The sequence below is a fragment of the Aulonocara stuartgranti genome (genome assembly GCF_965226115.1).
Source record: "Aulonocara stuartgranti genome assembly, chromosome: 22".
Classification (NCBI taxonomy): domain Eukaryota; kingdom Metazoa; phylum Chordata; class Actinopteri; order Cichliformes; family Cichlidae; genus Aulonocara; species Aulonocara stuartgranti.
This window is the reverse complement of record NC_138957.1, coordinates 6,776,164-6,847,337: the sequence shown is the minus strand read 5'-3', so window position 1 is coordinate 6,847,337 and position 71,174 is coordinate 6,776,164. Positions and strand designations below refer to the sequence as shown.

Here is a 71,174-nt window from a genome sequence, read left to right as displayed (position 1 = left end):
TGACAAGGATGCCTCCTGGGCGCCTCCTGGGTGAGGTGTTCCGGGCATGTCCCACCGGGAGGAGGCCCTGGGGCAGACCCAGGACACGCTGGAGAGATTATATCTCTCGGCTGGCCTGGGAATGCCTTGGTGTTCCCCCGGATAAGCTGGAGGAGGTGGCTGGGGAGAGGGAGGTCTGGGCCTCTCTGCTTAGGCTGCTGCCCTCGCGACCCGGCCTCGGAGAAAGCGGATGAAGATGGATGGATGGATGCATTTTTTATGTTCTTTTTTATACCAGCTGAAAACCCTGCTCCTTGGGGACATATATGTACCTTTGTGGTGCTTGAGAAAGTTATAATTATAATAGTTATAGTTATAATAATTGTTGAGACAGAAACAGGTTTTTTCTGTACTCGTATTTCAGAGACTGTGGGAATGCAAAGCAAAGAGCTTTGATTGCAGTCGATAACTGTGGTTACGGTTGGGCAGCAAAAGCTCTTAGCACTTTGCGTGTAGTGTTTCAAGCCATTACAGTCTTTTTCTGTTATCATATTAAAAAAAACAGAATGCCATAATCACTGTGAGGTGACATGTGACACTGAGTGGAAAGCAAATGAAAAATGTTATATTTTCTCCATATATTAATCAGCTATGCAAGAATTAAATGTCAAAATGTGTTGGTGGTACACCATGTAAGGGTTTGGCAGGGCTATAGAATGAGGTATGAGATCTCTGGTATTTTCTGGCATTTGGTAAGATCCCCGTTCACATCCACTATCCTGCAGAGGTCAATCCGTAACCAGGCCGGCTTCGGCTAATCCCAGTGTCAGAGTGTTCCACCACTCAAACTCTTTATCTACAGGCTTTGATTACACACACTCTCCATACGCGTGTGATGCAATCTGTGCAGTCTCATGCAGATATAATAATTGCTGACTCCAAGGTCAAACCAGTGTTGACTTCCTCACTATTTTAAAACCACACATTTCCAACTAATTTTGCAAATAATCTCGAAAGCTACCGCCCTGCCATGTATTTTTTTTTAAATTATTATTCATTTGTACCATGGGATGTATGCCATTTGAATTAGTTTTGCATGATTTGACCTTGAAGACATCATCAGAGCACATGCATATACATACACACACACGCACATCATCATCATCTTGATCCAAGCCTCACAATGCCATATGGCTGTGAATGATCAAAGATCCTATATTTGACTTTGAGATTTCTCCAGAGGAAAGCAGCGCTGCATTTGAGAGAAATTCACATTAAAATGTCTCCAGCTGAATCTAATTGCTCCCCAGCTCCCCTCATTTCTTTAAGATGGAGCTCCTGCCATGCTGCTCGTGTGTGGGTATGTGAGTGTGGAAAAAAGAGAAAGAAGAAGATGGGGAAAGAGGAGCCCTGAGGAAAATTGGCCCTATGGTATGGTGGATATTAAATCCCTTAATAAAAGGCTGATGCCAAAGGCACACAAGGACTGGGCAGAAGAAATGGAGGGAGAGGAAACAGAAGGAGAAAGAAAAAAATATCCTTCTTTTTTTTTTTTAAGATGACCGTCTGCTATCATCTTGAAGATAAAAAAGTCTAATAAAATAATTAAATATAATCTGGTGCCAGCATCAGACACTGAACTAAAGTCTCTGATGGTGGAATGATTAATTAATTGATTACAGAGTAAACTGCTGCAAAGGAAAGTCAGTGTCTAATGAAAAGGAATGCAGTTATTTATCACACAAGGGGCATCTCAAAGATAATTTTCATCTTCAGAATCATGACAGGGACTGAGAAATGAAGATAATGCATTCAGCGATTTTGCAAAATAAATAATGCCTGCACCTACTTACTGCAAACTTTGGACCAAGTGATGGGGTCCTTTTATAAACCGGGGCACAGGAAAGGCAAAATGTTTTTATGTTGGGATGTGACGCTTTTCAATTTTAGAGGAGCAAAAAACCTCTTCGAAGCTGGTGTTACAGAAGTCTGATCAGTTTTTCGAATCAAATGTTTCGCATCTGTTTTTCACTTTAAACAATGAGACAGCGCAGGTTGTTTTATTTGTTTATTTTTTGTAGGGTTAGTTTAGCTGGAAAAGTCACAGGAGTGTTAAAAAGAAGTTGCAGTATACGATCAATGCGTGTTTGATTATCTTCTTACATTCAGTGCTCATAATTGTCTCTAGAAGGAGTGCACAAGCAAAAACATCTATGGCTCAATCAGTCATCAAACCGAGCAAGTCGATATTTTTAATGACTCCTGTATTACATTACTATGCAGCTACATTTAGCTCGAGATTTAGATCACTTTATGATCAGTTTTGTCTTTAACTGAATGCTTTAAGCACTGGTCGACAGATTTTCATGTTTTTCTAGTTAAGACAACTGTAGTATTTAGCACTCTTAATGTTTCCTCTAGCACCATCAGCAGACCTGAAACTAATAATGAAACCAGCATCAGGTGTTGCCTCTTAATTAGCTGATTTGCACATTGTTAGCTCAACCACGTGGTTAATTAAGTTGCGGACACATGTTAAACATCGCCTGGGCATGTTAGCATGCTGAAGGTATTTATCTCAACGAACCACTGTTTGCAGTGCTATGTTCACAGAGGCACTGTCAGTGAAAGTCGGTCATGTGAAGCAGTTATAGTTTTTTTTTAATTAATTACAGTGTAATTACATCTTCCATCAAATGGATGCATTGTCATAAACTTAAGAGTTAAAAATTAAAAACACTTGGGAGTGGGCTGGTTTGTGAAAGCCGCCATGTTGCCTGTCATTTTGCATATAGTGGCTGAAATGAGCATCACTGCTTCACCTAATCCTGCTTTATGCATGTGGCTAGAGGCTGACCACATATTTGCTACGTCAAAGGCGGAGGAGAAGAGATTTGCTGTGCCTGCATCTTTAGACTCAAGATATGAAGGATGATACCCTTGTTTTGTCATCTGAGAAGGGGTCTCCTTCACCAATGAAGTGAAAACGTGAAGGACAGGGACAATTCAACCGCATCTGGATCAAACGTCATCCTCTTCCTCCTCTCTGCAAGCCTCATCTCCTGAACTGAAGCCAGGGCTCTAACACATGAAATCATGCATAGATATAACTATTTATTCCTGATATTGTCGCAATTATTTATGGTCACCAGATTAAACATGCAACCCTCTCGTCTCCAGACAGCTGAAAACGAGTCAGCTAAGCAACAACATTAGCTGGTTATAAGCTAACATTATGACAGCTAATCTTGAGTGCCCTGAAATTCCCACTTTGCCTCTGATGAACAGTTTTCTGTATAAGAGTTTATTTGCTAAGTTCAATAATGTTAGATCCACTAGTGTGGACGACACACCAACACCAGCTAACAGTGTCAAAAACAGCAGCGCTTATCAACAGAAAAGTTCAGCAATTCCACAACAACTCACCTCAGCATCTGTATTATCAGACGTAAGCTTCATCAAGTCTTATCAGACTCCATTCACAAAGTTTGACAGCCTCTTCCAGAGTAAATAAGCGTGGGCGCTTCTCACCCGGCTTATTAACAGCTGAGTTAAACAGCGGACTGACAGCGTACCCAGATAGAAAAGTGATTCCAGTCTGGAGTCACTTTGTTATCTGGGTACGCTCAGTAAAGATGAAAACCAGAGTTTTAACATAAAATATTTCATTCATATCCATTTTTTATTTCTTATTTATTGCTCTTTGTTTATATTGTTCAAATATGTTAAAATATATTTAACATATTTGAACAACATTAGGAGTACTAAAAAAAATGCTGCCCGGCTGCAACTGCACAGTCAGAATTTAATGATTTGATCTCTCTTTGCTGACTAAAGCAGCCACCAAAGCTATGATTATGCACTTGAATTTGGAGGGATAAGAAAATAGAATTCAGTTAACCACGATCAGCAATTTACTGACATCTAGTGGTGAGATTTTACACACTGTACCACACAGTTTTGAGATCCCTTCCCAGACGCCTTAACGCCCACTCACATCCTGGGCCATCTGATCTCAGGAATTCGCATGATAAGGTGGGGCCAGGTTTCACAATGAACTCACCCGAAACTCTGGCTGATTGGGACCCACACCCAGTTTCACACCTTGGCTCAGGCGATTAGAGGATCATCAGGGGGTCCTTTTGTCCCTCTGTGGGGGGATACTCCCACTAGGTTTATATCTGGGACTCTCCACCATTTGACCTTAGAACTGAAGAAGCTTCTCGGATGAGAGGTGAAACGTCTTCAAGTGACTTAAAGAAGTCCAGACGCTTTTCTTTGCAAGCTCCTTCGACTACACACTGTACCTTTAACTAACAGTGCAGTATGCTGGTCATCACTCACATATCTTTACAGATTAATGGAACCATACAATGCTAATAAGCACAAACCCTGTTTCATGTTGGTTTTCTGTTACAAAGCCCAACTGTTAGACAAAAAAAGTCTATATGTATATAATTATGTGACAAACAGAAAGTCCAAGAGGTCTTTGTGCCATTGTTGGCAGGTATTGGTGTCTGTGCAGCATTTTTCGACAGCTTTGAAAAGACTATTAAAAAAAAAGATGCACAGAGTTTCTAGATCTGAGTGAAGCCAGTGGTGTTGCTTTAAACATGCATTCTTTTTAATGGCCATCAGGAGTGACTCTGACTACAAAAACAAGTCCAATAGTGGAAAAGTCTGCAGGAAAACAGCACTCGACTCCAGAGACTGGTGTCAATACTGACCTTATTAAGTGAACTGGTTAGTTGCCATGACATGATCTATTGCCATTAAGCTGACAGCTGAATAACAGTGTAATTTGAAATTCAGTGTTTTTGCTCCTATTTACATTCATCAACACTAGCTTGCTACTTCTACCAATACTAAGTCAAGGTAAAATATCACTTTAACCTCAACCCCTGGAGACTGAAAACCTGGCCTACTGTTGTCATTTCTAGAAACTACACAGTTTAAAGAGTGGACATAGCTTTTGGTTCTGAAAGTCTGTGGGGAAATGACATTTGGCTTCCTCCAACTATGACCTCAGTGAGCACTTTCCTCTAAATTTATGCGTTCAGTCACTATTTTGAGGCCTTGTTTAGCATAACATGATGTTCATTTTCTAAACTTGGCACAAAATGTAATGAAATTTGTGTTTGGTCAATTATTTCTTATTTGTAATAATACTTATTGGCAGTAAATCTTATACAATTGGAAAGCCTGTTTGTTTTCTCCTAAATGGAGCCAAATTTGTAAAGAACATATATTTGTGGGTTGAGCAGCAAAGCTGAGCATTCAGGCTGCTCCCATAAAGAACTTAAGAACTTTAAAGAGCAAATCTTTGCTACCAATGCTAACGTTTACTAGTGTCTTCTCTACCTATTGAGTCTTGTTTTGGACTTTTGGTGCCATGACCGCTCTTTTGTTTACATAATGAGCCCTATTTATGATCGGTCTACTTTGTGATTGACACGTCACTAAGGTACGAGGTGCAACATCCCTTGGTGTTGCAGTCAGATCCACACCATGCTTGCATCACCTGGCTCAATAGAATCAACACAGCAACAGCCAAAGTTGAGGGTTTGAACAGCAGTTCACAAACCAGTGGGTCAGATCATGGTGGCTACACGGCTAACTTTCAGTCAAAATTTGCCACCTTCTTTGCAGCACCTCGTTCATTTAAAAACAACCTCTGTCTAGTTTTGTCTGTGTGCCCTGAAAACACAAGGCTGAGCTTCCTTTTTTCATGCATTCGCCCACAGTGTTTAATCATACTCAGCGATGACCTTTTATACTTTAAATACATTTATTTGTAATAACTTAAAACCCCGGGACAAATGGGACTTGGATGTGTGAGGCGATGAATCTTATCCTTAAGCTCATCTACATTTCCACAACTCGAAAGTCTCGAAAGAAAAGCCTGCTCACACATTTCTCTGACGTTCTATAATTATTAGGTAATTAGATTTTGACAAACGATTCCAAACATCTGAAATATGTTACAAGAATGTTTTCCCTCGCTGTAATCAAAACCTATTGTTGGGAATGTAATGAGGCAAAACTGCAGGTAACACACACACACACACACAGACGTGCCGCGGATAAAAGAAATAGCGCACCGATGAGGATCCTGTGTGTCGAGCCTGCCAAGTGTTCACCCATAATTAGGTGGTGATGTAGTGGCTTTTGTTCTCTCTGATTAATTATCAGCAGCTTTCAGAGTATATGGAAACAGCCAATTAACTCTATCCAGGTTTTTCATTCAATTACTCAGATGCAACACGCAAAAGGTCAGCAAAGGTTGGGTTTGGTTTGGTTGGAGTCAAAAGTAAAGAAGAAGAAAGGAACTTTTCAAGCCTCTGAAAGGGCACGGAGGCAATTTTCTAATCCACTTATCATCACTCTGTGCTGTTTTTCCCATTTTCCACTCAATCTGAGTGTTATATCAATAATAGACCGCTTGAAAAACAAGCCGAGGCAGCGCGCCGTTATGCACAGTACAGGAATACATCTAGTTAAGTGACACGCTGTCAAAGAAAATTCAGCCCTTGTTTTTTGACATTAACTTAAAAGCCATTTGTCCGCCTTGAACTAAATTGTATTCTGCGGCCATCAATTCCACACGTCCAGCACTTTTGAAAACAACAATTAATATTGTGGAAGAAAGCGAGAACGCCACAGTCAAAAGACTTTTAATTTTATTCAGTTAATTTTGTGTCCTGTCAGAAACTGTTATGCCACAGAAACCTCTGATTGACTGGAGGAGAGACTCTTGGGCTTCAGCTGCAGAGTTAATTAGATAGATTTATTGCAGGAAGGTGATTGTGGCAGACCGAGATGATCAGACTGCTGTCAGGGTCAGTGGTGGTGTTATTTACGAAGAAATGTGTGTGCGCTCACAAGTCTGGCAGTGTGGCCAAGTAGTGCGCCAGGCCCCCTCATTACCTCCTCTCTCCAATCACGGGGTGAATTTATGGCCGCCGCAGGGAGGCTGTGAATCCCTGTAGATAGGCACTCCGGCACATCCACGGCCATACACATCAACTTTATGGTCAGTCCTTCCCTTCCCTACTTGTAGAGCCAGCCATAGTGGGAGTCGAAATGCTCAATTAAAGCATCCAAGCAGGACTGGAGACTGAATATTTTCAGAACTGATTGCAGTAACATTTTAAAATACGACTCAGGGCGTAATTCCCCCATAATTTAATGAAATTATTTGATCTGTATTTATATTTACCTACAAATACTAGGCAGACCAGAATAAGAGGTAACAAGTCAGGTTTTTACAGGACACAATAAACAATTATACTGTAAGTAGTACTGCATAATTTCATGTTAATTTTTCAGAGTAACAAATATTTTCCAATCTTAAATTGTAAGTACAATTGAATTAATGGACTAAGTAGATTAATTTTGCCTTTTTAAATCTTTATTTAATATTCATTATGTAGATGTAAATGATGGATGTTCTATTATTCAGTTGTGCTTTTATTTTACCTGACCCGTTACCTTTTCATTCTAATGTAAGCATTTTACTTTAAGCATTTGTAGGTAACTATAATTACATTGTAATTTCAAATACAATGTAGTGAAATTCTATTTAGTTACAGTGGAATAATTAGTCCCTTAGTCGCTTTATTATAAATCTGTTACATTTCCTGTAGAGGGTGTACAATAGGAAGGTACGTTGGAAGAGTTTGCATTTCAGGGATTATAAATTTAAAGTACTGAAAGTGTTGCATTGACGCAGTGGAATTTCCCTGGATAGTTTACAGCACCTCGCAGCAGAAGACCTAAAAATAAAGATAAGTCCTCCGATACCAATGGCAAGGTAAATAAAAGCACTTTGACTTAATAGACCTTATTGAGCCGATTCGATTGGGCTAAAATTGGCTTGTAAGGTTTAAAGAGTAGAAAGGAAGTCCTTCCAAGCCACGTGTTCATCAATTAGAGTGAGTGTACAATAATTGTGCCATATTGATCTCGTTCTTTCATCTACTCCGCTGGCATCCCTAAGTTTTGTCCTGATGCAACACTATCTCGGCCCACCCCGCCCCACCACCCGCCTCTGTCTGTGTCTCTCTCTCTCTCTCTCTCTCACTCACTCTTTGGCATCAAGCTTGTATTACATGCAGCCACCTCAGCCCACGCTGTGACATTGCTGCGCCATTTCACAGCATCATTTATCTCCGATGATGAGCCATCCAGCAACCAAGCGCAACACAGTGACTGGGATGCAAATGAGGAAGGATGCAGTGAGGGATTTTGGGTCCCTGAAGAACATTTGTTGGGGTGCACATTAGGGATGCAAACTAATATTTGACTGGTATTTAAGATCAGTATTAATGTCAGTAAGAACCTTATTAAGTTAACTAGGAAGCTGGAGTTGATGTGGCCTATTGCCGTTTAGATGAAGTTCTCAGTTCTTAGTCAGTGTCATTTGTCACTTTTTTATCAGTTACCTTCACTGACACTACATCGCTAACTTAAAAAACTGTGTGTAATTCGGAAATTATGCTCTAGTTACGTAGTGACTGCAACATAGACTGTATATTAAAGATGAACGTTGAGTCGCAAAAGTCAAGCCAATGTGGAAGTGCCTTAAACCTGGTTCTTTGTATGTTTTGTGGCCTTTTTTTTTCCTGAGCCCATCTTGTGTTTAACTAGTTTCCTAGTTTGAATTCGAGGTACAGACAATGTCCATACTTTTAGGATTATGCTTAAAACTTTACTTTTTGACCAAGCTTATAGTTAGAGCTGAATCTGGTGACCCTGAAACCTCCCTTAGTTACACTCCAATAGGCAGTTTTTTCTTCACTCACCTCTTTTCACTCTCTATACACCTCTCTGCATTTAATCATTGGTTATTATTAATCTCTGGCTTTGCTCCACAGTGTGTCTCTTGTCCCATATTCCTCCTCTCATCCCCAACTGCTCAGAGCAGGTTGGTGCCACAACCTGATCCTGGTTCTGCCAAAGGTTCCTTCCTGTTAAAAGGACGTTTTTCCTTCCCACTGTTACCAAGTGCTTGTTCAAAGGAGGGTACTGTGATTGTTGAGATTTTCTCTGTATTATTGTAGGGTCTTTACCTTACAATATAAAGCACTTAGAGATGACTGTTGTTGAGATTTGGCGTTACATAAATAAAACTGAATTGACTTGAATTAAACCACCACTGGCATATAATGTCCGTGTCCCTTATTATGCAATCCAGCATACAGAAACCCACAGAAAAACCTCCCCATATGATATGTTGACAGGTCTCATTGGATTGTAGCGTAAAACAATTAGATTAGAGCAGCAGGACATCTCAGGTAGTGACTTAGATGCAACGTGATTTCCCACCTAATCTATTTCTCTTAAATGAAAAATGCCATTGTTAGCTTCAGATGTGTCTCTGGGACTCTTTTATCCAGCGAGGTAAAAATTATATATCAGTTTTGAAATATTTCACACAAATCTCCCTCTCAGACACACGGTGAGCGATCGAATAATCCACAAGAACATTCAAAAATCATATAGTCAGCAACTTACTTATCGGCCCCCCCACCTGGTAGATGTCAGAGAGTGAGCAGAAGACAGGAGGACGGAGAGAGCGAGGGAGAGGGGCCCTTAGTCGTCAGATTAAAAAAAAAAGTATGGAATGGACGGCGCTGAATGGATTTTCAACACTATATTATGAAGATATATCTCCTCTTTTCCATTCAGAGCCCACATGCACTGACACACCGCTCTCTCCGCACACTATCCTCCCCACAGCGTTATCTCTCTCAGCCTTTATTACTCTCGCACAAAGCGTTCAGCACCGAGCCTTGCAGATGCTCTCTTCCGCAGGCGGCCCGACCACATTCTCACATTTCAGCAAACTAGCCTTATTATCATATTTGCCATAATTGAATTAAGGAGCAGTTAAATTGGCCGTATTTGCACAATCAAATAAGCACAATCAAAACTAAACTGCTTTTGACGCCTCATAATTGAGTTTTTGCTCTGCCAACATGCTCCTTGATGTTATTAGCCTATTTGTGTGAGACATATTATTTTTGTCTGAGCGGACTAAATGCACAAAGGCATTTTTTTTCTGCGTGTCTCTTGTTGCAGTATCCACCTGCAGAGATCTGAGTCCTGCTTGGTGTTTTATCATGGATAGACTGCCAGGAGCATGATGCAGAACAGAGCAGACATTTTTTTTTTGCCTATGAAACCTCTCCACTGGATAAAGTACAATCCGCTCGCAAATGAAAAGGATTTCTGTCAGCATTCAGCATACAAAGAGGTGAAGATCTGTACACAGAGGTCTTTTAACTGTCACCAAAACAGCCTCAGTAGATGAAATGCAACACAGTACATTCTGCAGCTTCTTTGCAGATACAAACAGGAGAAAAAACCCCCCATTTTAATTAAATCTACACTTAATCAACATCTTATTGTCGTACTCATTGAGCTGTTGCCCACATTCCTAATTTTCCTTGTGCATTTTCTCAATATTGCTGACTCAGTCTGGATAGATAACGACCAATAATGAGGCTTGAAGGACGGGTCCTTCTGTTTGTTCATTTAGATGTCCCCCGCCTCACTTTAATTTAGAACATTTTGAATTTGGATGGGAAAAAAATTGTGTATTGATTACAGTGCTTATTATGTCTCCATTAGGAAGTGATAGTGAGTGGAAGACTCCAGCAAAATGTCACCGTTCCCCATGTACCGCCGTTTAAAATCCTTCAGTTATACGCCTTGCTTTGCTCTCATGATTCCATTACAGAAGCTCTCCTTACGCTGTGGCATTGACTAATGGATAGCCTTTGCTTCTGTGTGAAGTGTAGGCTGCTGTATGATGTGCTTCAGCAGGTCTAGAAATGAGAAAGGTAAAGAACTCATAAAAGAGACCCTGTAAAATCAGACTCGATGAGCCCTGGCTACAGCCCCGCGGACTGGATCTGAGAGCATTTCACTGCTGACTCTGTAGCACAAATTGGTCCTGTGTGTTTGTGTTATTTGATACCAGTTGAGAGCAGCTATCCAGCCGGCAGTTGTTTCATCTCTGCGCCAGCACACCTGCTGAAGGCTGTGAATTCTCAGCCCTTATGGTTCGGCCAAGCGGAGCTCAATCCGGAGCCCGTGGATACACTGAGAAAGCATGGAATCTATGAACAATATTTGCTCACAGCTGCTAAGAAATTGTAATCATGGGAAAGTATCTCAGTTGTGCTACAGCTGACTTGACCTCCCCCGCCCTTTCTAATAGGGGAAAAGAGCAAGCCTGGCAGCAGCAATTACTTCTTTATTTGTACAACATTGCCCCCTAAAGTCTTTTTCTGGTGTATCTCCGCAGGCCCCCTCGGGGGCCGTGTCAGGAGGACACTGCATCACAATATAGTGCAGTAATTTACCACCACTTGCTCCCAGCAAATTGACCGTGGATGAACCTCACCTGTATTACTCTGTCACATTCAATTTAGGGAAAACACTGGGGAAGCACGGCGGGTCAAATAGCATTTCAAAACTAGAGAGGGATATGCAGATCCAAGAGAAATTGAGCTACCTGAAACATGCCAGTGGGTATGTAAAATAGATACAGACGTGAGTAACAGCTGGCTGGGAAGGAGGATGCACTGTAACCCTAAATCATGTCCTTCCCTACCAACCACGGTGGTGCTTTAATGACTGGCAAATCTACGAATAAACAGATGGTTCTCTGTTTTGAAAATTTTAAGAATGAAATTAATCCTGTAGTAAATTTTTTTTTAACATTTTGAATATATTTTGGCTATAAGGCATTCGTTAATGAAGGTGCGTGAGTGTGACGTGTTTTGTGGGTCTGGGGCGTCCTCTAGTGGCAGGAAGTCGACGTTATATTTTGACGTTTCCGTCTCCGGCAGACATATTGCTTACCGGAGCAAATTCTGGAAAGCTAGAAGTGGGAAAGGATTTAAAATTGAATCACGTCTTCACAACTTAGCACAATAAACCCGCATAGGACACAATGGGTAAGCTGTTTGGCAAGTTCCTACTATAGGCATGTATTCAAAGTGGTTTTAAGATTCACTTTTGTCGTCGGACTTGACGGTTATGAAATCTTCATTCTGTTACTGTTGTTTAGCCAGTACGCTAACTCGTTAGCTAGGTGGCTAGTCGGCGTTGCTACGTAGTAAGGAAAGATGAGTTGCTATTTTACGTTAAGTCATTTGCTATGTCTCCAAATTATAAGGTCTTTGGACAGTGTTTCCCTTTTTACAGTATATCATGTTAGACACATTAAGGCAATTTTTACCAGAGATAACAGCTAGTGCCGTTTTTAGCCAACTTGAGGAAACTTGGCTAACAGCTAACCACGTTAGCGCCGCGTTGTACTATTTCAGAGAAGACGCACGTATAGCTTAGAGCTTAAGTTAGTATTAGTCATGGCAATATAACGGCGTTATCGAATAAAATACGACTTTAGAGTTGTCAATTTTCTCTATTTGTTTTGTTTTGCAACCGCCTGTAGCTTTACAGTTATCACATTACATAGGCGCTTTAAAGCGCTACTGCTGTTTATTTTATATTATGAACGTTTTCTATCTGTCTGGTCGCTACTGTTTGGCGGATATGGCGACTGTAACTTGGTGAGAGACTTCCAGCGTCGTAAAAAAAGTTTTAAATCAAAGCCTCTGGGGTGACACATTTAATAGTGGTGTTCGAGAGGCAGTGATTTGACTTTTTCCAGTAGCTGGCGCCTTCATTAGCAAGTGAAGCTGCGTAATTTCACCCTTGCTCTTCAAACTCGGTGAATTATATAATAAGGTAAAAAATATTTATAATAATTTAATTCCTGTGTTCAGTCAGTCGGCAGTGAAGTGGAAATGTGAGCTAACTGATTCCATGCGGCAAGTAGATGACAGACTGCTATCATCACAGCCGACTGTGAGCTCATGAGACAGAGCGCTCATGTGACAACATGTTTTCCAGACTGTTCTTATACAGTCCTGTGATAAATACACTTTGCAGTGAATGTTACTGGAGTGTTCAAAAAGCTATATCTAAAAGGGGTAAGAAGTACAGTTACTGTGCCTGCGCATATAAACTGTATATTAAAAGGTGAATGTAAGTTCTAGGTATGAAAAGCAAAACTGGTGGGGAAGTTCCTTAAATCCTGTCCGCAAGGCATTCTTTGTCTGTGATCTCAGCAAACACCTTGCTGATGAGCTTATCATTTCATTGAGTTGTTTCAGTGCTTATTGAATTAAACATGTAAATTTTGGGTCCTATTAGAGTTAATCCTGAAAGTGAACGTATTGGAATGACAGGGTGAAGCTGGTGGCTACAGTCTGATTGGAGAAACATTCATCTGTTTAAGCTCTAATTCCCACAAAATGGCAGCTATCAGGCAAAAGAGTTTCTATAGGGTGATCTTGTAGAACGGTCCAAGCAGCAGCTATTAAGCCTGTCACGTGGGGTGTAAGTAAGTAAAGTTTATTTATATAGCACCTTTCACAGACATGTCACAAAGTGCTTTACAAGGTAAAAACACAATAGTAATAAATACCCTGGTCTAATTAAAAGCTCTTTGATATAAAAATGTCTTTAGCTGCTTTTTGAAGGTCTCCACCGAGTCCAAACACCGTAGAAATAGGGGAAGTGCATTCCACAGTCTGGGTGCAACAGCTTGGAAAGATCGGTCTCCTCGAGTTTTAAAACGAGTATGGGGGACCACTAAAAGGTTTTGGTTTGATGACCTGAGGTTATGAGTGGAGGCATGTGTATGAATCAAATTGGCAAGGTGGTGTGTGTGTGTGTGGTGGGGGGTCCATGTAATGCTCTAAAAGTTAAAACTAGACTTTTAAAATGGAACCTAAATCTGATTGGTAGCCAGTGCAGCGACTTTAACACAGGGGTCACATGAGCTCCCTTGTTCGAGCCGGTTAGTAGCCTTGCTGCAGAGTTTTGAACAACCTGTAGTAGGGCTGCCACTAGGGCTGGGCTATATCATACCGTTCATGGCAATACCAGTGTAATTTTGGGCAACGATAGGAAAATGAAATATCGCGATAGAATATGGGTAAAACGCGCATGCGCAGTGCCTTTGTTTGCATACGCACATGGCGGCGATGCAGAATGAGAAGGGTGAAAGCGAATCGTTAAATGAAACGGATGAACCAGAATTGGTTTGTAAAAATGCTGCAACTTCAGTGGTGTGGAACTGGTTTGGCTTTCGTCCGTCAGATACACAACAAAGCACTATTTTTGGTAGAGCATGCTAGCGGGCCGTCGTTATTACCGTGTTCTTTGGAAAATACGGCACACTTAATATCAATCCTTTGATTTTTCTGAAAATCGACAGTGCCCCTTATAATCCCATGTGCCTTATGAATGAATTCTGGTTGTGTTTACTGACCTCGAAACAATTTTATGTACACGGCGCTCGACAATCTGTCAAATGTTTTAGTACGACTTTGCTAAGCTACGAAGCCGCACCGCTTGATGGATTGTCGGAGCATTACAGCTGTCGTAGTCGGGAGCCTCGCGGAGTGATACGTACTGTGCTTCAACATAATATTACCGTATTGTGTGTGTAACACCTCTTTTTAAGTTTTGTAGATATTATACATGGTTATGCTGAGGATATGTCGGCCAGTTTCCACTGGAAATGCCTTTTGGTTAAATTGTCAGCAAGGAATTTGCACTGTTACGTTTTTATATAACTTTAATGCACATAAAAAAAACAGCTGCTTGTTTAAGTGAAAATATATTGATGGGTTTTTTGCACTAATAAAGTTGTGGAGTTGTAAAGTATTTTGACTAGTGTCAATTATATCGTCAGTTATATTGTTATCGCAAATTTTCAAATGTATATCGTGATAAATATTTTTGGTCATATCACCCTGCTCTAGCTGCCACAAAGGATTATTTTGATAGTCGACTAGTCACCGATTATTTTTGCAATTAGTCGACTAATCAGATCATGCATTCATTGGACGTAAAACGTACAGCTTATTGCACCAGCATGCATCTGCTCTTATATATCTATCATTAGCTTACAGCTTTAAGTGTTTAAGGTATGTGCTAACTAAAAATAAAGACAAGATGATAGTTTATTAAATTTTAATGAAACTTGCTGATTGTTTCGGTGGAGTTTAATAAACTCAGACATTTGCTCCTTGCTATCTAAAATATAACAGGACACTGGAGTATATTCTCGAGCATCTCACACTTCTGATAATCAGTTGTCTGCTTGACGTTTGTTCAGCTGTGTAAAAACTATAACTTTAATCTCAGCCAAACCGATTTACTCAGGAACAAATAAAATACTGCAAAAAGCTGAACAATAACATTTTTAAGTTATCTAAGTGACTTATTTATCATGTTTAACCTGAGTAGCAAAAGCCGGCGGTGGGTTTGAAAATGATTTCCCCACCGGCTCTAGTGAGCCTTGAACCCCGGCTAGCTATCGAGCTGGTGAGTAACAGATGTCTCCGAAAATGTAGGAGCGCTTTTGAAAATATGTGGTGTCTTGATAAACTGAGCAGATATTTGAAGTTTACACAGTTACATTCTCGCCTGAAAATATGTTAAACATTTATTTTGTGACCCAGAAAGAATAATAAGAGTAATATTAAAACTAACTAGCTGCCACCATTGTTGGAAACTGAGCAGGGACACGCTATGAATTCTGGGATAGGTTGGGCCACGAAGTATACACCCGATCCATCCTTCAAATCTGGGGAAATGAAGGGCGCATTTGTCGGAGTCTTCAAATTTGGACAGTCTTCGTTGTGTTGCTGTAACGTAATCGGCCTACAAATGCGGGCACAGGAGAATGCGGTTCCTAAATTTGGACACTGCTTCTTCTTCGGAGTTTAACGGCACCTGGCATCCTCGTACATGCAGTGCTGCCATCTTCTGTTTCAGTTCGTTATTACACTCTTAAATCCTACTACTTATTCCTGCGTCTTTTGGGATCTTACAAAGCTTCAAACGACGCGTCGACTATTAAATTAGTCGTTAACGATTTTTATAGTCGACATAATCGTGACTAGTCGACTAATCGTGGCAGCCCTAACCTGTAGACGAGCTAGCCCTTTCTTGTTTAGACAAGTAAACAGGCTGTTACAGTAGTCGAGTCTTGTAGAGACAAAAGCATGTATTATCATCTCGAGTTCACTTGTTGACACGGTGGATCTAAGTTTTGAAATGTTCCTCAAGTGAAAAAAAGCAGGTTCTTACTATTTGATTTAAATGTCCCTCCAAAGAAAAAGCTTCATCAAAAATAACACCCAGGTTTCTAAGGTTATGTTTCTGTGAGGAACCTAAGTCACCCAGTCGCTGTTAAATATCAGATATTGCACTGTCTGGTGCAATAATCAAAGTTTCTGTTTTGGCTGGGTTTAGCTATAAGCAGTTATTGTTCAACCATTGTTTAATGTTGGTTAAACAGTCAATCAGATCGGAGAGCTTATGAGCTTTAGCAGGCTTAAATGAGCAATATTGTCAGCAAAAAGATGAGATACTTCAGGAAACTGCTGTGTTATCTGGCTAAAAGGAAGAATGTATATTAAAAACAGAATAGGTCTTAGTACAGAGCCCTGAGGAGCTCCACACAACAACTCTGTAGATTCCAACATGATCTGGTTTGCAAACACACTAGATATTGGAAGTTTAAGAAGTTTTAGATCCTTCCATAGGTTCACCTACAGAAGCCTTACTCTGACTTTTACTTCTTCTAGATCAGGCGTCTGCAACCTTCAACATCAAAAGAGCCTTTTTAGCTCCTACCAAATAACAGGAGAAAAAAGAGCAGCACATGTGGGTGATGAGGGGGGCAGACAGACAGGTGATGGTTGTAATTGGGAGATGACAAATTAATATATATAGTATATTTATTAATAGTGTTACGGTTACCCCTAATTTTAACCCCTGACTCACGAACCACAGGTGGGTTGCTGACCTCTGCTATAGCTGCGTCTCTCACACCAAAGGCTCACTTTGCGACATCTTCGTTCGAGCTGAACTAAACTGCGTTTGACTTCTGGCACTGTTGTGCCACAGTTAATCTAAACAAACACATTGCAGAAATGAGTGCATCCAGCTGCAACCTGTTCATGTGTGCCATCCATCCCTGTGGCTTTGCCATCTGCACACACGTGCTGAAGCATTTCAGGGGTTTGTGCTAATCCCCTGAAACCATAACATGACCTCAATTTCCGACATTTGTTCTGATATTTAACCTCAGAACCTCCCCACTGTTACAGTGGAGGGCTTTTGGCACACAAGGTTGGCATCGTTCTGTGGTGTCGACAGGTTTCGGTGCTGTCCCCCACCTCTCTTTCACTCCCCAATAGGCTCACATGTGACTCTGGGGTTTGCCTGGTGTCCCGTTCTGGTGGCATGACTGCACAAATGCTGAGAATGGGCAGTTTGGCCTGTGTGGGCACCAATTTACGCTAACTCTGCGATTTAACTGAATAAATAGGTTTGTTCTGGGCTGGCTGACTGGTACATGAATAGGTTGGCTGTGTGGGGGGTTTTGCGTCCGTGCATGTGTATTTTTAGGCTGTGTTGTCCGGTTTTCATGAGCTTGTTTATGCAAGGTCTTTTTATATTGAGGCATGTGTGACAGCTGTTTCATCATCATCATAGCTTATTATTAGTAGGAATGAACGGATCCATACCTTCCAGTTCAGATGCTATGTCAATACACTGCCTTCAGGTATCTGATGATACAAAGTACTGATCCAAGCCAGTAGAATTTATAAGCCATCTAAAGACCTGTGAAATCAGTCTGTGTAAGGCAACATCAGGTTTGGCCCAACTTTGTAAAATAAAATTAAATATTTTCAAGAATGCAATTTATGTCTATTGAAATGGTACTTATGAATAAAATAATACAATTTTAACATCTGACATTTAACATCTCATTTCACCTCAGTGTGAGATTCTTTACTGCATGCTGTGATCATGAATGGTCACCTGGCGCCTTCTTTTCCTGCTCTTAGCGTCATAGACGTTCTCACACACACACAGAGGTCTCATGTGGAGCAGAGCTGGTGTTAGACAGGTGAAATGAAATAATAGTAGTCGTGTTGCTTTTTAAGGGCAATAAAAGGTTCCCAACAAGTGATACACCGAATGTGACAAGAGTCAGTGAGAAGGGAAAGCGTTCAGCTTTCTTGTTTCTGGTTAAACTAAAACATGTTGTAGACATATAACTAAAAGTTGTTGGTTTCTCAGGGATGGAAAAAAAGAAAAAGCCTCTAAGTGCAAACGTTGGTTTTTGATTTAATCATGATGTGTCTTTGACCAACCAGAGCCGTCAGCCAGTCCGGCCAAGGATAACTACAGGATGAACCGATACAAGAACAAAGCACTCAATGCAGATGAGATGAGGCGCAGGAGAGAGGAGGAGGGCATCCAGCTCAGGAAACAGAAACGAGAACAACAGGTATGAGACCAAATGTGACAAACTCCCAGTTCATCAGGTTGTTTGTCTCCTGGATGAGATTATGTCACTGTGTAGTCTGTGTTCAGCATGTGAGTGTTTAGGTCTCTTAACAGCTTTTTATAATCCCAGCTTTTCAAACGGAGGAATGTGGACATTCTCAATGAAGAAGAGGTCATGTTAGAGAGCCCACTGGTGGACTCTTACCTCAGCTCTCCAGTAACTGTGAGTAAATGATCATTATTTTTTTAACAAGTCTTGCATAGACAAAAAGATGATCACAGACTAGATGCATTTTTTACATCACGTTTGTGTAAAGCAGTTTTTAGCCTGTTGTCCAGCTTGTGGATTGTAAACAAGGGAATCTGTGGTGAGTGGGTGAAGTGTTTAAAGTGCTTGTACATGGCCTCTTGCAGGAAGGAGTTATTACCAGGGACATGGTAGAGATGCTTTTCTCAGAGGACCCAGAGCTTCAGCTTGCTACAACACAGAAGTTCAGAAAATTACTTTCCAAAGGTACCCAGTCATTGTAGTGTACTGAGAGTACTTCTACATAAGAGTGAAACCATTCGTGCTGTTCCCCATAGACCACAAAAAAGCCTACATATAGTTTTGCCTCTTTGTTATTCCAGAGCCTAACCCACCAATTGATGAAGTTATAAACACTCTTGGAGTAGTGGAGAGGTTTGTGGAGTTCCTAAAGAAGAGCAGCAACTGCACACTACAGGTCAGTTATTTATTTATTTGTTAAATATACAGTGTTAAACCTCCAGAACACGCAGAGACTTCTGAATTGAGTGCAAAAAATGTGATTTTTACCATGTCTTTGGTAGCAACCATGCTACTTTGCTTTTTAGGATGCCTTTAACAGAAAATAGTGCTTGTTATGCTCGACCTTATTGCAGAGGTAGCCATTGCAGTGTTCTCCTAAATGATAGGTGTCACCACTCAGACAATATCGCCTCATCAGTGCTGATATAGGAGGAGAAGAAGTCAAAACTTCCTTAGTCTTATCTTTTCAAACTGTGGAAATATTTCCCTCTGTATAATCTGTGAGTCTCTATCATTGGAATGACTGTAAAAACAGACACAATTGTATGCTCATGTCTTCAACCCAGCTGCAGCAGTACAACGTACCCGGTTCAAAATTTTCAAACAATATCAAGAGCAGTTCATCAGTCCTACATGACACTGTGTTAGATTATGTTGATGCAGCCAGCCAGCTGTAAGAAAGTAGAAACTTGAAAAGTGTTTTGAATTGCCATCATTCTTGCACATAGTAAGTGCTGTTATCTACAGTTCATGAGTCTCACTATGCTTGTTTCTCTGCTTTGTCGTGTTGCTGCAGTTTGAAGCCGCCTGGGCGCTGACCAACATTGCGTCAGGAACATCCTTGCAGACAAAGACGGTGATTGAGGCTGGAGCAGTGCCCATCTTCATAGAACTGCTGAACTCTGATTTTGAGGATGTTCAAGAACAAGTAATGCACCGGTTCATAGATTGTTCACTGTAATAAATATCTTTCCATACTCTGCGATACCCAAGATTTTTATGTCTCACTGTTTCTTCAGGCTGTGTGGGCCCTCGGTAATATTGCAGGGGACAGTGCAGTGTGCAGGGACTATGTGCTGAACTGCAACATCCTTCCACCACTATTAATGTAAGTTCTTTTATTTCTGCTTTTGAGTCAAACCTTCCTACAGCTTTTCTCCCTGCGACAAATTTCTAATATGACTTCCTGTAATGGGCTTTTGATTTTCTTTGGTATTTCAGGCTTCTGACAAAGTCCACTAGACTGACTATGACTAGGAATGCAGTATGGGCTCTGTCTAATCTGTGCAGAGGAAAAAACCCACCACCTGCTTTTGACAAGGTACCACTCATCGAGTCAACACAAAGGATGCTTTAGGGTCAAAGTTCTAGGAACCCCTCTGAGTGCCTATAGGGGTTTTCCCAGGAGACTCTCGTGGCCTTAGGGTCATTCATGTCAATATAGTTTCAATTAGCTGCTTTTTCTATGCAGACAAAGCTGAACATTCAAGTACGGATAAAGGCTCTTTGTTATATCAGCCGATCACTCTGTACTATTACAGTTTTCTGGCTAAACCATAAAAAAAACGTATCTACAAGAAGTTAATTTAATACCAGTGAAATGTATATCAGATTAAATCGAATGTTGAGTGGGAAGAGAATTTTCCATTATGCATTGTCTTCCTATGGTCACTATATGAAAGATGCATTTAACTTCTAATAAGTTCAAAAGTTTCAGAGATTTGGACTTCAGAAAAGCAACATTTCTGTTGAATATGACAGGAAGTTGCTGCTAATATTTACTTGTGATAAAAGTTAAACACATTCTAAAGTAAACAGAAGTCTGTAAAAGCCAGCCTGTGTGAGGAACACATGGCTGTGTCCCACAACCAGTCAGGTTGCCTGTATTTACCAATTCAGATCAACACTAGATGCTGGATTGTCCCAGGTCACAGCTGCAGGATGTGAATGGTTTTGCTCTTGAATCCTTCTACAATAACATTTCTCAGGTGGCACCATTGGTTTCTGCAGCTCTGTGTACTAGCTGACATTTTGTGGGAAAATTTTGACATGTTGTCTCTCGGTGATTTATGTTTGATGCTGAATTCACATTGTTTGTCATGATACATATGCATTATGTTTGTGTTGTCTAGGTGTCACCCTGCCTGCCAGTGTTGTCCAGGCTATTATTTAGCAGTGACCCAGACTTGCTGGCAGATGCCTGCTGGGCTCTGTCCTACCTCTCAGACGGCCCCAATGATAAGATCCAAGCCGTCATTGACTCTGGTGTCTGCAGGCGCCTTGTAGAACTACTCATGTAAGATCAGGCTTTACTGTGCGTCATTTCTGAACCTGTAAATTTGACCTGTACATTTATTAAAATATTTCCCAACCCCATCTTTCTGCAGGCACACTGACTATAAGGTGGCTTCACCCGCCTTGAGAGCTGTAGGAAACATTGTCACAGGAGATGATATCCAAACACAGGTGAGACTATAATAGACTGAAGTTGGTTTGATGACTCCAAAGCTTGTTGCATGTTGAAGAGGCGTTTGTGTCATCTTAATATTTCTCTCAGCTTACCAAATGTTTCAAATGCTATTTGCTTTGTTAATAATTGCTGCTACAGCTGCAAAGTGATGCAGTTCAAAGATCTGAGGTATGTTATAAAGAGCGTGTGAAGTTTTACCCTCTGCTTTGCTGTTTTTAGGTGGTGTTGAACTGCTCAGCCCTGCCCTGTCTGCTTCACCTCCTCAGCAGTGCTAAAGAGTCCATTCGCAAAGAGGCATGCTGGACCATCTCAAACATTACAGCAGGAAACAGAGCACAAATACAGGTATCACACCCTGAGTTCATTTCTCAGTTTACCTGAGGAAAACCTCTGTGGAAGCACTTTAGTGTTTGCCAAACTATCTGTGAAGTTTGTATTTTGAAACTTTTTATTTTTTTTAGACACAAACTACAACTATTAATCCAAATTAAACAAATTAAACAACCTGCAAGAGTCAAAACTGAAACTGATTTTTAAAAAGCACTTGTTTACTGTCAGTAGTTCAGCTAATATTAGTCTACTTAAATCATATAAGTTGGTGTTGTTAGACTCAGACACTGTGATCATGACTGTCACATTATTCTGGTGCAAATTTAGTTCTCCTGCTGCTTGAATGTTGTAGGATTTAATTGTCAGCATTACACAGTGTTGATTAATTTTATGTAATCACAGCTGTAATACAGTGTCAACTGTGTTTTATATATTTAGTGGTTTCTTCTTTTGTGTGGGGCCAGAAAACAAGTGTCTTGTGTGTCACAGCTTTTCAGCTCCTTTTTAATCTGTGTGTTTGGCTGCACTGGGTGGCTGTTTAGTGGAGATGCTGTGCCTTATTTGTAATTCAAACGTATTTTAACTAAACTTGTACTGACTGCAACCTTAGCCAGTAACTGTATTCAAGGTGCAAAGATTGGATTAAATTTAAGAATTATTTTTATGTTGGTCAGTTTCTGTATTTTGGTCATATTGTAACATTCATATTAAAGATTCCTAAAACTCTAACGCCCTGTCAAATAACATTAGTTTTTGTTAGTTTTATCTAGTGTATCAAGTTGATGATTTCAAATCAGTTTTGAATGTCTTTTGCATTTCTCCTGTACTGATCTCTCATCCTCCTCCACAGACGGTAATCGATGCAAACATCTTTCCAGTACTGATTGACATTCTGCAGAAAGCTGAATTCAGGACCAGGAAAGAGGCAGCCTGGGCCATCACCAATGCCACGTCTGGAGGAACACCAGAGCAGATCAGGTTAGCTTCGCAAGATTCATTTAGTTGACAGTCCCTCCATTGTCATTTAATCACATCAGCAGATCAGATGAGTAGCTTAAGTCAATTGCTGGTTTTAATGATAAGACTTTTAGAGATGATTTAAAGTAGGATTTCAGTAGTACTGTATTGATTCAAAACGCATTCTGCAGCAAAATGTTTTCTCAAGGAACAAAAAAGGTTTCAGCTGGTTGATGAGTCTAATGGAGTTTTCTGTTTGAGGAGAAAATCAATTAACAGCTTGTTAGAAATGAAAATCCCCATGCAGAATTTGGGTGATTGGAAAAATAAGGAGGTATAATTGCATGAAAGTGAGGCGATAATGTGAAAGAGCTGTGAAGAATAACTCGGACTAAATTGTAAAGTAAATAAATGAATCACCTGCATTCATCTGCCTTATCCATGTCTGTTTGCATAAAGATATCTGGTGAACCTGGGCTGTATTAAGCCCCTGTGTGACCTGCTCACTGTGATGGACTCAAAGATTGTTCAGGTTGCTCTTAATGGACTAGAAAACATCTTGAGACTGGGCGAACAGGAAGCCAAACAGGAGAACAACGGCACCGGAGTTAATCCTTACTGCAGCCTCATCGAAGAAGCCTATGGTATGCTGCAGGAAATGCACACAAACATGCATGCTGAAAAAACATTTGATTTGGATTTGATGCAGTTTACATATAATACAGCATTATTGGAACCCTTTCAGTGTCACAGACAGAGATGATCAGTGCTGATAGGCTCGTAGCTTTATCACTTTGGCAGACACTGAGGCCATATTTCCCTAAATGAACCTCATAGGCATAAAAGACATAAAGGCATAAAACTAATGATTGAGGCCATAAAGTTAACAGGAAAGTTTCTTGAGGTCACAAAGTACGAAAGCTACCAGTCTTTTTGACGCCATACTAGTTGCCCTCTGCTGGCCATTTGAAAGAATGCATGTTTAAGGCCTGGATTAGCTGCAGCCACGGACGCTACATCTGTCTTCTGTATATGATCTGTAGCTGGTAGTAGTACTCATTCTTTTGTTCTGGAGATCGCCTGTGAGCTGGAGGGCAACAAACCACACAACCTGAAATTGGTTCACATGCAAGACAGAGTACTGATTACTGTGGTGAGCTGCAGTCCAGCCCAGAGTTTGATTTTTACCACAGGATTAGACTCTCTGGAGAGGCAGCTACTTAAATTCCTCCATTAGGGCAAATAAAATGTCAAGCTTCTGCTTTTTTCTAAAGCTGCCATACATACTACACCACCAGAGGCAGAACGTAGGACAGCTGAATTTAAAAAAATCAGTTTGGGTTTTTTTGTTTGTTTGTTTGTTTGTTTTTTAGTTTAACAGCCATTCTGGTATTCCATTCCTTGTTTCTCCAGGTCTTGACAAAATAGAGTTCCTCCAGAGTCACGACAACCAGGAGATCTACCAGAAGGCCTTTGACCTAATTGAGCACTACTTTGGTGTGGAGGACGAGGACAGCAGTCTTGCCCCTCAGGTGGACCAGGCCAACCAGCAGTTTCTCTTCCCTCAGCAGGAGGCCCCCATGGAAGGTTTTCAGCTATAAGTCAGCCACCCTTTCCTCTTCATACCTCCTCTCATAGATGGCTCCTTTTTACCACCGTGCCATCCTCCCTGAACCTCCACTAAATCACCATGAGGCCACGCCCCCTACCCTTTGGAGGAATGCTAAAATTGTTCCGCTCTCCAGCCTGAAAATGCCTCGCCCCCTTTCATCGTTTCCAACCAGTGTACTGACCTCCTGCAGGGCAGACTCTCATGTTTCCTGGCTGAGGGGAGGGTGCCACACAAACTCCCATTACAGCTAGAAGAGGAAGTAATCACCAGTAATCATCAAAACGCACACCCAGACATCTTCCTGTCATTTGACAGCGCTTAGATTCTCTCATTGGCAGCAGTAGTGATTTGTTAGTGTCTTTAATATACACTTTCATTTCTTTTCCAAACGGAAATCTTTTGTTTTCAGGATTATCCATACAGAGCGTGCAAACTGGGGTGCATGAGCAGAATCTGCCCAACTCTTCGTGTCACTATGACTCAGTGCAATTCAAAAAATACTTAACATGATCCCCTTTTTTTTTTTTTTTTTTTTTTCCTCCTCACCCTTTATCTGCCCCCGCCCCTTTTTATTTTTTAAATTATTTAATTTTTTTGTTTTATTTTTAGTGCTTGTGATATTTTCTTTTGCTTTGCCTGCTCCCAGTCAGTAGGCTTAGGCCTGCTCTCTGCATATCTACTCAAGGTGAGAAGAAAAAATAGTCTTTATGGGGTTTAGAGCCACAGATGTCAACCCCAAAGTTTGTCGCCCTGAGTTGGATGCCCAAGCTAGGAAGCATGATTTGTTTTGGGGGGTTTTTTGTTTGTTTTTTTAAGCGGGTGGCAAGAAGGGTGAAACTTTATCAAACAGAAGGGCTGTGAATGTTTTTTTTTTTGTTTTGTTTTGTTTTCGAAAAGGTTATGTTAAAACGTCTAGAAAAAATATCCAGGTTTTGAGGGTTAAATAGTTAGAGACCCAATGTTCGTAGTGTGCCGTGTTATTAATAACATTTGAATTATGAAGTGATCTAACTATTAAAAAAGGCATAGTTGGGGATTTAGGAGGAGAAGAGCTGTTGGCAGCAAAAGCAGCAAGAATTAAGAGCCTGGGGACGATGTCTTGAAACCCATTGTTAACTGGTTGCTGCTGGCCTGCAAGCCCCCTCCACTTCCCCTGGTGTATGTGGTAGGGTTTTTGCATGGTGTTATATTACCCTGCCTACAGCCCTGAGCATCCCTGGCCAAACACTACGAGGAGTCGTTGCTTCTTTGTAAACAGCATTTGGAGTCGAAAGCAGGAACCGGGCCGGATTCGGTGATGTTAACAGTGATTGTGTATTGACGGTGGTGGTGTCGTGTATAGTGGTAGAGTTTATCTATAATATATGGCATTCTATATCACTATATATTTTTGAGGAATGGCAGTGACATAATGATTTTGCATGGGTTCATTGTAATATGTGTCGATGTAAATTGCCTGTTCTCTGCCTGGCAGGGACGGTCTGCACCGCTTCCTCGTGTGTCTAACGACAAATGGTGTTTAGCCGGGGATGGAGCTCAGAGAAATAACAAGCCTAACTGCAACAGAAATTCAAGTATAAGTGTATATTTGAATTTTGGTGTATTTTCATTATATAAATATATATATAAATATATTTGCGCACACTTCATGCACACTTGCATACACCAGCAGACACACTGTACACACACCTCACACAGATGAGTGGCTAGTAGTAACTAAAAAGGTTTCCATAATCTTTGGATTTAAAAAGAACTAAATTTAAAAGGGTTTGTTTTGAAGTTTTGATTCTCCTCAATGTGAACATATTGGATGTTTTTTGTTTTTTACTTATTATTTTATATTTAAAAAAATCCTGCTTTCTGGAGCAGATGAAGGATTATTTCCCAAAATCCTAAGGATTGCTTTGAAACTGTTTTAGTTGTTTCTAGCCTCGTGACTTTTGATGGTTAAAGTGAGTCCTGTAAACTCTGACCTGAGGGCAGTTTGACCTCTAACAGAAGCTGTTCTCAGGTCAGCGCTCAGGTTTTGTGGATGGAGCTGAACTGTGGTTGTGTGATGTTCGACTTACGGGGGCACTCTGTGAGGGAGGGATCGATTGACTCAGTGACTAGGTCCTAATCAGAGTCTGGGAGCCCTCTGTTCTGTGGATTACTGAAGCATCTCCAACTTAAGACCATGAACCTCTACATTAAGTCTTTATCACCGAGATTAGGAATGGATCAGTCTGCTTAATAGCAAATATTTTTTGACAAAGGCAGTTCTTTCTTATTTGGTAAAAAACACTAAATTCACAGGCATATTTTTCCATTTTGACGTGCGTGTTAATCTTCTGTCTCAGTGGATGACACCGTCATGGGAGACTTCTATTTGTTCATAGCTTGGGATGGGGTGTTAGGCACTGTTGGGTGTTGTGAAGTGCAGTGAGAGTTAAAACCTGTCCTCCTATGAGACAGACATTTGCAGTCGGTCATTACTTTTAGGGGAATTAATCCTTGTTGGAAAATTTTTGTTGCAGGCTGACGAGCTGTAATCGACTCCACCTGCACTGTTATCTTTCTTGCTACTGTGCTACATTTTGTACTCCAGACCTTCACCCTCACGCACGACTACAGACTGAACTCTGGTAACAGAGAAAATCATGAGAGAGAGTTTTTCAAGGCAAAAAATGCCACACACACAAAAAATTCTTCATGACTTATCATGATTGGATTCTGAACAAATAAAATCTGTTGTTGTGATGCACAACCTTTCACCAGACCAGCACATTTTAACTGGGTGTTGCTGCAGAGGTAGATCGGCGATTTCACGTTCAGGATTGTTCCACTCTTACTTCCAGCGTAGATCAGCAGTAGAGCACGTGATGGTGACAAGATTTTTGTGTTTTCACGTTGGGTTTGCGATGTTGTCCACTGAACGCGTGTCCTCCCAGTAGATGTAAAAGGCTGAATCAAGAGTTATATGAGGATCAAGAACTTGCCTCTACACTCCTCATGTGTAGGGGCAGCATTTATGACTGAAGTCTCTGATTTGATGGCCAAGTCTGTGCTTGGCCAACAGATGATAACAGAATTTGCAGTTTTTAAAAATATTCATAAATAAATCAGTGAATCAACCAGGGGGGGAATAAAGTGTAAAATAAAAATGCACTCCTATTCACAAAAGTGCCAATCCGACCAACAAAGACTTGAGGTTCTTATGTATCTGTCTTTGACTTAAAGATTTGTTTTTCTTTATATCTTTTATTTACTTGAATGTTGCACACGTTTTTTTTGTGCAAAAACATTGCTGCTCTATTTTTCTTATCTTTAAAGTTACACGATTTGCCATGGTTTCTGTGGATAAGTGGCATTCTTTACTGTGGGCGCCTATAAAAAGGGAGGGGGAAAAAGGAATTTAATTAAAGAAAGCCAATTGTCCTGTGTCGGGCGGGGGGGCGTAAAGGACTCAACAAACGAATCAAACTGGTCTTTTCCAGCTGCTGTCCATTGGTGTGATGGTCCCCTCTGTAACAGTCTTCTAATAGTTTTCACTGTGCATAGATGAGCAGTGGGTTCATGTTCATGATGTCACGACCTGCAGCCAACCCTCTGCAAAAAAACAACAAAAAAAAAAAACGTCTGCACTGATACAAACTTTGTAATGATGTGGCACATAATGCAAATAATGGAAACCTAAGCAGCTGTCAGGGCAGACAGATGCAGGTACTGACCTAACTGTCCACGTTAGTTTACCAAAGTTTTGTCCTCTTGAAGGCTGAAAAATTTCCTTGATGGTTAGTTTGTATGACTTTTATGTGATTGGCTTGTGTCGACCCGGTCAGAATGACTGACAGATCCCTTCAGGCTGTTTAAACCTTGCTTCTCTTCATTAGAAGCCGCACTAGATGGCACGCTCACTCCTGAGTTTTCTTTTCTCTTAAATTCAGGCGCTGTTTAAGGAGTTGGAAAAATGTGCAGATGAATCCAGAAGACTGCAATAAAACATTGTCCAAAAGAAAGAAATAAAATCAGCCACACCCCGAGAGGCAAAGGCCCACCTACAGGAAGAGCAGCTCTCACAGGTGACACTCCTTCCACTGGGTGGAGCGAACACAGGCTACTACTTGACATTTTTCTAAGATAAAAACAAAAGAAGTTTAAATAAATCTGGGATTCAGAAATAGTACAATGATTTACATTAAAAGTATTATAATTTAAACTATATGTATGTTCTGATACATTGACAGGGATTCAGATGTAATTCTAATCACTTCTAAGAAGTGGAGAAAAAGCCTCATTAGAACATGTCACACGAAAAAAAACAAAAAAAAAAATAGGTGGTGAGGATGCAAGCTTCTCTTTTTTGTTTTTGCTTTTCTTGATCTTTTTCCTGATCAGGATATTCTGGGCTATATTTTTGGATAAATGTGTTTAAAGTTTCTCGTCAGGCTGCATGATCAGGAATCTTGTAATCTATCGGGGATTGAACAGAAATCACTAAAAATCACAAATCCGACGTGTCTTCCGTCCTAGGAGCTATTGGTGTCTTTATCCAAATCTAAAGTAACGTCTACGCAACAAATGTTTACAATGCTACGTGTTTGTAAAAATACTTTTCATATGCCATCACTGACCAGTCGTGACGTATCTTCTGCTCTGGTCCTCTCATTTCTTTTACACGTATTTATTTTCTCTATTCTTGTTTATGGTTTTTCATTTGCTCCAAACGACCCATCTTTAAACTGTGACTCGACTTGACTTTTACCGACGGTATGAATGAGCGATGAAAAACTAGTACACTTCAAAACTGAACATGACACACAAACATGAACATGAAGAAAAAGATGCATACAGGAAACGGCAACAATATAAGTGTAAAGAAAGCATATTGAGATTTAAGAAAAAAACTGTTCAGTGGAAATATTGTGCAAATCAAATAAAGTTATGTTGCAACCCCTTTAATGAGTTTTTCTTCCTCAATGTTCTTTCATGTTGGGGTGTTGATGGTGATATTTAATGTGAAAGAAGACAACAAACAGTACTGTTTAAAAGTCTTGAGCCAACATCATTTGTTTAGATTTATAACGATTTATTGAAATGTGGAAACATTAATGTAAATATGTTGTAGAAGGCAAAAACAGTTGGTATAATTCTTACAAGCCTGATATTCAGTATTTGGTATGACCAGTTTTATTAAACACAGTCTGAACTCTCGTAGGCAAACTTTCTTTTAATGTCTCTAAGGAAATTTTTTTTTTTTAAGTTCTCCAGACTTACTGATGGACATTCAAAGCTATTATTCTATTACCTGTAAAGCTGATCGCACAATGACAGGCCAGTCATGACTGTTCGTGTTCAAAGTGTTTTGACTCTTTTCCTCTCTGCTATGCTCGTATGCCTTTACTGCATTGGTGGTGTGTTTGGCATTATTCTCATGCTGAGAAATAAAGCTGTTGCCAGTCAGACACTTTCCAGATGGAGACTGCACGGTGGATAAATCATATTTTCGGCATTTAGAATTTCACTAGTTTTTCCTCCTCAACCATGTTTTATAAATGGCTGTAGGCACTTACTGTTGTGCTCTCTTAATATGACATAAATTAAAATTTGGATTAATCGCACCAGCACACCTGTTGCCACTGACTTTACAGTCTAGTTCTTGTGTAATTTGGCATATCTCAGCCTCCTTAAGACTGGCCTTTTGGAAGCCATCCAGCAGATGGATTCCTCCGATCCTGTGTAAGGTATACATGACTTTCAGACACTCTTCACTTATTGTAGGTGGTTTTTTTTAGGCCTTAAGATGCTACAACCCATGGGTTGACAGTTTATCAAATACTAAATATTTTAAGTCTTCAGGAAAGACTCACTCCGAGGCTGTTCTTTATTAACATTTGGTCCATTTTCATCATCCTTTTCCTGCCGTTACATTTGTCTGCCCATCAGGGACTCTCAACCATTAAATGTGCTGTTTATATTGCTCTGTTAACCATGGCAGTGGGACTAGAGCTCTGTAGTAGCCACCAGGTAGTCCAGCTTTCATGCAAACATTGCAGCTGTTTAGTTTTTCATCTAAAGTGAAAGCAGAGCTGTATGTTTTAGGTTTTTAGAAATCCTAAAGTCAGAGCATGGTACAACATCTTTAGATGGAAAGTAGCGAGCTAACTTCAAACTCTGTTGAACTCGGTTTGGACACAAAAGTGGCTAACAAGATCATATACTAAGGATCCAAATATGAATTTTTATTTATAGATATATATATGTGTATGTATATGTATGTATATATATATATGAATATGTATATATGAATATGTATATATGAATATGTATATATGAATATGTATATGTGAATATGTGTATATATATATGAATATATATGAGAGAGAGAGATCTCTAGATAGATCTCTAGATATGCGCATGCAGTCTTTTTATTTGAATAAAAAAATATTTGGAATCCTGTAGATCCCAACAACTCATGAAGTAGGAATTTCAGGAAGAAGCTACTGTATAAACGCCACACATGCTGATGGAGGAAGGAGAAAAGAGAATGAAAATGAACAAGATTGATAGGGCAGTGTAACAGAAAGCAGCAGAAATGGAAACAGATCAAACGCATCATTAGCATTAAAAGGATTTGAACACAGCATGGGCATTAACATACTTTTACCGCAGTTATATATCACCTTTGGGCTTTTGGAGCCTTGACCTTCAAGTGGGGAAAAAAAGCACTATGCTTCTTAAAAAACAAAAATAGATATTTGCAAAATTCTGCCTAAATATGTATTTTACCTGGTTAATGCGTGCGGCGGGGCGTGGTCTGCAGCGCCGCTGCAGGGGAGGCGGACGCACCTGAGCGGCACCCGCAATCACGCCTCGCGGCCTTAACGTCTGTGCTGTCTATGGCTGTATCCCAATTCAGGGTCTGCAGCCTTAAAGTACGCAGCCTCAACGATCCTCAAGGGCCGCGTACTCAAAGACCGCTAAGGCCGGAAGTGCGAGGCTTGTGTAATGGGACGGTCTAGCCTCCGTTGCGCTGATACTGTTGTTTGTCAATAAAGTTTAAAAAATTAAAAAAAAGCCTCCGTTGCACTGCCCAGGTTGCCTAGCAACCATGATACTAACCACTGGACAGGTGTCATACAGCTTTGTTTGATAGAAATGAAGGAGAAAATCTTTTGTTCATTTGTTTGTTTGTTTCTACATGAGCTTTGATCATTCTCTGTAAGATTAAGCTCAGCTATTGAACGGCGTATATTTTAAAGTAAAGGCTTTAAAACCAAGTTAGTACAAACGTCACTAATGTCACATAACTTTGCCGACATGTGGCCAACAGGAATGTTTAACGTTCTTCGTTATTAAACATTTGCACATAAATACGTGACATAATATTCAGTACTTACTTTTCACAGTTTACTCTTCGGCCGCTCCGCTTCTGCCGTCTGCGGCAGAATTCTCCACACCGACTGCCGCGCTATGAATTGTGGGATATATGGGACCACGAAGTCTACACTGCCACCGCCTTAAAATTCAGGATAATGAAGGACGCATTTCAGGGCCGCATTTCGAGCAGCCTTTGAATTGGGACAGCCTTCGGCGCGCCGCTGTGACGTAATCGGCCTTGAAATGCGTACTTTAAGGCTGCAGACCCTGAATTGGGATACAGCCTATGCTGTTGTTGGTATGTGTCGGGCTGTGAGCTGAAAAGCTACAGCCGACTGTATGCATACAGCAACTGTGTGTAAAAAGTGGTCAATAAAGAGATGCTAAAAAGCAGTGGGTCTGCCGTGGTATGTTTACAATGGGACTTCTGCTCCTGAACCTCAGCGCACAGCGTCTGCAAATCGGGGTTGTACGAAGTCACTTTCATCTTTAGGCAGGACTGTAAGCTGTCATCTGTGAGCAGTGGCGGCCTGTTTGGCGCCCTGGGCGAACACTCCCTCTGGCAAACATCGGTGCAAATTATAAGTCTGTATTATAATGTCTGGTGTTTTCGTGTTTGTTGGTTTGTTTTTATTTTGTTTTATTTTGCGAGTTGGTTTTTAGATGCCGCTCCAGCCGGTCAGAGAATCCCCCGCCGCCCCGCCCTCTCCTCTCTGCGCCGCAAGCAGCAGGCGCACCTCGCAAACGAAGGGCACCCTTACTCCCAGCAAATGGGCGATAGAAAACCGATCGGTGCCTATGCCATTCCCAATATGCGCTGGCTGACGTCGGGGCAGCATGAGTACGAGCATTTTATTTTATTTTTTTTTGCCGATGCCCATGATGCCGCCCACCACCACGGTGCTGCCCCGGGCAACCGCCCGTGTCGCCCGTATCTAAAACCGCTACTGGCTGTGAGGCGTGAGCGGTGTTTGTTTTTAACATAGTTCACGATGGAGCTGCTGACATAATGTGGATCCGAATGCACAGCGTTGTAACAGCAGTCTGGCGAGGAAGGAGCGGCTAGCCGGTCCAGCGGGCATGTGGTGTGGAGGTTAGCCGGATAACACGGAGCCAGTCAGTTAAATTAAACAACAGACCTTTATTCCTTGTCAGCAACATAAGACCATACAAGCCAGGTCTCCACGGCTCTATACTGTCCGTACATACATGTGCGGGGATCGGTAGTCGCCGGTGCCAGGCCGTTACAACGGTGAGGTCTATCCTGAGAACAGAACACGAGCAGCATGTAATGGCTGCCACGCTATACTCACACACCCCCTAGGAGACTCCCCCCCTAGTGGTGCTATAACCCAAAAGGTTTGTTACAGCGTTCGGCGGGTACACCAGCTTCCGCGAGTGTGATGCTTATTTTGAGCGATGACAAAAATAATAGAATATAATTTTATTTTTATATTTCAATATCACAATAATCTTCCAATTTAGAACTACAAGTTAAAAAAGAACTAACATAAATAAAATACACTTCAGCTAAATACTTATAATTTATTTTCCCAAACCACGCAGAGCCGCACTATATGGACTAAAGAGCCGCGTGCGCTCCGGAGCCGCAGGTTGCCGACCCCAGCTGCTGGGGTTTTATTATAAAAACTGGGTGGGAAATGATTAAACAAATCTATTAATATATGGTGAATTTTGATCTAAGTTCAGTCTGTCTGTTACTCACAAATAGTACACAGTGGTGTTTGATCCCCAAGCAACTTTCAATAAAGTTGGTTTACAATGATATGCTGGCTTATGACATCAAGTCATTTTGAGCCCGATAGGACATTCCTATTGGCAGGTAGAAGCTGCAATTAGTTTTTGGCAAAGTTACATTGTTGTGATATTTTGATACCATGGTAGCATTTACAGGATATTGTTTTGTAGTGATATTATACAGAAAAGAGTTACTCAATAAGGCCCATTTACTAGTTGTTTTTCTCTTTCTCTCTGACCCAAGAATTGATGTGTAAGAATCACAGGCTGGTACCCCAAGGTCGAAAATACCACAGAGACGAGACCACTTCCTTACTCCCATCCTCCCTTCCTTATCTTTTAGAAAAGAGCTTGTTAAAAGCCAGGTGGTTTGTTTCAGAATTCACTAATGAAAGAACTCTGTATTCTATGCCTAGGAGTGTATTTTGCTGGGATGATCATAAATTGTAGCTGAACTGATAAACTACACAAAGGATACTTCTTTGCTCAGAAGGCAGGAAGACGTTTCCTTATTTGGTCTGTACCGGTTTTGAACTGAGAACCTGCTGACACACGAACCTTTTTTTCCTCTATATAAGCTGTTTTGTACTGAATAAACCTTTGAGTTGGTTTGGGAAGGCAACCTGAAGCAGTCTGTGTTTCCTTGTTCTCCCAAGCTACTCCCGGCGCTGTAACTAACCCAGCTGAACGGCATACTTGAGCGTTACTTTGAATAATTAGGAATCTTATAAGGAAAGGACAAAACTCTGCTTATCGGTGCTCACGCCTTGGAGGGAAACCGGGACGGAGATTTTCTCTTCATACATTAAAATGTATTTTCCAAAGAGAGTGGCAAACACTGGGACCAAAAAAGTCTGGATTGGTTATAATGAATTTAAAGATACTTTTAAAACAGTTCATTTCTTTATTTTATATATAAAACTACTATTTAGTGTGTAGTGTTTACTATTTAGTTTTTCCGCAATAAAGAGATGCTACTGTAACCAATCTTTCAGTATGACTCTTTGGGCTTAAATTATAACAGGTAAATGTATAAAATTACAAAAACATCAGTTGTAGCTCAGATGGTCCAGAAAGTTGGTAATTCACAGAATATTTCCTTTTTTGTGGACCCTTTGTAAAAAAAAAAAAAAAATTCTATAGTCAATAGTGAGAACAACAACGAACTTTTCTGTTATGTAATTGTTTACCTGTTATTTAACTCATTTGCTGTAGTTGGAATAGCCATGGGGAAGATCTTTATCAGTAAGTAAAGCTGCGAAACATCTTAATTTATATTTATAAGTCCAAAAATTCACGTCTTTTGTCACATTTTCCAAATGCACCCAGTGGGTCTTTGTCTGGCTAATCCTGCACCTTATGTTTGACACCCCTGACGTGCACGTTTTAAAATAGGGAAACATAAAACAGGCAAGAGTTACAACTGTGGATAGGAGAAAACAATAAGTAATAGGAAGAAATAACTCAATTTATTGAAAAGCTCAAAAAGATACAATTAAAAAGTTATCAGTAAGTGTTTTATCACGCCACATATAAAGCATTAATTTCAGCATTAGTTAATTTGACTGACGGGCTGCTTTGTAACGTTGTAATCCACCTCCCGATCAGCGTGTGGCGGTAAAGCACCAACCAGTTGTTTGCCAAGCGTCAATAAACCTCAAAGAAGAAGAAGACCCCAAAGTTATTACCGGAAGTGAGGTTTTTTTTTTCTGTCTCACGCTGTTAAGGAAACCTACAGACACATTAGCAATTTCCTCCTTGACTCTAAAGGTAAACAGTTGTATACTACCTACAAACAACATGTATCATTTATAAGCAGGTAGCCGTGTAGTGTGTCTTTTTGTTTCAGTAGTTTGAGCCTGATATATACGAGCTCACAGCGGCTACCTGGCAGTTGTGTAAGCTAGTTTAGCTGCTTCTGGCGGCTTGTGCTAGCTAACGCAAAGTGAAAGCTAATGGGGACAGGGCACGGTAGAAAAGAAAGCAGCTAGAAAAAGTTACTCTTTAATGTTTGGAGGATAGAAATGTATATGAATTTCCAGGCTAAAGTTCAGGTTTCACCAAACCAATCGTGCGGAGCCTGTCTTAAAACCAAAACTTAAAAACAAGTTCATCAGGAAACGTTACTGCACTGCGAAGGAGCATAGCTTAGCAGGAGTAACTATAGGTTTATTTCGCTTGTGGTTCAGCTGCTGCCACTTTGTTTGTGTCCCCATACAGCCGAGGCTTTATTAGGCTAGAAAAGAGAAACTTTATTACGTTTAATGTTCTGTGACTCATTTGCGCTGACGGTTAAGTGTTGCTCAATAAATAAGTCTACTTGCTGTTATTATTTCCATCCCTCTGAGCTAACCATGGCAGGTTTTTCTCCTTGTAACAGGTAACGAGAGATGAAAAAACAAGATACCGAAGAGTCCACCACTCAGGCTGCGGAGAATGCTCCACCCGCAGCAGCAGCAGCAGGGACAGAGTCACCTGCAGCTGCAAAGGACAGCTTGGAAAGCAACAGCCCCAAAGAGTCTGAACCACAGACACCACAGACGGATACACCTCCACAGGGCGAGGAGGGGGCGGGGGGAGGTAAACTGTGAATTCATGTCAATCCCAGCTGTACTAGATTATATAGTAGGCTAAAACCTTCCTATCATCAGTCATTGTGACTCAAGTTTATCATCTTGTTTCCCAGTTGTGCATGCGTATGTATACCAAGCAACCAAGATGTAGGAGTAGAGCTTTTTTCTCTATATCATTGATTAACCTACATGCAACCCGAAGGGTGCATGTACCTGTTTATTCCCTGTGAAAGGAGGAGGCAGGAGGACACATTTTTTTCAGTTGTCCGGTATAGTTTATAAATTCCTGCGCTAAAATCTTTCTTTTTTTGCAAATTACTCATCTGCTGTCTACCTAATTGGCCTGGCAGTTGGTCGTGATGGTTCTTATTCTGATTTGAAGCAAGGAAGCTTGCTAATAGCAACATGTGATCCAGTGCTTTAGTTAGTGTGTCCTTCCCACTACAACCTGTGGGGGGGGTTGTACTCTACAGCCTGCTGTAGACTTCTGTGGGGAAACTTTGTAGAGCCCAAGATGTAACCTATGTAAGTGCATTTATGCTGGTGCTGATGCAATATTTGTTAATTAACATAGGGCAGGGATAGCTCAGTAGGTAGAGTGGTGGCCCCATGATCGGAAGGTCGGGGGTTCAACTCCATTGAACGGCTACCCTGAGGTACCCCTGAGCAAGGTACCGTCCCTACACACTGCCCCCCGGGCGCTGCATTGGTGGCTGCCCACTGCTTCACTGGGTGAATGGGTTAAATGCAGAGGAACTATTTCCCTATGGGGACTAACACATACACATTATTATTATTATTATTATTATTATTATTATTAGGGCCTTGTCCCAGTGTTTCACATGCAGTGCCTCCTGGGTCCTCGCTTGTTGCTGTGGTCAATTTTTTTTCAGGGAAGTTTTCCCTCTTCTTTGTACATTCCTTCATGTCCATTCCAATAGTTTCAGCAGTCTTATATTGTCCTTACATTGATGCTAGGATAATTATTTTTTATACTGAGAGAAAGTTATCCCCTCACTGATAAATTAAAATACTGCTGCGAAAAACAACAACATTCAGCATTTAACAGCAGTATGATAAAGTATACAATCAAAAAGCTCAGTGCCTCTTTCATTTTCTGCATCTCAGTTGTCAAACTCCAGCTATGAAGTGTCTGCATCAGTTTCAGTGCCATGAAAGCATCATAAGCAGTGTTAGGAGAATTTACTAATAGCAGGTTCCAGCTCTATATTATAATGCTGGCACCACTAATGTTTGACTCTACACTGCTTAGAATAGTTTGCTCTCTGTTGTTGTTTCATTTTTCTTATTCTTAAGCCTTTAATTTGCTAAGTGAGATCCAGCACGGCCAAAGTGACAGTTAGGAAGTAGAAATGCTGACCATGTGATCATCTGTGATGATGATAACGCCAGTCACAGGCCTTCAGATGTGCATCATGGTTGAGGACGGTGCCTAAAAGCATCTCAAAGTCACAAATCAATTAAAGATTCTCATTTATTTTCAAGATATTGTAAATAAAACTTCTAAACTGTTGCTGATCTGATAATCTGGGTGTTTTTTTGTTTTTTTTAAGGAGTATCATTTCCAACACGGTCTTGTAGCAAGTGAGCTTCATATTTCTCTCACTGTAACTGTTTAATTCTACATTGTATTATTTATTTGTTTTTTTAATTATTATGAACTGAAAACCCAAAATGCAACATATTTGACTTCAGAAGAAGAAAAGCAGCTAGTCATTTTTTCCCCTCCATTCTGTGTAATTGCAGAGGCTCCGTTGTCTCAGTGTGACATGGCAGAGGAGCTGAGCCGGCAGCTGGAGGACATCCTTAGCACCTACTGTCGGGAAAGCATTTCAGACGATGCCAGCGACTTAGCTAACGGCCAGTCACACAGCCCAGAGCTCAATGGCCTGACCAATGAGAGGGAAGATGACAAGCCAGAGGAAAGCAAAGTCAACGGTGGTGACAGCGGTGTGGGAAAGCAGCAGAAGAAAACTCACGAGAAGAAAAAAGTGAAGGGTCTAGGTAAGAGGGGGAAGTGTGTTCAGTGTTTTGGCCAGATTTATAGGAATAAGTGGGAGAAATTAGTGTGAGCGCGCTGCACAAGTGGAAAGATTGTGAGTAATCTACTGAAAATGCAAATTTATGACTGCACACAAAACCATTTTGTTTCGGTAATCACCAGCACAGTCCAGAAATGCAAATCAGGCGATATAAAACGAGTAGATTTTGTGTATCTTTTCAATAACGGCATAGCATTTCAGGTCAAAGAGAAGCAGACTCAACATGATCTGAAATACAGCCTGTAACAGATGTTACAGGCTGAGGCAGCTGTTCTCTGAGAGCGCTAATGGAGTGCAGCAGTATTCATCCAGAGAAGGGCTGCTGTTGTCTGCTCGACAAACCTGAAGTTTGTATATGGCAGCTCATGTGATATGTTTAGAAGGAGGACACAAAACATTAGATACCATATTGTTAATGTCTTGTTGGACTTAATGTAATGTTTGTGTAAACTTGTGCATGACTCTTGTTTTTCCTGCATTTGTGTCTGCAGGTGTTTATTAAAGATAAAAGAAAATAATGTGACTCTCAGACAGCTGCGAGTAGCAGAATCTCGAGTTGCACTTAGTAGTACCTGAACGACATAACGTGGGAGTCAGACATTCTTGTTTGTCACGTTTGCGTCAGGTCTGTCTGAGTCACATTAAAAGATTAATTTTTAAAGATGCTTCAGTGTGTTAAGTGAAAGATTCTATATCTAAGGAAAGTTAGAAAAATAAGTGGATTTGTGGCACAGAGCTCTGTGTGTGTTCACTGCTGAGCTTGTGCTCTCTGCAGTTTTTTGAAATGTGACTAAAACCATGAAACACCGCAAACTGCTCGGCTCACTGTAAAAGTGCTGCCTGTAATACATCTGTGGCCTACTTGTCTACTCTTTTAAAATAGCAGTGCTGCAGACTAGGGCTGGGCGATATGTTTTAGTACAACTTTGGTAAGCCGCACTGCTTGATGGATTGTCAGAGCATTACGGCTGCCGTAGTGAGGAGCTTCGCGGAGTAATCTGGGTCCAAAACTCCATCCGCTTCAGGTCCCAAAGTCAAACGAACACTAAGAGTTAAAAACGGTCTAAATTCTTTCATCTTTAATTAAATCATCAACGTTGCTGCTTTATCGGGTGTAACAATTAAGTTTTACATCCATGAAAACAGAATTTATTAAATTTAACAGAGTTATAAGCTAACAGGAAGTTAGCTCGCTAGTTTCCACCTAAACATTTCATACCAAGTTCTGACCGAGAGATTTAAACTAATTAAAACGTACAGCTCTGCTACCACTTCCAACATAAATGAAGACAGAAAACTAAACAGCAGTGGCGTTTGCAGGGTTACTACTGGACTACCTGGTATATAATGTTGTGCTATGTGATTGCTAGCGACACAGCTATGTTAGCATAACATTAGCACAGTGAAGCTGGAGGATGAACACCAACTTTTTTTTTTCCACTCGATAAAAGTTAACGTGAGGGATTCTGGTGGTCAGGGACAAATGCAATCGCATAGCAGGATGCTATACACGGGCCAAACTTCAGTCAGGAGAACAACTGAGATCATTCATCCACAATACAAGGTTAGTTATTAATATACTGCAACAACATGGGACTAGAACAGCTGCGAGAGAATTCAACATTAATGAATCATTGTTACGGAAGTGGAGGAAGCGCAGTTTTTGGATTTCCCCATATTTCAAAAGTGCTTCATCTCTTTGCTATGACTGTCGTCCGGCATAATTTGCAGATGATAATGGTTTTAGCCGCTGCGATGCTTTCGACCAAAACAGTCGCAGCTTGATGACATCATCAACATGCGCTATCGCGATAGAGCGGTATAGTCAAAATCTCTGTCGTTGGCCAAATTTATATCGTTTCTATCGTATATCGTTTATCGCCCACCCCTACTGCAGACCAAACGTATGCAGGATTTGCTGCTGCTTCTTCATTCATGCATGTGTGCACATGTGCATTCCGCCTCACTACTGCTACCTCTACAAATAAGTATCTTACACTGCCTTCTGTAAATTGGCCTATCTCTTAAAAATGTCCATCCAAAATCCATCAGTTTGTAGTAGTTTAAAAAGCTGCTAACATTTGTGTGAGGTGGGCGAGGTTCCATCCTGATGTTTTTATTTGCCTTTGTTGTGAGCAGGGAAGGAGATCACACTTCTCATGCAGACTCTAAACACACTGAGCACCCCCGAGGAGAAGCTCGCAGGCCTCTGTAAGAAGTATGCTGAACTGGTGAGTAGTTCTTCTGAAGTTTGTAGCTTTGGCTGTAAACGTCTTTGTTATTATGTTAACGATCACAAATACTTCAAAACATATTAACAGCAACATTTTAACTGCTGTAAAATTTCCAGTCTGCCTCTAAGGACAAAAAAAAACAACCCAAGCATCATATTGTTTGCGTGCACTATTCTTACATTTGAAAGTGTGTAAGGCAAGTTTGTCCTGTCGTGTCTTATAGGAAAGCAAGGCAGCGTCCTGCATAAAAAGATATAAATGTTAGTTTGGCGGTGTCACACCTGAAAGAGCATGTGTGTGTTTTACAGTTGGAAGAGCACCGAAACACCCAGAAGCAGATGAGGGCGCTGCAGAAGAAGCAGAACCAGCTGGTCCAGGAGAAAGACAACCTGAGGAACGAACACAGCAAGGCCATCCTGGCTCGCAGCAAGCTGGAGAGTCTGTGCAGGGAACTGCAGAGACACAACCGCACACTCAAGGTACAAAAACAGACCCTGTCCTCTATCTTTTACATGTATACACAACGCACATGCACAGAGACTCCTTAAATTTAGTCTTATTTTACTGATGAAGCGAAAACAGTTTGGAGGGTAAAGCTGACGATCACATAAAAAAAGCACTCGTTGTCATTATCATCATCGTGTCTCCGCAGGACGAAGGAATGCAAAGAACCCGGCTGGAGGAGGAGAAAAGGAAGGAGGTGACTTCTCATTTCCAGGTGACGCTGAACGACATCCAGGCTCAGATGCAGCAGCACGACGAGAGGAACGCCAGCCTTCGACAGGAGAACGCAGAGCTCGCCGAGAAGCTGAAGAAACTGTATGAACAGTACAAACTCCGCGAAGAAGTGAGTAGGCAGTGTTTTCCTTCACCCGCTTGGTTAAAGCGCCACCAGTGAGTCCTCAGTTATTTGAAACTCTCGCCTGTCTGACCTTGTAATCCCAAAAGCACATAGAGAAAGTGGTGAAGCACAAAGACCTGCAGCAGCAGCTGGTGGATGCAAAACTGCACCAGGCCCAGGAGCTGCTCAAGGAGTCTGAGGACCGCCACGACAGAGAGAAAGACTTTGTAATTATCCTTTTCTTTTTAAAATAAATACACAGTCCAAGCACAAGACTGAATCTACACATGCAACAATCAATCTCTAACGGCTTTGTTTTCTCCCTCCACAGCTGTTAAAAGAAGCAGTAGAATCCCAGAGGATGTGTGAGCTCATGAAGCAGCAGGAAGTTCACCTCAAGCAGCAGGTTTCCCATCAGCCTTTCAGATTTTCCAGCTGAACTCGGGAATGACTTTAACATTTAAATAAGGTTGTTGTTTTCCCTCACTAGTTATCACTGTACACGGAGAAGTTTGAAGAGTTTCAGACCACCTTGTCCAAGAGCAATGAGGTCTTCACCACTTTCAAGCAGGAGATGGAGAAGGTGAGGCGACTCCACTAACTTGAAGGTGTAAGAATGAAACGTCTCCGTGGTTATTGGCTGTGGTGACAGTCTTGTTCGCTTTGTGCTTACAGATGACTAAAAAGATCAAAAAGCTCGAGAAGGAGACGGCCATGTATCGCTCCAGGTGGGAGAGCAGCAACAAGGCCTTGCTGGAGATGGCCGAGGAGGTAAAGCTGGTTTGAGCTTATTGTGTCCACGTCTGCTGTTAAGAAGCTGTAAGATCTGTGTTTGAATAGTGTAGCTCATAGGTGTCAAACTCTGGCCCGCGGGCCAGATTTGGCCTGCAGCCTAATTACATTTGGCCCGCGAAGCCATACCAAATTATTATTAGAGCTGGCCTACTGTTATTATACAGCTAATATATATATTGTTTAGTATTAAGCTTTGCTTGTTCCATATTCAGTTTTTCAGCAAAACTTCTTTGAGTTCATAAGAAGAGATTCATTCTTAAATCTGGAGGAAGATTTTTTTTTTTTCTTTCAATAAATATTAATGTTAGCCCGCGACTTTGTTCCAGTTTTGAATTTTGGCCCACTGTGTATTTGAGTTTGACACCCCTGGTGTAGCTATTTAAAAATCTGTATATCTTTTCAGCTGTCTTAGAGAACAGCCCCACTAGTATACTAGTGGACAACATCCTTGCTTTTATTTTGAAGGGGCAGTCGCTGCTAACTGTCTAACAAGATGAAGGGCAATCCCCAAATTAACCTGCAGCTAGTTTATTTTAGGATGCCACATAAATAGTGGAGTATGTGCCACTATTTTGAGCTGCAGAGCAGAACAAGGATTATTGGCCCTTCTATGCTCAACCTGTTTACCCTTGTGAACAGAGGCGTGTGCTAAAAGTGATGCTACAATAGCTGAGCTGAGCTTTGTTGTCGATTTACCTCCTTTATTTGTATTCTAGTCGGGTTTTTTTATACTTTATGATAAGACTGCAGTGAAATTGGCATGAAGCTGCAGTATAAATGGTTACAGGCTTCGTTGACATCACATTTGGTTCACAGACTATCACATTTGTAACCTAACCTTAAAATTTCAAGCCACGGTTCTAGACAGTAGAATCTTACGTAGACAGTTTATTATGGCTGCAGTGTTTATATTCATTTGTGATTCTATTCATTTTTTTTTTTAAGCAAGTGTGGGTGTAGGAAGTGGATGCATCAAATCTCCAGTCAAACCAAAAGTTTGGTGACTTTGCACATGAACAGTAGAATAACCTGCAAGTCTTGTTTTGCAGCAAGGTTATGACATCACAGGTGACTCAGTCCAGAGTCCTAACGATGTCACTGCCTTTGGGTCTCTCTTAGGGTTTTAAACAGATCCATGCTTACTCGTTTTATGGATACAAGAAGCCAAAAACCTCACTAATGGGAATCTTTTCTGTGACAACATGACAATGTTTCAGCTTCCTTACAGCTGAAAGTGGAATCTTCTGTTTTTCAATGCACAGATGGCTAAAAAGCTGACAGCACAGTTGCTGTAATTTTGTGTGTGTGTGTGTGTGTGTGTGTGTGTGTGTGTGTGTGTGTGTGTGTGTGTGTGTGTGTGTGTGTGTGTGTGTGTGTGTGTGTGTGTGTGTGTGTGTGTGTGTGTGTTTATTCACAGAAAGCCGTTCGGGATCGTGAGTTTGAGGCACTTCAGGGAAAAGTCCAGCGGCTGGAGAAGCTCCGGCGGGCGCTCAAAGTCGAACGGAATGAGCTGAACAAGAAGGTCCAGAGCCTCAGCGGCGGCACAGAGGGAGCCCCCACCTCCAACCCAGGGACTGACTCCCCCTCTCCACCACCTACAGACTCTCTGCTGGAGCCTGGCACCTGCCCTGCCCCTGACACCACCACCGCCTCCACCTCTTCTTGCTCCCACTCCTGCCCCTGTGAGCCGCAGCTGGACACAGACACCCTGCTGGAAGAGGCAAACACTCAGCCTGTCCAGGCACAGGAATGAAGCAGCACTGCTCACACGTTCTTCAAACCACCCACAGATAAGCCACCAGCCTGCAACCCACTACTCCTCTGCTGGATGGAGCCCATGTTAAACACTGGGACCGAAGCAAACTGCAAAGTCACACCTTTATGTACGAGGCCAGAATACCAGATCAGCGTTTGACAGAAGGGTTTAGTTGTAATCTCCCAGAATCTTCTGCAAAACAGTCTGCTGGTGTAATTACATGCACACTATCACACAGTTACCGTGAATGTATAATGCAATTTTCTGCAATAATTTGGTTTTCATGGTTTTTATTAGCATCTATCGAGTGTGTTCATCTACAGGAAGCAACTAATCAGCCACGCAAGTTAATATTATTACAATACTTTCAGAAATAACTATAGTGAAAGGATAGTGATCATATTTACAAGTTATTATCTACATATTAATGTCAACATGTGTAAAAATGATCAAAGAACAGAAACCAAGGATGACATAAAGGACCACCATAACAACATAAACTATGCCATGTAGTCATATTAACACATCTAAATTTGTGTATATACAAATTATCAAAGCATTTTTAGCAAAGTAAAAGTATATATAAAGCTCGTATGAATAAATTTACATTAACTACATCACTTTGTTCATTCTATTTACTAAGATCCAGAGCAAGTGTTTATTATTCTGACTCTTCATTTCTAACTCTCGAGTTTGTTCCCCTTGTTTTGAAGTTTGCCATATTCTTCCTTTCCGTTTCTGAACTCACATGTACTCCTATACTCAATACTCTGAGTAAATTTATTTCCTGCTTTAAATCACACCATGAGAGTTCCAGAAACATCTCTTTTAAAAGCATTATCCATATTTAACATATTGATTATAATAACGTATTTGAAATAACCTCCAGGGCCCTAATATTGCTCTTAGACTGTATGTAAACGGTGGCCACAGTGGCATCACCCTTTGGTTTCTAAGTCACATTTAAAAGCCTCAAATTTAGTGTTTTTGCCACGACTGTGTTGGATTTTCAAAGTCAGAAGTGACTTTTCATCTTTGTACAAGCATGTGGAAATATTAAATTAACAGCTAATGCTAATTAGCTTGGTTGCATTCATAAATTGTAGGGGTGCGAACCGAAGGCACACATGCCTGCAACAGAATAAAATAGTAGAATTTCAAGCTAGATTACAAACTAATTTCATTTAATAAAATCTTCCAGAAGGTCCCAGCAGCACAGACATAGTGGAGCTGTCCAGCTCAGAATTAGCTGACCTAGCAAACAGCAATTAACTACTCTAGCTCCCTGTGTCGGTCAGGGCAGGCATTGATTCACATGGATAACAGGTTATCATGGTGGTGTTATGAAGGGATTTGTTTTCCCAGGCTGGAAACGTTTTTATTAAAGTTTAAGGCTTTGGGGATGGACTTTTGAAGCAGGCCTCAAGTGGCCACTGGAGGAATTGCAGTTTCTGGCACTTTGTGTGTTCACATTTTTCAGGCCCAGAGGTTTTTGTCGCATCATCTTCAGATCTCATCATGTTTTTTTGACAATTAATAAATATTATTTTATTAGCTGACAATCCCAAAATATATGTCCGTATTAACCTCATTACTAGTGTGCATGTAATTCCACCGACCGCCTCTGTGTTGTGCTGTTTTCCTACACCTCCGGTCCAATCGGCCCGGCAACAACAGCAACACTGCTGTAAGGTGAAGCCAACCTGCTTTATGGTGTAAAGAGTCAGAGTGTGTGTGTGTGTGTGTGTGTGTGTGTGTGTGTGTGTGTGTGTGTGTCCAGTTAGTCTGCTTCAGTTTGCCCGCTGATTGTCAGTGTTTATCCTAAAACTCACATTATGTGTTTCTTTCAAGTGAAGTCTTAACAGCAGCATCAGGCACAATATTTTTAGCAGGTTCAATTCATAAAAACAGAAAATCATTTTTAGGCCTGTCCTGAAATTTGAGTCCCACTTATTAAAGCGTCGTACTGATGTTTAAAATGACAATTTTATGGCACTTAAGCATGTTATTTTTGAAAATTAAGGCAGCACCTTACTGATGTGACATCAGATAAATATCAGCCACTGATCGACCAATCATTTTACTTGTCAATATTCCGATATCTTGCATTCCTGAACTTTTGGTCCGTCTGCATTGTTGGAAGATGAATCTGTCATTGAAATGTGGAAATCTGGCAGAGCACGCTATACTCTCCATTAATTTAGAGCATTGCTAAAGAGTTTTAGTTTTATGACGTCAGTTGCTTTTTGCTAATTTTGTTCGGGTTTGTCACTCTGCAGTAATGACCTCTTTAAACTCCATGGTTGTCTGGTGTGTGTATGGTGAGTGTGTGTGTGTGATAGAAGTACTTTCAGTTTTTCCCAGTTGAATGTTCAAAGACCTCTATGCAACGCTCGTGTCTTGGTTTTATTCTATGGCAGTCTGATCTGACAAGCACTCAGCTGAGAATGTATTTTTATTATATCCACTGTCCTGCATGGATGTGCTGTACCACACATGACATCTCACAGAGGAACACACACACATATAGATTTGTTTTTCCTTTTGGCCCACACTTGAGCTACACCGGATTGTTTCGATGTTGAGTGTAATGTTGTGAATCTCTTGAAAGATGCACCGACTGAGCCGATGTGAATACAGATGGAAAAGTTAGACCGCCTCTTAATGGACCATTGAACACGTGTCTTCTGACATTCTTGTGTACTACATAATATGTAGCACTGGGAACAGAGTGACGACTCATTTTCATCTGATATCGCAATGACAAACCTAATCTCTTCCATTGTCCCGTAGGACAGATTCATTCCTGTCCCACAGTGGACTGAGAGGTTCACTCACCATAAGAAGGAACCAAAGATCTTTCTGTTTTTGTTGTTTTTTTGGTCTTTTGCAGTACTTTTCTCTGGCTCTGTATATTTTGTTTCTTGTTAAATAAAAGAACTGACTTAGCTTTGACCTTCTAGACTCAAGCTTTTATCTGATGCTTCTATAAATATTTGGTCAGTGATGCTTGTGTTTTGAGTATGTGTGTAATTTTGCCTCAGTTACAGCACCACGGTGGATTTTAAGTCGAGGTGGTTTTCCAAAAATGCCGCATTAACTGTTCAGGAATTCCAGACATTTTTCGATACTGTGCCGAATTTTAGAGTGTCAGAAGTCCCTGGACTTTCAGACCTTTAAGATCAGGGATGTCAAAGATGTTTTATGTCATTGACCATGTATGGCCCAATTTGAGCTTTAAGGGGCCAGCCCAGTAAAGCTCCCCATACTATAAGCGGGAAAAGAGGTTGAATTAAATGTTTAATCCCAGAGTTATCTAATTATAAGGAAATGATGTGCAATTTAAATAGTACATCTCAGGTCTTGCATGGTAGACAAATGTTACTGTAGTAAAGTAATCTGTCAACAAAACTCTTTGGGTTTAAACTGTAAGAAATGAACGCGCTGCAGAAAAAAACGTTCTGTTAGCTCATTGCTGAGACTGACCTGTATTATAAAACAGGAGATTTTTATATTATTTTCAGAAAATTGCTGAGTTTTTTGCTGCAAAGTTAAAAAACAATAACATGAATTTCTATAGTAGATACTACAAAAAAATAACACACCTACACTTTTTTGCTAAGTCCCTGATAGGTTTATTAATTAATTAATTAATTTATTATTTTTCACCTAATGATCATTTCCCCCGCCTGCATCTACAAATTATTGGACTTGGTATTGAATTATTATTCAAGATTCTTTATTTGTCACATGCATGGTTATACAGGTATAACACGCAGTGAAATGTGACCTGATACATATATATGATACTGGTTTTATGTGTTTTTACATTCAAATAAATGTAAAATTGAGGAAAAGGCAAAGGGAAAATTATACATGTGGAAATAAGTTAAAATGATATACTGTTATAAATTACAATTATCTGTAGCAATATATACGCTGTTTATAGTATGGGTGAAAATATGTCTGTGAAGGTTCTCAGTCATCCAGGTCATCGTAGCTTCTCGGATGAGAGGTGAAACGTCTTCAAGCAACTTAAAGAAGTCCAGACGCTTTTCTTTGCAAGCTCCTTTGACTATTGGTGAAAACGAATTTAATCAGACTGGAGCCTCAACAAATATGTTGGAATAATTGGGTTCAAAAAAGATAAAAAGACTAGAGATTTTGGGGATTTTCTTTTTAACTACTAACCCTAAGCCTTACTCTACTCTCCTAATCAGAAGGTGGCGGTAATGCGCTCGAATGCGATTTCCCCATCTGCCAAGAGAAGAAGAACATTTCCTCTTCCGCCGCGGCTCCGGTGCATGAAACACGAGTGTTCATCATTTCTCTTTCAACGGGCGGAACGGCGACAATACTGGACTTGCTGCCGACACTTAGCTGACAAAAATGGTTAGTGTGCTCCTTGGTAAATGGTTCCTGATGCTAATATTTGTTTTCGAATGAAGCGGTTTGTTGATACCAGGATCGCCTCCAGCTTAGCTAGCGTAACTGCTGGTGCTACCGTTAGCTTAGCTCGAAAATTAGCCAGCGACAGCTTATATTTGAGCTAGTGTTAGCTGGGTGTAGCTAAAAGAGGTTTCGCCGGCCTGTGGTGGTTGCTACAAGTGGAAAGCTGCTTTCCCGTTTTCTTCTTTGCCATTTTCTCTCGTTCGCTGTTTTGCTAAGCATTTCAACGTTAATAGTTGTTTCGTCATCGTAGAGCCCTGCGCATTGTTTCCCCTTTGAAACAGGGCGACCTGCTGATCTAAAATCAATGTTTGTGTTGTTCACAGAAACCGATCCTGCTCCAGGGCCACGAGAGGTCCATCACTCAGATCAAGTACAACAGAGAAGGAGACTTGTTGTTCTCTGTAGCTAAAGACACGGTGGGTTCATAATAGCCAAGCTCACTCATCCATTGTTTGTTAGTTTGTTTGCAGCTGGCCAACTCGTTGATCATCTCTCTCTACAGGTAACTAACGTATGGTACTCGGTCAATGGCGAGAGGCTTGGTACCTACAACGGACACACAGGAGCTGTGTGGTGTGTGGACTGTGACTGTATCCTTATTTTTCTGGAAAAAATGCTTGGAAAAGTTTTTTTTTTGTAGCAAACGGATGTAGTTTGAGATTGTAATGTATCGATCGTGCATGCTCGATCATCCAGGTAAGGAAATTCAACTAAAGTAATTATGTTCATCGTAAAAACATGAGCTGAGGTGGTCTTAGATATGTGACATCGAGATGAACAGAGCAAACTTTCTGGGATGAGTTTGTAATCCTGTGATAGTGTCTGTGCTGAGGATACGCATGTTTGGATCCTTAACTTGTCTTCTCTCAGGGGACACTAAAAATGTGCTAACAGGATCAGCAGATAACAGCTGTCGGTTGTGGGACTGTGAGACCGGTAGGTTGAAAACAAGTTAATCATTTTTCTTTCACTAGCTTTGCATGATTTCAAACTAATCTTCATGTGTGGTATACTGGGCTTTGCTCTGCTCCCTCAGTTGATCTTCTCTCTCAGTCTGGCTGTTTTAGCTCCTTTCATGTTAAGTGTAACTATATTCTGATTGGTGGGTGGGGCTTCTGTGCTCACAGCCTAAGTTTTCAATGACATATAGAGCCATGGGTAGAAAAAAAAACTGAGGATTTTGTGGGGATTACTTGTCATTTTAAATTTTGTCTGAGTTTAATAAAAGCATCGACCATTTTAACGGTGTATAAGAGAAAAGGGAAAAACATAATGTATCCACTTTAATGCCATATTTGCAGCATCGTCTGAACCACTCAGGTATGAGACAATCTCTAACCGGAAGTAGCTTCTTCTACAGTGTCATAAAGCCCACAGTGTGTCGTCCACAGGTAAACAGCTGGCTCTGCTCAACACCAACTCTGCTGTTCGAACGTGCGGCTTCGACTTCAGCGGCAACATCATCATGTTCTCCACAGATAAGCAGATGGGTTACCAGTGTTTCCTGAACTTCTTTGACCTGCGGGATCCACAGCAGATAGGTGCATATACACAGTGTTAGCAGTCATGTTGATCTTTAAAGAAAAAGGGCTACAAGACTAAAGAGTCACACATCAGAGGTGCTTTGAAGCCACCATTGGGCACATTGTCCTCCATAGACCAGTGTGAAGTAACTCATCTTTGTCTCAGTTTTATATGTATTTAGAGTAGAGCTGGGCGATAGAACGATAACGATATATATTGCGAACTAACTTTTTCTCAATAGAAAAAACTATTGCGATAGGCCTCACCACTCTTGTCCTCTTAAAAAAAAAAAAAAAAAGAACAGCCAATCCAAATTAAGTAGCGCAGAGCCGAACCAATCACAGTCGCAGCGTCACGTCACGTGACTTGTTACGTACAGCACAAGTGCCAAGCCGCACATGTGTATTTGTTTGGGAAGCAGCCAGCCGCCGTGCCGCCCGGGTAATGGAGAAAATGAGTGTGCTGACTACAGAAAAATCAACTGAGAGCGTGACCGAAGAGAAAACAGATGACCGTTCCAATGCCGGAGAGATTGTTGAATGGAAGAGCCATAGAAGTTCCGTAGTGTGAAGGTATTTCTGCTATTTCAACTCTGACAAAAAACAGAGTAGCGCGCACTGTAAATTGTGCCAAAAGCAAGTCTGGAAATGAAGCGGTGCATGCTCAATCTCTGACTGGAAGCGCTAATTCGTCATTCGGCTTTTGTCAGACTAAAGTAACTGTTAAAACTGTTTGAAAAGCTCAGCTATACAACAAGGAGCGATTGAGAATTTCCTTTTAGTTCTCAGTTTATTTGATATTGACAAAAGTTAGTCAATTTTTTCTGTTCTTCTGTAAAACAAACCATTTATTTTTAGAATTAATATTTTGTTTCTAAGTGGAATTGACGATTTAGTCTGTTTCGTTTGTTCTATTTTGAAACTTAAACGCTTTAGCGGCTGCCTTTTGTGTAGTTTGCAATATTTGCCTTATATTTTATTTTGCAATATTTTATTTATTATGGGAAATAAATATTTAAATCAAAACAAGCTGCTGATTATTTCACATTTTACTTGTGAGCAACGGCACATTTAAATCTTACAAATATAGTTATTTGGCTTATATCGTGATATATATCGTTATCGCCTGAAATGAAAAAAACATATCGTGATATGAAAAAATCTTATATCGCCCAGCTCTAATTTAGAGATTTTTACTGTATTGGTGGAATTATTGCCGTATATGCGGATTATGGCTCATGTCAGTGGTATAAAGTTGTAATTTCTCTCTCTCTTCTCTCTGCAGAGGACAACCAGCCCTACCTGACCGTACCATGCAGTGACCACAAGATCACCAGTGCTGTGTGGGGACCTCTGGGAGAATTTGTCATTGCCGGCCATGAGAACGGAGAGATCAACCAGTTTAGTGCCAAGGTTTGTCACACACACTGGGAACATGTGGGAATGTATTAAACAGGCAACATAGAAAGCAACGTGCGATCTACACACAGCCCACAGTGCTACGAAAATGGAGCCTCTTCACCTTTCCCTTGATTTCTGTATATGCTGTTACCATGGTGATTGCTCATATTAAACATGACCAGAATTTCATATGACACCAGAGTATGTACAAGGAGTCATTGTAAGCCAGACTGCTCAAAACAGTTTCACACCATCTTTTTTTTCCCCTACCCTGGCCCTGTGTGATGTCAGAGAGGGTGTCCTTGTATGGTTATCTCAGACATGCAAGAGGCAGCTTATCAGGACAGAAATGGCTTAAAGGGAGCAGAGCCAAAACTGCTTGTTTCAGACAGGATGAACTGATGAGGTCCACTGTAACATGAAATGAACAAGGCTTATTTTGAATTGTTGAGTGCCTGAATAAAAATGCGGAGCTTGAAACAAGAAAAAAATGAATCCCGCTTCAAAGCGTCATGTTGAAACATGCTTCATGTTTTGGACAGTCTGGAGAGATCCTGAAGAAGGCCAAGGAGCACACCAAGCAGATCAATGACATCCAGACATCTGTGGATCTGACGATGTTCATCTCTGCCTCCAAGGACAACACTGCTAAGGTAAGCCTTTAAACACAACCTCTGAGATCAGGTCACTGATGTACGTTCGCTTTAAACGTCACATGCAGATGTCTCTGATGCTGTTACTGAGTGTTGGTCATGTTCCTCATGTTCTTGTAGTTGTTTGACTCGACTTCTCTGGATCACATCAAGACATTTAAGACAGAGAGACCTGTTAACTCTGCTGCCATCTCCCCGATAATGGACCATGTAAGAGAAGCCCCTCACAGGTGCTGCATGTCCTTTGCACAGAGGATCAGTCTGACATTTAATATTTACTCAATGCTGTGTCACTCAGGTGGTGATGGGAGGTGGACAGGAGGCCATGGAGGTCACTACGACCTCCACCAGGATCGGGAAGTTTGAGGCCAGGTAAGCTAACGTGACAGATGTGGATTCCCCTTTTAATGCTTGATTTTAGTCCTTTCAGGAACCTGTTGTGGTGGTAACCACCTTCTTTGCTGTACTCAGGTTCTTCCATGCTGCCTATGAAGAGGAGTTTGGCAGGGTCAAAGGTCACTTCGGCCCAATCAACTGTGTGGCATTCCACCCTGACGGCAAGAGGTAAAAGACGACCGTCTTCCTGACCATCATCTTCAAATATGCAGACAGCGTGGTTGAAGCAGTTGTTAACACTTTTCTCCTGCTGTTGTCGTTTTGTGCAGTTACAGCAGTGGAGGAGAAGACGGATACGTAAGGATTCATTACTTTGACCCACAGTACTTTGACTTTGAATTGGAGGCGTAAACTGCCAGCCCGCCTGACCCCACAGCTTCAGCTGACATCAGACTCAGTCCAGTCAGGAAAGAGGAATAACGGACAGTCGGCACTTTGTCTCCTCCCCTTCATCTGAACTGATCTGGAGTCAGGGTACAACAAAGGTCTACGCTGTACACTTCTCCCAGATTACTTCACAATAAAGGAATAGAGCCGACGAGAGTGTGGTGTTTATTGTAAGGCTTTTTATCTAACATCACTTTTGACACTCCTGTGGCATCAGGGGCGTCTGGATCTCTACATATTTTGTGACTGGACTTTAACCCATTCTCCTGAAGTGTATTTAATTTGACAAGAATTTGACTTATCAATCATTTTTCTGTTGTGAAGCCATTCTGCCAAAAATCGCTATAAAATACCTTAAAAAGTTGTTCCAGTTTGTCATCTCTCATTTTGATAGCACTTGATAGTAAAAATAAGCCTGAACAGTGTGGAGTGATACAAGTTTATAGTGGTGATTGTGTTTCTTATACTCTCATGTGGGACATACCTCTTCCATTCTCTCTACTAAGCTCAGTGATCTGCTAACGAATCGATCGCTCTTTGTAAAACCTTAAACAGTTTTTACCAAGTCAGACATGGTTTGCAGCTCTGACACTTGATCCAAGGAGGAGAGCAGGGTGAGAAAACGTTTACACATCGAAGTACAGTGTGTTGGTATTGGTACCTTTATTGTCCCTAACGGGAAATTGATTTGCAGTATGTCCGTACAGACAACCAACACATCACATACACACTCCAAAATAATCTAATATAAGCCTGACAAAACAACCTAGATTTTTCATCAAAAAAGTACAATGTGCAATGGCAACAACACTTATGGTTTAGTGTTATTAACTTTAATAATAGCAGCAGGTACAAAAAACAATCTATGTCTCTGTCTTCACTGCAGGCACTTTATAACGGTGACCTGATGGAAGCAGTTGAAAATCATTAAAGAGAAGATGATCTGAACACAACAGGACAGAGGTGGCCTTCCTCAGCACCTGCCTGTTATAAAAGTCCACAAGCTGGACCTGAGACCTCCCTAAAATCTTACCAGCCACTTTAACCAGGTTGCTAAGTCTGGTCTTATTATTCAGGGACATATTACCGTACAGCAATGATACAGAAAGTTAAAACAGATTCAATAAAACTTTTATAAAAAAAAAAGTCATTTCAGATGAAACATTGAAACCTCTCAACCTCCTTAAAATGTACAGTCTTTGTTGAACCTTTTTCACTGTAGCAGCAAGATGTTACTCAAAGGACAGAGTCTTATCAAGAACAACCCCCAAATACTTGTAACTGTCCACCAGTTCAATGGCTGCACCATTTACCACTGTTAGCGCAGGATGGGGGGATGTCTTCCTGAAGTCAATAACCATGTCCTTGGTTTTCAAGGTGTTAATCATTAAGGAGGACTGATCACACCACGAAACAAACTCATCCACAACAGGCCCATGGGAATCCTCTTCACCATGAAGGAGGCTTACAATGACTGTGTCATCTGCATATTTAATGAAATGCCTGTTGGCCTGTGTACTCAGTGTTTTTGCATTAATGCTTGATTCACATATTGGGTGAGAAAAAATGGGAACTTTTATTAGTAAGTTGCAGTTTTTAGTTTGAAAGATTTATTTTTGTACAATTGCACGATATCCACGAGGTGTGAAATTTTCAAGTGGTTACAAGCAGTTGACCAATACTGTAGGACGGGGATGTCAAACTTTGATCTTAAGTGGGCTGGACCAGAAAAAGTTGATAGTTCAGACCGTCCTGTGATTATACAATAGAAAACCTCATCTCACGCTCTGCAAGAAGCTGGCTGACACCAAACAACTCCCTACTCTGAGCCCTTAACCTCCACAGGCACCAAGACTGTCTGGGTGTGGTAAGGAAATTGTCTCTAATAACGTCATCAGAACCGAATGTACTTGTAGCCATTTTTTTCTCTGAGCATTCAAAGCCACGTGCATGGACAATTTGGGGTTCAGTACACTGCATGTGGAAGTGTGATCGAGCAAACTTGGGGAGCTGGGTCTTCTTAAAACACTCTTGATCAGCGGTCCCCAACCCCCGGGCCTCAGACCGGTACCGGGCCGCGAGAGTTGAGGCTCAGGTGTGAAATGTATAGTTTTCAGGGTTTTTATCGGTTTCCAGCGTTATTTTGTTATCGTTTTTATCGTTAACTCTGTTTTCCTGGGTCTTTTCACGTGTGTTATGAATAAATCTTCTTTTTTACAGTACCAGTACTAGTTTTATTTTGTTGTATTTATCCGCGACACCTTAAAGGCCGGTCCGTGAAAATATTGTCGGGCATAAACCGGTCCGTGGCGCAAAAAAGGTTGGAGACCGCTGCTCTTGATGACAAGTTAGGTGGCACTGTACTGTAAATTCTGGCTTGCCTTTGTATCTTTAATTTACAGTGTCAGTACGAATAACAAGTCAGGACAATATAAGATTCTGTTTTATCTTTTATTTATTTTTTTATAACAAAGTTCTGATAATGCACATTTCACAAGGATAGAACTCCAAACAAGCACGTGTAGAGGCTCACTCCACCTTCATGTATAATGGTACAAAATATCTAAAATAAGTCACTCATACCCCAACAGTAACCCCAGAAGAGGTTCACACTCATACTTACATAAACACACAATGGAGGAAGAAAATAAAAAAACAGAGCAGATATTCATAGGAAAATGGGCTGAGGGGACTGTACTCGTGATTTTAAATAAGTTACTGAGCAGAGATCGGGGACTGTTTGGGCAAAGGCAGTAATACGTACATGCTAAAGGCGAGACCAATCTAAACATGCATTCACTAGTGAAGCAACACAGAGGCAAACAGTGCCTCATGCTGGTTATTCAGTATCACAGTATCATAAATAGATGTCTGAAAACTAACGAAGCCTTTTTGCATGTGAGCACTTGGAAATCATCTACATCTCTGCAGGGACTTCCGAGTGAAATACCAGGATAGGAACAGTAACACTCTGGGTGGCTTTCAAATATTATTAGAGCAAACCTGGTTTACACACCAGCTCACATGTATTGATTTTATTCTACATGGAGCACCAGGCGGGTGCGGTTTATACCGGCGCATTACTGGGCTTGTAAACAGGTGACAGTGTAAATCAGGCTTGCCTCTAAGAGCACATAATAAAAACAGGAATAGAAAAAGGCCCTATCACTGGAGCGGGAGAATACAGGAATCAAGAGGGGCTTGAGGATAACAATAAAACCATCCATTCCTCTGTGTGCCGGTCTTCAGGTCGTCTTCACCTCTTCTTTTGGTCTGAAACAGGTTAGAAGTTGCTACAGTTACTACACTGAGTTTACTCAGAAAACATCATCTAAACAGCTAACACAAAGACAAAGAGGGTTCCCTTTCTTTTAGCAGTTTCAGTAACTTATCTGCTGTTACCAGCCCTTTTCTCAAACACTAACTATGAACGTCATGTAGTGAAGCACCATATTACACCCACACTGTACTCCTGTATCTCTTTATCAAAACAACTGTCCAATCAGATGAAGCTTTGGTCATATCACTAATTAACTGATTAGCCAGCAGTGTGCCAGGACACACCAATAACCTCGTGCTTTTACTAACCATAGCAAGTTACCAACAGCACTGAATAATCATTAGTACTTTCATACAGCAACATTACCAGCTGCAGAACAGATTAGGGAGGTGATGGACGGTGATCATTTGCTTGTTCATGCCTCACACCTCTTTCTATAAATGAATGTGTGTGGTACGCAGCTCCTCTGATTGGAGCTTAATACACCTGTCTGTATGCATGAAGCCATTTTTTTAAACACTTAAAAACCGACTGAACGACTTCAACTACAAGTCTAAAGAACAACTAAAAAGTAGGTCAAATCATGCAATGCAACTCCACTATATGCCTCTTGTTGTCTCATTAGCTGCTTTGTTGTTGTGTGTGAGCCACACAGTATGCAGAGAGGTAGACAGCATTGCCTTACTACACACACGGCTTTAACTGAAAACCCTAAATGATAAATGCAAGAAACCACTACACCAACCAGTTACAAACCACAATGTCATGAATCTGAAATTGCTTCAAGCTGGGAACCTGGTGTCAAAATTCTCTACTCCATATCCAGTGAACAACCGAGACAAGTAAAAGTGAACCACTCTGTCCCAGTCTGAATGTTTCTTACCCTGATGTGTCCATTTTCTCCTCCTCCTTCTCTTCCTCTTTGACTTCTAGGAAGCAAAGACACATGGGTAAATACTGTTCCTGTTATCTTTAATCATGTTCTACGATAGGTTTGTCTCACTAGCCTCACCTTTCTTTTCCTCTCCTCCCTTCTCATCCTCCTTCTTCACTCGTTTAGCCTTCTTGTGGTTAGCTGCGTTCCGGCGTCCCCCGCCTTGCCCCTCCGCCTCATCTTCAGAATCAGAAAACTCCTCCTCGCAGGCTATCCTCTTGTCGTGGGCTCGGACTGAAAAACAGAACACACACAAAAAGGCATCAGTACAAATCCTCATGCCACTGTTTCTTTAATCCTAAAAAAAATAATTCCTCCTGAAGTCTCTTACTAGAGATGCGTTTGTCTGGGTCTTCCTCCTCCTCGTCTCCGCTGTCTGGGTGAGGGGCATCCTCTGGGATCGCTTGCATCTGGACACCGGGGGCGTGAGGCAGCATACGCAGGTTCTCAAACAGGCGCTGTTTGATCTTCTCCAGGTACTCGTTGGTGTTCTGGTTGGTCATGTTGGAGGGGCTGATGTGCAGCTTAAAATCAGGCCCAAAATACTCAAAGTAATCATTGTACGGCAGCTCATTGGGGATGGAGCAGTCCAAGGCGACAGCGGTTTCGTAGGTCCAGCAACGGGCCACATTGCGGATGGTGTAGCCTCCGCCGCCCAGCATCAGCAGAGGAAGGTTGAAAGTTTTGATGTACTCGACACACTTGGCGTGACCTGTAGGAGTCAGCACATATTGGCGTGAAATTCCTGATGGTACAAAGGCAGATCTGAGCATTATCTTTTGGACTGTGTGGTTATACCTTTGATGGTGAGGTTAAAGCAGCCCAGTCTGTCTCCAGACAGAGAATCAGCTCCACACTGCAGCACCACAGCACTGGGCTGGTACATCTCCATGACTTTAGCCATGACCTAACACATACACAGTAATAATAAAGTCAGAACATGAACAGTGAACATGCTCTCTGCTGGCTACAGAAACATTATCAAAGAAAACTTACAGGCTTGAAGATGGCTTCATAGGACTCATCATCAATACCATCTCTGAGGGGGTAGTTCACTGCATAGTACTTGCCCTTTCCTGCTCCAATGTCCTGCACACATTGGGAATATTGTTGAATTCATGGTCACACATGTTCAAGTTGCACTGGTCACGTGTCAGACGTAAGAGTAAGAAAACTAACCCTCAGGTCTCCAGTGCCAGGAAAGTATTCCCCATACTTGTGGAAAGACACGGTCATGACCCTGTCTGTGGTGTAGAAGGCCTCCTCTACTCCATCACCGTGGTGGATGTCAATGTCAATGTATAACACCCTCTGATGGTATCTGAAACATGGCATAGAACTCAGTTAATAAACTTATACAGTTCTACTACTGTATAATAACATAAACAAAACAAAAAACACTCCAAAAGTGCACCCAGTGTGTGTTTCTACTTAAAAGCAAATAAATGCTGATGAAAATCAACCACTCAGAAAGACACAGGACAAAGACAGGGAGCCTAACAGAGCATTTCTGAATGCTTTCATAAATGCGCTCTGCAGACTGAAGGACAGCTTCATCCATCAGGCTGTCAGGAAGCTTAACTCCCTCCCGATTCTGCCCCCTCTCCCCTCCACGGTCTCACTGAACTCTGTCACACACACACACTCTGACTCACTCACTGGCCTGCACCAGTTACCAGTCACTTTGTGGAGCATTGGACTGCCATTACCTCATAAGACTTTGTTGTTACACTATCTCTTACCGTACATTACTAAATCTCCATTTGCACTATTTGCCTATTTGCACTACTCTGCCTGGTTTACACCCAATGTCATTTACCCATTATATTGTATATTGTATAGCTTTCTTGTTATATGTAAAATTGTATTGTATTTATTTATTTAAATTTTTACTTTTTAATTATTTTACCTGCATTTTTTTTAATCACTCTTATATTTAAATGTTCATTTGCTTTTTTATCTAGGGATTGAGAGTAACGTAGTTTCTATTCTCTGTATGTCCTGTACATGTGGCAGAATTGACAATAAAGTTGACTTTGACTTTGACAGAGGACAAGGATATACAGTCATGTAAAAACAGAGCACAGCTGTGCTGCTTACTTAAGCAGCTCCAGGATCGCCAGCACGATGTCATTGACATAGCAGAAACCAGAGGCCTCTGACTTCTTGGCGTGATGGAGCCCACCGGCCCAGTTGATGGCGATGTCTGTCTGCTGCTTGTTCAGCTTCACTGCTCCAGCTACAGGAATGAAAAAGAATAATCAACATTAAACAATCTGATGGAGCTTTTAAGGGGAGTTTTAACTGTATTTTGATTCTTGTAAGTTTGCATTTGAACAGTCAAAATATTCCTCATGTATGTTATTCTGGGCCTCTCAGTTCACCCTGTCTGAAACAAGTCATTTTAGCATCCACCTTCCTTTTTAAATTTCTTCTGATTAGCTGCTCTTTGTAAACAAAAGGACTGAGATTATGTGAAGTGTGTTTGGAAAACATACCCACAGAGCCACCTGTTGAGAGCTGACAAAACTCGAAGAGACCATCAAAGACTGGACAGTCCTCTCCAACATTGACTGTAAGAAAGAGAAAACCAGTTTTTACACGCCTGAACAGAAGGAAAAGCCGAGGATTAATGAGAAGAAAACAGCGCACTCACATCTCTGCATTTGTTTGCTGTACTCAGACATGTTGTCCGGTCGGATGGACCTCAGGAACTTAATGTAATCATCACTGTGGTACTTTGTCATCTCTTCACCACTGGCTTTGTGTGGTCTCTGAAATAACACACATTGTCAATAATTGTTAGTTGTAACTAACATTTCGTGCAGTTTGGTACAAGTGTGTGAATACAGACAGGGCTAACCCATCATTCAAGCCCTATTTACCTGTCTTATATAACTGACAGTCCTATGTAACGCAGCTTGAGATATATTTCAAAAATCATTTTTATTTAATTTTCTGAGATAAAACAAATATGGAAACCTTCCATAGTCAAACTATCCATTTATCTATCAATCGTCTATCACTTATTGACGTCAAAGTCACATGACCAGTCTAGAAGGGATATTGAGGGATTCGGCAACAGAGAGCCACGATCTTTCCAGCATGTTCCGAGTCCCCTCTGGGTTCACCATACCTCAAATATGTCATCTAAGTTGCACCCAAGAGGCATCCCAGTAAGACACCTGTACCACCTCAACTGGCTCGTTTTGATGCTGAGGAGTAGCAGCTCTGCTCTGAGCTCTACTGAATGTATCAAAGACCATATTCTTTACATAATTTCCTTAGGGATTATTAAAGGATTCTGGTCACTACTCCAAGTTTGTGGCCTTAAATCAGATTAGGAACAAAAACAAACAACCTTACGACTTCACGCTCACAAACAAGAACCTGATGAGTCTGAACTTCCAGCTAAAACCCATTTGACAGCCCAGTTCCCCCAGTTTGAGCCAGACACTATCACTCAATTAAAACCAGTAGAGGTAGGGGGCAGAAAAAAAAAGATTCAGCACAGCGTCATGATATTTTGGGTGGTGATACACAGGGACACCAAATACTCTGGGAATACTGCAAACAAGAAGGTTCGTCTCACCTGATAGGTGTTTCCCTCTGGACCACATCATTGGCAAAAAGCAAAGATGTGAAGCTGAGCTCACCAAACCTAGAGATTTTAACCTGCTGCCTACAAATTCTGTCCATAAAAGTTAGAAAGGGACTCAGTAACAAAGGGGATCCCTGGATAAGTCCAATGCCAATTTGGAATGAGTTTAACTTACTGCTGGAGACCAAACCCTCACTGTGGCTGCACAGGAACAAGTCACAGACTCATAAACCACAATTACAGCTGCATGAAGCTCTATAAATGTTACTCAACATGGACATCGTTCAAAGCTTAACACAGTTAAAACAGCAACCGATGACCATTATTTTAAATTTTTTTTTATAAAACTTCATCGCAGTTCTGCAGTAAACAGCAAATAACTACCCATTTTTATGTGTGTAAAAAAGCGCTATACAAATACAGGCCATTTACCATTTAAAAACTGTTGCAAGGTACAGTTGCATTAACAGTTTGCCTCTGAGTACTATCAGTCCTGGCAGAAACCCTGTGTGTGTGTCTCTGTCTGATGTGTCTGGTGGTATGACTCACATAGATCTCCATTTTTCTGTACAGTCCATAGTTGAGGAGGAGGTTGTGCGTCATACGGATCCTGTGTGGTTTCATGGGATGGCCCTGGCCATAGTAGTAATTCCCCACATCACCTGTGGGCAAAAACATCATCCAGACAAGTTTATTTTAGATATTGCAAAAAAAAAGAAAGAAAGAAAGAAAAGCCACATTGCCTTAGGCATTTTAGTTCTTCTAAAAATGCCAAATTCAAGCTCAGCTCAACCCAAAACCTGCTCATCTGCATTTCAAATACACCTTTAAGTTAAAAAGCCTACGAGGCTTCGTGTAAGGATGACTTTTTTGTGAACTTGGCCAACTCTAAACCTCTTTTTTTTTTAATTAAAACTTGTAACACATTCACGAAACGACTACTGCAGAATACACCGTGGGCGTCTTGGGCTGACTTGTGGGAGTTTTTATCGGAATTATTTTGCCAGACAAACATTTTAAAAAGCACACAAGAAGGCTTGAGAGAAGGACCACGCTCAATACACCCGTTAATGTAGCCAAATCATTCGGCTGGGAATGTATAAGTTCAGTGTTATAGAAGTTTCTTATGTATGCGATTCTGCACATTATTTTTTTTTTAATGGAGTCAAACGCATTCTAACTTCTATGAAACCACCGGGCTAGATAGCGCCAATCTAGAGGAAGCCGGTACATCGTTCACACTTCTCGGAAGTTGTTAGCAATTCCCGAGTAACACTGATGTGATTAGCGTCGGATCGCTTCACGACTCCTTCACGCTGCAGGGAAGACCTTATTAGCCACACGCATCTAAAACCCACTAAAATGCTTTAACAATTTCACGAAACTGGTCTCTTTACTAAAGCACTTGAAAGTTCGATGAAGATCCCCCAGTGTGCTGCGTGCAGGCTTAAGCTAACAGCCAACTAGGCTTTCCGTGTGGCTAAAGCAGGCTAGTTAGTCAAGCTAACATTAGCTCATCACACCGGCTAGCTAGCCTGATGGTATAACAACATTTTTCGATTCTTTATGAAATACATGTAATATTTCCTACTCTTCCAATGCCACTTCGATATCAAGGCAAACCAAGATGCATACGTTCGATATTTACCGTCATAGTAATAGCAAACTTTCTTCTTTGTTCCTTGAGACAGCGCCATTTTACCCCCCTGTTCCGTGCTCACCGGTTCCTCTGTGGCTCCAGGGAGCACTCGTTGAGGTCCTGTCAACCAATCACAGAGGCTGAACCGCCCTACAGGGAGGCGCCGGTATTACAAACCGAAGAGCGCCCTAGTGCGCTCCGTAGGCCGTTTGCCTTCGGGGCTTTCTATGGCAAAGATTTCTTTTCGTTTTCAGTTGCACTTGGTATTTGGGTTCAAGCTGCAAGAAGCAATGAAGGCAAGTTTCTGCACGTACAGTAGCCCGTGTCAGTTCTACAATGTGAGGGTGGTCACTGGTCACTGTAATCTCCAGCAACAACCAGTCCGTGAGCTGATAAAATAAGAATGAGCTTTTCTTCTTCCCCTGTGTCGAGAATCCTTTTACTTCAAGGTTTTGCCCAAGGAAAAACAGCTTTACTGTAGATTCGAGAAGGGATTGAAATGAACCCCCGATATTTAAAATCCACGGACTCCCCCCAATCCCCCTAGCCTGCCAAAATGAGGTCACCAGAACAAACAGGAAAAAAATATACTGAAGGCAGATGAGTAAACATGTAAGAGTGTTGATACACAGGGAACGATATTAAATGGTTTCAGTTGAGAATAATTATTTGAAAAGCCAAAAACGGAAAATGCCAAATGCATGGGAACCTCACTGCATTGATTTGTGTACTTTTCTATGCATAAATAATTGAAACAGAAAGCTACAAATAGTTACATAAAAATCTACGTGAAGGCAGGAAATGAGGTGATGCCTAAAATTTCCTAGGAGATGATGGCTCTCCTCTGATATTCACGGAAGAAATACCTGAATAGGAACGGTAGTGTCTGTGCTCAGCTCTCACTTTCCACAGTATGATCCACCCTTTAACATAAACACACCAGTTACACCAACATTTTATTGATCTCTTTAAATAATCTCTTTTATCTTATTGCAAGGTTGTTGCAAGGTTCTGTTTAATACTTTTTGTAATACATTAAATGTGTATTACAGAGGTCCATGACCATAAACCAAGCTGTCTTCAAAATAATTGGCAATAATCATAAAATTGGCCTGCATCATTTTCCTTTCCTTCCTGTGAGTCAGGGGGAAAGAGAAGAAAGACAAAAGACAAACTCAACAACATCAATTTGTCATCACCCACTTCTTTCAGGGTGAAACCATAGACTGTATAAAATGAAGTACATGGACCCCATTGCTTTTTGAAGTCCAATCTTGAAGCCTTGAGCTGGGTGTTTTGGCCATTGCCATCTTGGTGTTGTGAAACCAGATGTGACAAGTGAGGCGTGGAAATCTGCGAAACAATAGCTAGGTAGGCCAACAATAAAAACAACTCTCCTTTTCCATCCTTTTTGGCTCTAATCGGTGACTGTAGTCAAACTGAACACAATGTTGGAATCAATATGACTTGAAACCAGGAAAAATGGAAAATACATCAATAAAGTCATCAAGAATGTGTTTACTGAGGTCATAGGTGAAGGGAGCAGTGGGAATCATTTTCCCATTTACTTCTAAATCCCTGGACTCCTTTTAACATTTATATGGCGCCAATCCACAACTGTTGCTTTATGTTGTATGGTCAGGACCCTCCAATAATACAGAGAATATACTCAATTTGACAGAGATTATTGATGTTTGTCTATGTTTTAAACGCAGTAACAAACCGTTCCTGCTACTGCATAGATTTGCTTATAACAATCCTTATTCCCAAGGGATCACATGAGAAACTGGGAGTGTTGTGGACGACCATATATAAAACGGCTCTCTACAACATTCCCGCTTTCTCACATCTTTACGACATGCTGATATCAGCTTCAAAATTTAGACACAGTTTAATTGTATGGAAGGTTGGGTCTTGATTGTTGTCTCAACTTGAAATTTGAGTTCGGCCATTGAAAGAACCTGGTGGTCGGTTTGCTTTGTTTGTTCTCATTGAAAAATAAAAGTGTTTCAATGCACCAGAGGTAAATGTTCTTCTACTAAATATACTTTAACAAATGCACGTAAAGTGAAGTACATAAAGAACCCATTTTCCTTTTACAGTTTTTTCTGATGGTTTGAGCACATTTTTTGTAACTATTGGCTATTTTTGCAAAACTCTACACACAAATAAGAAAACTCTTCACCCAATCAGCAAAACATTGTAGTTTTCTTGTAAAAGTGAATAACCCTTGCTTATCTCTCCACACCTTTGTAAAAATGGTATTTTCGTATCCAACAGTTAACACAAGCCATCATATTAATAAGCACACAATGCACCAACTACACACTGATGGTATGAATAAAAAAAAACACATCTGGCTTTTGCTTTCTCTGTGCACAAGGTAGGCTATGTCAGTTTGAGCTCATACTTTTGTCATAGGTCTGTAAACATGGAGGGATCCAAACTTCAAGTACTGGTGTTTATTTACACACATCAAAACAAACACAAGTGTTTATTTCCAAGTATAGGATTATTTGCAATCGCCATATTGACTATATGGGTTTCTTGGTCTGCAGTGAACATGCTTCCTCTGCCCCAGCATCTGGTCGTCTAGCTAGCAATTCTGTAAAGTAACAATTTCAGTATTTTTACATCAATGGTATTGTTGTGTTTCTCATTGGCATATGGCAGTGCTACAAATCTTAGTGCAAAGTGACTGTACTAACCGATTCTCAAAATGTCCTTATGATGCTTGCTACAGTGTAGCGGCTCGAGTTAGGCTGGACCCGTTGGCCAGCTTCCCTCAGGGTCATTCCACGGTTGATTACATGGTCCACTATTGTAGCTCTGATGTCATCAGCAATTCTATTTCTTACTCTTCTTACCCTTCCTATCCCCCCTCCTCATCTTCCTCTCCCCCCTCCTCGTCCTCCTCTTGCTCCTCCTTGTCCTTGTCGTCCTCTTCATCCTACTTCTTCACGTCCTCTTCCTCAGCCTCCTCTACTTCTCACTCTTTCCTGCTCCCTCCATTGTACTCCACACACAGAGCTTACCTGTATTATAGTGCTTGGGCTGATTGCAAAGTGAACTAATTATCTAAAAAAGTTTTCACATGTGACAGTGTGCCAGACAGTTGGCAAAATAGTGTAAATAATGGCCGTAAATGTGTATAGTTTTGCTAGGAGTGCGTTGATCATTTGGAAATTGAGTGTAAAGCAGTGAGTTGTGTTTACAGTTCTGCAAAAAGAGTGCTGTGCAGTGGATTGTAGCTACAGGTTTGCAAAGTGTGTATTACAAAATGGCAAACTGAGTGCAAAGCAGTGTTTGTGCTTTTAGTTTTTCAAACTCAGTGAGTGGTTTTGCTATAAGTATTAATGGTTTTAGAAATTGTGCTATAAGAATCACAGTTAGGGTTTACAGTTTTTTCTGATTGCTTAAACCCTAACTGTGATTCCTGTAGCACAATCTCTAAAACTATTCAGACTTATAGCAAAACCACTCACTGAGTTTGCAAAACTAAAAGCACAAAAACTGCTTTGCACTCAGTTTGCAATTTTGTAACACACACTTTGCAAAACTGTAGGCACAATTCACTGCACAACACTCAATTACCAAATTTCGAACACACTCCTAGCAAAAGTATACACATGTATGGCTATCATTAACACTAATTTGCCAACTGTCTGGCACACTTTCACATGTGAAAACTTTTTTAGATAATTAGTTCACTTTGCAATCAGCCTAAGCACTATAATACAGGTAAGCTGTGTGTGCGGAGTACAATGGAGGGAGCAGAAAGAGTGAGAAGTAGAGGAGGCCGAGGAAGAGGACGTGGAGGTGAAGAAGTAGGATGAAGAGGACGACAAGGACAAGGAGGAGCAAGAGGAAGATGAGGAGGGGGAGAGGAAGGGTAGGAAGAGTAAGAAATAGAATTGCTGATGACATCAGAGCTACAATAGTGGACCATGTAATCAACCGTGGAATGACCCTGAGGGAAGCTGGCCAACGGGTCCAGCCTAACTCGAGCCGCTACACTGTAGCAAGCACCATAAGGACATTTTGAAATGAGAATCAGTGAGTACAGTCACTTCGCACTAAGATCTGTAGCACTGCCATATGCCAATGAGAAACACACCAATACCATTGATGTAAAAATACTGAAATTGTACTTTACAGAATTGCTAGATGACCAGATGCTGGGGGCAGAGGAAGCATGTTCACTGCAGACCAAGTAACCCATAGAGTCATTATGGCGGTTGCAAATAATCCTATACTTGGAAATAAACACTTGTGGTTGTTTTGATGTGTTTGAATAAACAGCAGTACTTGAAGTTTGGATCCCTCTATGCTTATGGATCTATGACAGAAGTATGAGCTCAAACTGACATAGCCTACCTTGTGCACAGAGAAAGCAAAAGCCAGATGTGTTTTGTATTCATACCATCAGTGTGCAGTTGGCGCATTGTGTGCTTAGTAGATGATGGCTTGTGTGTACTGTTTGATACGGAAACACCATTTTTACGAAGGTGTGAAGAGTTAATCTAGCTGTGTTTGCTTTTGCAAGAGAACTACAATGTTTTGATGATTGGGTGACAGGTTTTCTTATTTGTGTGAAGAGTTTTGCAAAATTAGCCAATAGTTACAAAAAATGTGCTTAAGCAATCAGAAAAAACTGTAAGCATTCAGAAAAAACTGTAATAACAAACTCAATGACGAAACCTGAAGCAGATTAGGATTTGAGACTGGCCACCAGATGGCGGTGTGCGCTCATTTGTGTTTGGCTTGAACTTCCCAAATCTCTGCATAGCCTGTCAGTGCTGAATGAAAAATGCAGCAGCTTTGAAGTGATCAGTCACAGTATCTCACCTACATCACGCAGTGCAAACAGAACAACGATGTACAGAACAAACCAAACAATGGAGAGGTGAACTCCGTGTGGAGCAGTCATCAATAATTTGTAGCTCACTGTATCTTCCGTGCCCGTGCACAGTGTAGGTAGATGTGGATGGTTTACACAATTAAGTGCGCTTCTTCTGCCATTATTTTATGCACACTTCTGTCTATTAGTAAGAAAATGTCTGCTGTCGAAGTTTAATAATTGAAATCTACAAGACGCACGGCGCCTCGTCAGCTGGGAGTTTCGGCTTTTTTTCAATAACTCAGAATTGTTTGAAGGCTGGAACCAAATGTAGCTCAGATCTCAACTCATCAAATCAGCATGTGAACTAGGTCAGATCACCCAGAGCAGGGCTGATGTGCTCAGCTTGCCATGTTCAGGAGGGTGGTTGCCTTGTTGCCTTCCTTCTAATGGAAGGAACACTGTGAATGTGAAGGGGACGGGGGGGGGGATGTAGCTGTAGTGATCTCAGGGCCACGGGACTAATTGAGGAGCCAGGGGTCAGCGGACTCCCACTAGAATGTCAAGAGTGCTCAATTATCTTAGAACCTTGGGCCATGTGGGATTTCCTTATCAATGAGAATAGAAATAGTGGGCTTTGGTTTTTTAATGAGCTGTGGACCATCAATACTATGATGAGACACATGTGTTTTGGGTTTTTTTCTTTGTTTTTTTTAACCCACTGAGATGTCTCCAGTCGTTTTCCATTAGTGGAAAACACAAAGTCAATACAGCCTCGGGCTGCAAGTTATATGTAACCAGACATTGTTAAAATTTATATTACATTTTACATTTTTAGCTATTTATAAATAATTTGGCATGACAGTTGGATGTATTAAGCCAAATATAATGCAAGTAAACCAGTCCTGTTTTATATGTTTTTTTTTTTAATATTACAGGTGTCCTACGATACAGAGTGGGCCATTTATATGGATACACCGGAATAAAATGGGAATGGTTGGTGATATTAAAGTCCTGTTTGTGGCACATTAGTAAATGTGAGGGGACAAACTCCTCCACATGGATGGTGACCATGGTGGCCATTTAGAAGTCGGCCATCTTGGATCCAACTTTTGTTTTTTCAATAGGAAGAGGTCCATGTGACACATCAAACTTATTGGTAATGTCACAAGAAAAACAATGGTGTGCTTGGTTTCAACGTAACTTTATTCTTTCATGAGTTATTTACAAGTTTCTCTTTGTTCACACCCATTGACATGTCGAAGAGGTTAACACGTGAGGAGCGGATCGAAATTGTGTTGATATCTGATGAACGCATTGCAGCAGATTTTAATGCAAGACATCCTACGAGACCACCCATCTCCCATGCTACAATTAGCAAACTGCTTGCTAAGGTTCGTGAAACTGCTTCAGTGTTGGATTTGCCAAAATGTGGACGCAAGAAAACTGTCACTAATGAAGAAACATCAGTGTCTGTCTTAGCTTCATTCAGCAAGAGCCCACACTAGCACTCGCCGCATGTCACTGGAGAGTGGCATCAGTCGAACATCCCTTCGGTGGATATTAGCTACTCACAAATGGCACCCTTACAAACTCCAGCTACTGCAGCATCTCAACAAGGATGACCCAGATCGGCGCACAGAATTTGCAGAATGGGCAAAACAAAAATTGGAACAGGACCCTCAGTTCACGCAGAAGATTTTGTTCAGTGATGAGGCAAACTTTTATGTGAATGGTGAAGTTAACAAACAAAACCACCGCTATTGGTCTGACACTAACCCACATTGGATGGATCCCTCCAAGACTGTTGGAACAACAAAAGTGATGGTTTGGTGTGGTATATGGGGTACAACGATAGTGGGTCCATTCTTCATCAATGGAAACCTCAAGGCCAATGGATATTTGAAATTGCTACATGATGATGTGATTCCCTCTTTATGTACTGAAGCCAGCACGTTCCCTGAGTTTTTCCAGCAAGATGGTGCACCACCACATTATGGGTGCCAGGTCCGAGCATTCCTAGATGAATAGTTTCCTGGAAAGTGGATTGGTCGTCGTGGGCCAGTTGAATGGCCCCCAAGGTCTCCCGATCTGACCCCCTTAGACTTTTATCTTTGGGGTCATCTGAAGGCAATCCTCTATGGTGTGAAGATACGAGATGTGCAGCACCTGAAACTACGGAAAGTTAATGCCTGTGCTGGCATTTCTCCTGCGGTGTTGCTATCAGTGTGTGAAGAGTGGGAGAAGAGGGTTGCATTTACAATCCAACACAATGGGCAGCACATTGAACACATTTTATAAGTGGTCAGAAACTTGTAAATAACTCATGAAAGAATAAAGTTACGTTGAAACCAAGCACACCATTGTTTTTCTTGTGACATTACCAATAAGTTTGATGTGTCACATGGCCCTCTTCCTATTGAAAAAACAAAAGTTGGATCCAAGATGGCTGACCACCCATCTTGAGAAGTTTGCCCCCTCACATATACTAATGTGCCACAAACAGGACTTTAATATCACCAACCATTCCCATTTTATTCCGGTGTATCCATATAAATGGCCCATCCTGTAGTTCATACTTGTGTATTAATTCAATTTAATTCAGTTTTATTTATACAACAACAAATCACAACAACAGTTGCCTTAAGGTGCTTTATATTGTAAGGTAATATTTCTCTCTACAATATCTGATAGAAAACCCCAACAATCAGATGACCTTCTATGAGCAACCACTTGGCGACAGTGGGAAGGAAAAACTCCCTTTTGATCATTATTACTTAATTATGTATTAGTAGAATAAATCTTTACCTGTTCAGATTTACTGGGTTGTATCTGATTACAAGTATACATCTAGAAAAAAAAAACATTCCCAATGGAATAACAACAGCAAAGTTCTCCCTGGAAAGCCATCTTGTAATGCCTCCTAGCACTTTTGAAATGTTAACCTTTGTTCAGATGGTTGTCTTGATATAAACAGGGGTGCACATAGGTGGTCAAAATAAAAGACGCGCACCAGTTAAGAAGTTGGAATGCGCGTTTGCGCACATAAGATGTTCTGGAGGAGGACAGACATTTGTTCAGAACTCTTAAAGATGTCGAAGAAGCAAGCTCCGTAAGCAATTACTTTGGTGTTCCTCCACCGCAAAAGAAGCGCGTATTCCAGGAGGAATATAAACACAATGCACACACAGTGTCAGCGTATAAATGTTATTATAAAAATTAACAGAAAGTTTGCAGACTTTACCCTGTAAGAAAGCTTTTAAAGGCTTAGTTTTACCTTTTTAACATCTTAAATTTTGTGAAATTTCATGGAAATCTGGAATTCTGCAAAAGCAAGAGTTCTTCCATAGATTTAGATGAGAAGGCCGAATCTATAAATAGCATGAAGTCCTTCATGTGGTCAGAGTAGTACCAAAATAGTCAATTTTGCTCTACAAGGGCCTGATATCCACTTATGAGAACATTATAATGCTACTGTTCTATCAAAATTTTAAATGAATATCTTCATATATGGCTCTCATTTTTCTTAGAAACAAAAATTAGGTAAAATAAAAAAATCTGGTAATTCTTTGTTTTTACATTCATCAGGTCCCAATCAGCCCAAATATCAAAGAGAAATTAAAAATGCATGCTGTGGATGAGTTTGGGTCTTAGGAGGTTAAATCTGTCACTAGAGCCACCTGACGTTAACCCATTAATTACTTTGTATTTATACAAACACACAAAACAAGTATAAAATGCTGACTAAAGCTCGATTCAGACTTCTGCAGGAAATCTACATCCTTACTTACAACATAACTGGAAACCCCTCTTAACCCTGCCATGCCACTGAAGTCGTTGCGGGCTGCATCGACGTGATCTTTAGTTACATTTAACATTACAGGAGGTGCACTTTAGGTTATGTCAAAGGTTACAGTGTAGCGTTAAAAGCTATTTCCAGTTACAAAGTAAGTCCCATTCAAGCATAATTCACGCATAAGAGATAATGTTACAGTGGTGACTAATGAAAGTGGTTATACCAAACCACAGACCGTGTAGTAACACTGCTCTACGTGTGGAAGAGTGGGTACATTATTTCTAGATTCTAAAACTTGAGATACTATCACTTTAATAAATTTTGAGGTCAAACCTGGAGGGAACAGCACAGCGGCTGCATTTATTTATTCTTGGTGCTTTCGTAGAGAAATTTGGTACTCGAAGAACTCTGAATGAAATCTTTGCAACAAAGTTACAGTTTTCTATACATTACTGACCAAAGAAGATTTGTAATAACTTTCCTTCGGGATTAATAAAGTATTCTGATTCTGATTAACTGCCCAGAGATTACGTCCAAGTGGAAAGGTTTGCTTCTTTAAGGACTTATTTGTGTAATGGCGTTTATGTGTGTTGCTC

General features: G+C 41.0%; 4 protein-coding genes across 4 annotated transcripts; 3 read left to right on the top strand and 1 right to left on the bottom strand.

Annotated features, from left to right (window-relative positions):
* The first annotated feature begins 11,787 nt into the window (after positions 1-11,787).
* kpna6 (karyopherin alpha 6 (importin alpha 7)) lies at positions 11,788-29,238 on the top strand. The gene is made up of 14 exons (XM_082521736.1): positions 11,788-11,948; positions 18,246-18,379; positions 18,509-18,601; positions 18,793-18,892; positions 19,009-19,103; positions 19,725-19,856; positions 19,948-20,036; positions 20,150-20,249; positions 21,061-21,224; positions 21,316-21,394; positions 21,618-21,743; positions 22,579-22,706; positions 23,145-23,329; positions 24,099-29,238. The coding sequence occupies exons 1-14, from the start codon at positions 11,945-11,947 to the stop codon at positions 24,284-24,286; spliced, it is 1,617 nt and encodes a 538-aa protein (XP_082377862.1). The 5' UTR covers positions 11,788-11,944; the 3' UTR covers positions 24,287-29,238.
* Positions 29,239-35,101: 5,863 nt separating this feature from the next.
* Positions 35,102-46,631, top strand: txlna (taxilin alpha). The gene is made up of 11 exons (XM_082521641.1): positions 35,102-35,184; positions 35,795-35,994; positions 37,755-38,012; positions 40,190-40,281; positions 40,593-40,763; positions 40,937-41,131; positions 41,233-41,352; positions 41,457-41,531; positions 41,616-41,708; positions 41,801-41,896; positions 43,338-46,631. The coding sequence occupies exons 2-11, from the start codon at positions 35,805-35,807 to the stop codon at positions 43,671-43,673; spliced, it is 1,626 nt and encodes a 541-aa protein (XP_082377767.1). The 5' UTR covers positions 35,102-35,184; positions 35,795-35,804; the 3' UTR covers positions 43,674-46,631.
* A 1,309-nt stretch (positions 46,632-47,940) lies between these two features.
* On the top strand, positions 47,941-52,852 carry eif3i (eukaryotic translation initiation factor 3, subunit I). Its single transcript, XM_082521645.1, has 11 exons — positions 47,941-48,068; positions 48,452-48,544; positions 48,631-48,718; positions 48,999-49,064; positions 49,520-49,669; positions 50,937-51,064; positions 51,595-51,705; positions 51,826-51,915; positions 52,004-52,077; positions 52,177-52,269; positions 52,371-52,852. The coding sequence occupies exons 1-11, from the start codon at positions 48,066-48,068 to the stop codon at positions 52,450-52,452; spliced, it is 978 nt and encodes a 325-aa protein (XP_082377771.1). The 5' UTR covers positions 47,941-48,065; the 3' UTR covers positions 52,453-52,852.
* Positions 52,853-54,925: 2,073 nt separating this feature from the next.
* LOC309698897 (putative histone deacetylase 1-B) lies at positions 54,926-62,063 on the bottom strand. The gene is made up of 12 exons (XM_082521646.1): positions 61,952-62,063; positions 60,853-60,965; positions 59,359-59,476; positions 59,201-59,275; positions 58,803-58,941; positions 57,882-58,023; positions 57,699-57,791; positions 57,501-57,609; positions 57,034-57,414; positions 56,781-56,936; positions 56,652-56,697; positions 54,926-55,761 (listed from the first exon to the last, which is right to left on the bottom strand). The coding sequence occupies exons 1-12, from the start codon at positions 61,998-62,000 to the stop codon at positions 55,734-55,736; spliced, it is 1,449 nt and encodes a 482-aa protein (XP_082377772.1). The 5' UTR covers positions 62,001-62,063; the 3' UTR covers positions 54,926-55,733.
* Between the last annotated feature and the right edge of the window lie 9,111 nt (positions 62,064-71,174).

Coding starts and splice junctions, on each gene's coding strand:
- eif3i (XM_082521645.1), top strand. Junction 51,065..51,594: donor TCAACCAGTTTAGTGCCAAG/GTTTGTCACACA, acceptor TGTTTTGGACAG/TCTGGAGAGATCCTGAAGAA. Junction 52,270..52,370: donor TTCCACCCTGACGGCAAGAG/GTAAAAGACGAC, acceptor CGTTTTGTGCAG/TTACAGCAGTGGAGGAGAAG.
- LOC309698897 (XM_082521646.1), bottom strand. CDS start 62,000: ATGGCGCTGTCTCAAGGAACAAAGAAGAAAGTTTGCTATTACTATGAC. Junction 59,276..59,358: donor CAGCAAACAAATGCAGAGAT/GTGAGTGCGCTG, acceptor TCTTTCTTACAG/TCAATGTTGGAGAGGACTGT. Junction 56,937..57,033: donor CCCAGACAAACGCATCTCTA/GTAAGAGACTTC, acceptor TCTGTTTTTCAG/TCCGAGCCCACGACAAGAGG.
- txlna (XM_082521641.1), top strand. CDS start 35,805: ATGAAAAAACAAGATACCGAAGAGTCCACCACTCAGGCTGCGGAGAAT. Junction 41,132..41,232: donor AGTACAAACTCCGCGAAGAA/GTGAGTAGGCAG, acceptor TAATCCCAAAAG/CACATAGAGAAAGTGGTGAA. Junction 41,353..41,456: donor ACGACAGAGAGAAAGACTTT/GTAATTATCCTT, acceptor CTCCCTCCACAG/CTGTTAAAAGAAGCAGTAGA.
- kpna6 (XM_082521736.1), top strand. Junction 18,380..18,508: donor AACAGAAACGAGAACAACAG/GTATGAGACCAA, acceptor TTATAATCCCAG/CTTTTCAAACGGAGGAATGT. Junction 19,104..19,724: donor GCAGCAACTGCACACTACAG/GTCAGTTATTTA, acceptor GTGTTGCTGCAG/TTTGAAGCCGCCTGGGCGCT.